Raw genomic sequence first — 70743 nt, 5'->3', positions numbered from 1 at the left:
CCAGCTGCTGCCGCCGCCGGGGCTGGACAAGGTGGACACCACCGAGAAGCCCGGCCAGTTCAGCAACCAGATCCTCAAGCACGCCACCGTCGTCTGCAAGCCCCTCGAGGCCTAGACGCACGGCTACTGGACCTAAACTCGAGTCGATCCATAGGTCGAGTCATCTGCTGCGTATTCCGCAGGTCATGTTGCACTAAAAAAAATGCTTGTATTTTTGTTGGTGGGTATGTGTGTGTTCTGAGAGGCACCTGTTGCTGTAGATTTACTTTGTTTTTTTTTAACTTGTTGGTGCAAACTTAATTATTGGTAATCTATACTGCCCGATCGAATACTGCAATAGACATTATTTTTGGATATTTATACTTCGTGGAGATCACACATTTTATGGCGTGAATTGTGATCTACAATCATCTCATTTATATACAATTGCATCACTGCAGCTCAAGGTCGGCAGGGACCAAAATCTCTGCTAACTTTGATACTAGACAAGGCTATTTCAGATTTGTTGTGCATAAGAATCAAGAAATGATAAATATTTTTTTAAAAGCGTAGTGGAATTTATTTGACAAATCAACAAGGGAAAACATGGAAGAAATTGTAAAAAAAAATGCCTAAAAGTTCTCAAAGGACTTGTATAATTAGTAACAGCAATTTTATCAGTGTTGAGAAAAACTAAGATGAGCGTGAAAGAGGTTCAAGAATCCGTTTTTTTTTATAAGGGCTAAAAACGAATCGCTTATTTTTTTGGTTTTTTGACCCCATATTGTAGGGTGGATCTCGAAAGATAGGAAAGATCTTCCTCCAAGCCGTAGAACCTTTCATAGTGTAAAATTTGGTACATTTAGGTACTTTCTACCTCAAAATGCAAAAATTTTGAGAGTAAATTTTCATCCTAGAGTTATTTATTCATGAATGGTAAAATTGTTCACTTAGTAAAGATTCGAGAAGCCTAAAAATAGCTTCTATTCACAAATAAAGAGAATATATAAAACAAGCTACATGTGGTGAGTTTGTTGTTTTACCGTCACTGCTTTAGTTGATATGTGTTTCTGTGAATATATATATATATAAATATATATAACATTTAATCGTGTTCTTATAGCAGGATGGTAACGATTATATTTTAGTTAATATATACAACATTTCAAAATTGGACTCAGATTTATTTAAGATTGTTGTAGCTCAAGGTTATTTTGTTGCGATAGTTTGAATGGATTTATGATGATGTTGGAGTGAACATAGCTCATAAGGCAAAGATATAGCACTGTCAGAAAGGATAAAGGTGGTTTTGCAATACAAATAGAACCACAAAGCCACAAACACACATACATGTTTAACGCATAACACATACTCCATCCACTTTATATTTTTAAGACCTTTTAGCTTGTCTAGATTTGTCGTAAAACGGAGCGAGTACTATCATACTCAAATACATACACACTATAGTTCCAGAAATCTTACAGAGATGGAGCTTGGATCAAAGAACATTAGTATCAGTAGGACATGAAACATCAATTGTACAACACAGTGTGTTTCTTTCGGAAAAGATGTTCACCCCATCTTTTCTTACTTATGTTTGCCAAATTTAAATTTTCAACTTTAAATTTAGAGTTGATTTTTAGTTTTTTTTTGCCGTAGTTTATTTTTCAACATTGACTTTTGGATCGCTAATAATATACATATAAAAGTTTTATTCGTAAATTAATTTTTATTTTAAATATGTCGTTTTACTTTTTTTTCACGAAAAAGCCAAATAATCAACCCCCAACTACCTAAAGAGTCAACCCAATCAAAGCAGAAAAAAAATAACCGAATGATTACACTTTGATATTATAACAGAATTCACACAAGTCGTTTGATGCCACTCCCACAAACATGTATAAACATGTATAGTATTTGTACAATTCATTTTTTTCACTGCATTGCATCATGTGCATACTATAAAATCAAAATCAAAGTATGTTTTGATTATTAATTTGTGATGAATAATTGGTATATGAGATAACTGGTTTAGATATTTGAAGACTATTGGCGAAGTAGCGAAGTGGTACTGATTAGCTTGGCCCGGTCAGATTGCTAGCACACCTGTAGTCAACCCATTGAGAACACAAGTATGCATACACACTGCTAACTACTATGGCCGCTTTCTTTTTATGGGAGTGGTAAGTTAACTTACCCCGGTACAGAAAACATAACAATAGATTAGTACATAATTAATTAATTATTATTTAAAAATATATAATAGATTAATATGATTTTTAGAAACAACTTTCTTATAGAAAATTTTTGCAAAAAATATATCGTTTAGTAGTTTGGGAAATGTGCGCGCGGAAAACGAGAAGGATAAGTTATCTTACGGGGTTTGCCGAACACGGCCTATGTCCATCACAAAACCATATTATTTCTAGCTACGCATCTGGATGAAGTCTTCTCTAGGACAAAAGTAGTACTACCTCCGACCCATAATAATCTCATTTTTCGTTTTTCTGTGTCCAACGTTTGACCATTTGTCTTATTTGAAAAATTTATACAAAAACTTAAAAAAAATTAGTCACATGTAAAGTACTATTCATATTTTATCATGTAGTAACAATAAAAATATTAATCGCAAAAAAATTTCAAATAAGACGAATGGTCAAACGTTGGACACAGAAAAACGAAAAATAAGGTTATTATGGGACGGAGGTAGTAGAATCTAATGACAAAGGCAAACCCATTCACAGCAGCGTGGCAATAGAGCAGCCTAATTTAGAACTCTCATGAGCACAACAATACACATGTACTGTTGCCCCCTCCTCCCAAGTAGGGTTGGCAACGAGGCGGGCTAGGGGCGGGGATGGCCGGAACACCCCTGGCCCTAGCCCCAAAATGAGAACGGGGAAACTGGTCCCTGTCCCTGCCCCCGTCGGGTCCTCGTCCCCAAACGGGCCCCCGAAATTAGCCGTCAGCTCTCGGGCTAAGGGAGCACGTTGGCGTCAGGCAGAGGCGGTGTCGGTCAACGAGGGGCGTCCTCGCCGTCGGCGACAGGAGCCGGTCGACGGGCGGCGGCCACGGGCGGTGGGTGGTCTGAGGGTGGCGGGGAGCGAAGGGCAAGGGGAGGCGAGGGCGGATGGTCGGTGGCAGAGGACGGAGGGCCAGTGGCGGCTGGTCGACAGCGTCCGCGCTAGGGACTAGGAAGTCTGGGAGAGTGCGGCATTAATGGGAGTGCTAGGGTTAGGTTGTGCAGCTGTGTGGGAGTGCTATGGGCCTAGTAGTAGCAGGCTGGCACAATAGTGATTTTTCTATTTTTATTAATATTTCAGGGCCCTGGGCTGGCACAATAGTGATTTTTTCTATTTTTATTAATATTTCAGGGCCCCGCAAGAATCCCCACGGGTTAAAACTACCCCCTACCCCTGACCATGAAAAAACCAGGACCCCGACCCCAATTCCCCACGGAGCAAGATTTGTCCCCAACCCTGGCCCCATTAGGGCGGGCTAGCGCGGATGTTGTCATCCCTGCTCCCAAATCCCAAAAAAGTCAAACCCTCGTCTATCGGGGCAAATTTAGGGTTGAGAAAAAACGACTACATTGTTCCATATTAATACATGGGTAGACCAGGGATATTGAAGAACTAAGATTTCTCAATCTATGGTGTGTTTAGTTGAAAGGATATGAGTGGATGGAAAATGACCGTCGGTTTTTCGTAGCGTTTGATTCATGTGCAGGTTGTGTGGATATGGCAGCCACCTAAAGAAATATTACTCAAATATGCTAAAAAATGAATCCGGCCAATTTGGTTAAATGAGATCGTCAACCATCGCTAACAATGATTATTAGTAAATAATTAATGTTAACTAGTGTATTTTGTTGTTAATTAGTTATTATCCTTTTACAATTAGTGTTGATTATGGATAGTTTGTACATTCTGTTATCAATTATTATTAATATTGTAATATTAGTGGTAATTAATTAATGATATTTTCATTACATCAATCATTATACATCCAATAAAACATGGATCATCATATCCCATCCAATCTTGCCCATGAACCAAACAAACCTTTGCCGGCCATGGGTAGGGAGTGAGGAGTTTGTTGTGGTGGTGGTCAGTTGGGCTGGAAGGGACAAGGAAAGAAATGGTCCGACACAAACGGAAAACCAGGAGGTGGTCCGGAAGACAAGTAGACCCCACTGGTGATGCTAATGGCGCAATCAAAATGGTTTCTTTCTTCGGGAAGTAAATTGAAAACAAGATCAGAATCCACCAGCCTCACTTACGAATAGGAGCATCAAATTGTTGCAGACCACTATGCTCCGACGTCCTACCGTTCGATTTTGATTTCGCAGAGAGGAAGAGAGTCAAACAATTTACAAATACAAATCTCAAACAAGCCATTTGATTTCGATTTCATTCACAAGGCATCTGCAAAAGGAGTCGGCCATAGGAGGGAACCAAAAATTAAGAGCTGCTTTCGGCTGCTGTTTCCACGGACTCCCGGTCACAACAACTTTCCCTAACGCCATCCAGCAATCTCGATGCAGTGTCCTACAACGTGTACACAGAATTAGAACGCAAAGAACCTGTTCAGATTCATGCGAAAAAAACATCAAATCCTTAGTTCTTATACCAAAGTGTAGCATTTTAATAGGGTTATTAGCTATTTCTACCAGTAAGAAGTAAAAAGGATGTGAATCTAATGGGAATGAACAAGATGCGGGCAGCAATGTAGTAGCATTTACCAGCGAACCAGAATGAGCGACCGCCTCCTTTCTCTTCCTCTCCTCCTTCGATCTCAGTGATTCCACCGGGATGTAAACCTGTCGATCAAAGCAAGAGCTAGCCATCAGCATCGAACAGTAGCACAGAAACAAAGCTGAATCGAGGTAAATCGAATCCACGGGCTGACCTCAGGCATGCCGATCAGCCGCATCAGCTCCGCCACGAGGCGCCGCTGCTCGTCGTCCCGCCGCTGCCACACCCTCGCCTCCCGCCGCAGCGCCGCCGCGCGCTCCCCCAGGACCCTCTCCGTCACCTCCCTCGCCGCGCGCATCCGGCCCCGACGCTCCCGCGCCCTCTCCAGCTCCTCCGCCAGCGACACCTCCTTCATTTCCACCGCCGCCCTGCAACTCCCGGCCTTCGCGCTCCACGTCCTCACCGACGGCGGAGACGACGCCGCCCTCGCCGTCCCCTTCGCCTTCCCCTTCGGCGCCTTCGTCTTCGCCCTGGCCGCCTTCCCGGCGGCGAGCGCGGCAGCGGCTGGCGAGGCCGCCACCACGTTGGTGTCCCTCGGCTGCAGCGGACGCCGGACGACGGCGACGGCCCCGCGTCGCGCCTCCATCGCACACGGCGGAATTGCTACCTACTGACTCGCTCGTGGTGGGAAGGAAGACAGATTGATAAAATTAGGCGGAGTTTTTTTTGGGAGGATTTGATTTGGTGGGTCGGGTGGTTCGAATTTGAACCCGGGATGCGGGGTAAAGTAACGGCTAGTAAAACCGATCACCCCTACGAATGGACGGTTTTGCCCATGGGAATCGTCCGGGTGGCCACAAGGTGGGGAGGGGTAGTTCGGTTATTTTGTGTGGGTATGATGCTGTTTTTGTTTTGCCTGGATTTGGGTGGCTTTTGACGATGTTTCTGGGTGGCAGGTAGCGGGTTGGGTGGCTTTTTGGGCCATTTGAGGTTTAAAATTGGGGGCCCAAGGCCCCTCTTATCTTAGGTCACCTCTAAAAATAGAGATAACATACTATCTGTAAGCATTCTAAAAGACAGCTTTTTTAATAGTCTAGCTCTTAGCAAATACTAGTATAAATAACACTATAATTTATTCTCACTTAGCATTGAAATATGTGCAAGAGATTATGAGATAGTTTTTATCTCTCTTCTATTAAAAAATTATATGGATATCTTATAGATAGTTTTTAGATACTCATTGGAGGTGACCTAAGCCGATAAAACAGTTACTGTATTGATCTGTATAGAAATCATATGAAGTTTGGAGGATTCTGTTCCTATAGAAAGTTTTCCAATTAAAATACTGTATTCTTTTTGAGAAAATCTAAAAAATATCATTGACAAACGTCCAAGTCTAATAAATGCTATTGACGAATGCGAGTTCTAAAAAATATCATCGTACAAACGCATTTGTCTAAGAAATGTCATCGTCGTTAGGGTTCCGTTCATTTCTGCCGTTAAAAACACCGTTCATACTATAGCATTTAACGGAAAAAAGTTGACGGAACCCTAATGACGATGGCATTTCTTAGACAAATTTGTTTGTACGATAGCATTTCTTAGAACTCACGCTCGTCGATGGCATTTCTTAGAATTAAGTGTTTGTCAATGGTATTTATTAGATTTTCTCATTTTTTTATTACTCTGTTTTTTTCAGCCAAGTGTTTGAAAGAAGACTTGGTTGTTTTTTTTTTCCATTACTTTATGATTTCTATAACTCTGGTTTGGTTGCTAAAAGGATGGCATGAAGATGAATAACCTTTGCTGTTTGGTCGGGTGCGCTAGATGTTGAGATATGTTGTTTTGAATTGTGAGGTGGTATAGTGTAGTTTTTCTATCAAATATATTGAAATTCTGTCCGATAAACTTTTAATCGAGACCTCATCAAAGGTTCCTGCCGAGGTTGTTATTGGCTAATTAATAGAGTATATATTACTAGAGGTGGTCCATTACCCATGGATATTAATCCATTACCACCCCAAATCAGAATGGAATCTCCGAGTTGACGCATTGAAGCCACATGTCTTATTACATCATCATGTAAATGGTCTTACTTTGCTACCATCAAGAGACGAGTGTGGCCGTGAGACAACAAATGATGTGCCACTGACATAGCATGACATTCCATCAATTTGTGGCTGACATATTGTTCCAAGAAAAACTTAACCGTAAAGGTGTAATTTGCATAAGGCTGCCCTTAACTTAACCATAGGCATAAGTCAGTCAGTTAGCCATAAGTCCAACATTAGCCACAAGCAAAATCAAAAAATCATCAGGCCACAAGTATGCCACTACAACCAAAATCAATATATCACCAGGTGTTCCTCAATATATATATATATATATATATCACCAGGCCACAAGTTTGGCATCCGTCCACTGAATATGACTATATGAATAGCAATAGTGTTCACTTCTGGCTAATCAATAAAGCAAGACTAGTTGGCCGCCTAACTTGAAGTTTATTCATGGATGGTCCTTGAGAATTTGAGATGTAGTAGCAGCAGTTGCTCAGCCAGAGCCAGAGGTGAGGTGGATTTAAATGATTGAACAGTTGAGCTAGCATTTGACAGGTTGAAATTGGAATGCAAGTTCAGAGAAGCCTTCCCTGATTCTGATGGTCTGACCTTTACCTCAGCACCACTTTTTATCAACCTTTCCGGTTGAAGAAACCAAGATACAAATCACAAACAGTAGCCGGTATACCGCCTTCCTTTTCAATTATTAGTTACATATCTGTACTTCGCAACAGAACTAAAATCCACGTGACAGCTAAAATGAACCAGTTTATAGATTTAACACATGCTACTGATTCTAGCGAAAAGATGTGCATTACTTTGAGATGAATATGTGATTAATATGCATGACAGGCTGAAAGGAAAAGAAAAGGCAAAAAGAAACCCACCTCCCAAACAATTAAAGTTGTCTTCGTCCCCTGGCATCGGCTAGCGGTGACGAAGATCGACGACCGGGACTGGGTGGCGGTAGACTGTGCCAACATAGAGGCGGCGTCAGCAGGCTACGCTGGCAGAGACATGTCCTAGATAACACTCGCACTCGTCTACGGACACATCATCCGAGAGTTCTAGTTGAACGTCAGCTCCAATGCCACGAGCCTCAATGTCACCTTTGCCCCCTCATCGCACCGGCCACCGGGGGGGGGGGGGGGGCGCCTCTGGCTCCCACTACCTCACGTTCGTGAACGGAATATAGATCATACCCACGCCGAATGTGTTCATGACGCAGGTGCCCACCTTCGCCGACGGCGTCCGCCCGAGCCTAGCACCTCTCCGAGCTGACATGGCCTTCTAGACCATGTACCACGACAACATTGGTGGCACGGCCATCACCCCGGGAGCAGACTCCAGTGGCTTCTACCGAACGTGGAACAACGACGTCCCCTACATCTTTGGCATGGCCTTCGGGGTGACCTTCAAGAAGGACAACAACGTCAGCATCCAGTACAACCCATCATCTGTGTCACCGCATGCCACACCGTAGGGCGTCTACGCGACAACGAGATCAATGGACCCGCCGGCGTAGAGGGCACGGAGAAGCGGCGGCGGCGGATTGTGAGCCAACGGAGAAGGCGGGGGACTGTGAAGGCAGGGTAGAAGCGGCGAGGGCGGACGACGATGATAGACTGCGTTAAGGTGTTGCGTGTGTTTTTTTTTTTTGCATGCGTGGCCTTTTTTTCTTTTTGGCATGATAAGTGGTACATTTTTATTTTTATTTTTTTTTGGATGGGTGTATCGATGAAACTCCACCCTTAAAAGTAGTATAAAGATATGTAGATAAGATTTTTTTAAAATATTATTTTAAAGAAACCAGACACCAATAAAATTTACATGGGCAAAAAGAATTACAATCGACCTACAAGGCCGAAGGCCCATCTTTCCATCTAGAATTGACTCACAGCCCATCTCAGCTCATGATACGTCTTTTCTTTGTTTTTCTTTCTACGTGTGTCCTTCATGTGTGATGTTTCTTTTCTTTGGGGTGGACGGATAGGCGGAACTCTTCCCCTTTAAAGTAGTAAAGATGTGTGCACACAGTTTTTTCCTTTTGGTGCGATGTGCGATGTGTTTTTATTTTCCACAGGTGGACGGACGGATAAAACTCCCCCTTTACAGGAGTATAGAGATAAGCTTTTTAAAAAATATTATTAAAAAGCGAGACATCAATAAAAATTACACAAACAGAAAAGAATTACAATTGACCTACAAGGCTGAAGGCCCATATTTTTCCCATCTTTCCATCTACAATCGGCTCACAGACTGGCCCATCTCAGCCCACAATGCGTCTTTTGTTTACTTTCTGATTGAGTGCTTCGTGTTCCTTTTATGTGGGGGTGGACGGACGGACGAAAATCCCATTTCAAAGTATTAAATATAAGACTTTTTTTGTGGGGATAAGACTTTCAAGAAAGAGAATATCCATTTTGTACTATTGACATTGGCTTAGGTTATGTTCTTTTTCAGCCGAATGATAAAAGACAAAAGATTATCTGACTTTGGGGATACCTATTTAATAATATAAAAATATATATAATAGAAGCTACTAAAAAGTTAAAAATCTTTTAGAAATGGGAGATGATCAACTTCTATGCAAAACTTATTTGCAAAAATACATTATTTAGCAGTTCGAAAAACGGCGTGCAAAAGCTGAGAAAAAGGCAAAGAAACATAATCTTAATCCACGATTTGCCATTGACTTCATTCTGTTCTATAATATGTCATCGACTTTTTCTTGACTTCTATAATTTACCATAGCCATATAGCTAGCCTCCATTAATAATGTATATTTTTTCTAATGACAAAAATCTAAAATATCAATTTGTATGTTTTAGGCCAATTTTTGGATGCTTTACAGGTTGATTTTTATGATCTGAAATTTCAGAATTATTTGCCAAATTTTAGAAATCGGTGTCATAGGGGTACTTTGGTCATTAGAAAAAAATGTATAGTACTCACGGATGCTAATTAGATGGGGACGTTAAATCATAGAAATTAAAAAAAACAATGATATAAGTCAATGGCAAATCATGGAACTAGGAAAAGTCTGGGGGTATACAATAGATTTTCTCTTAAAAAGGTATCTATAAATATATGATTCATATGGCACAAAAGTGTATTTTTAAATATGAACATAATAACATAATTTTTTTTGAAAACATATATTCAATAGAGTAATTGTTGATAAAATCTTACCTAATAAAAAAGAATAGGCCTTATATTATGATACATGGGGAGTAACCGGGGAGTAATAGAAAGATATATAGACGGCGATTGCATTGTCACGCGCAAATTGTGTTGTACTCTATCTTAAAAGGTGAATTAGGTTCGATATAAGAACATTCTATTTTCATATAGACAATCGTATTTTCCAACCAATAGGTTCATAAACATACACTATTTTAAATAATAAGAATTAAATATAAATTTCATGATATATCTAGTAACATCACTGTTTTCTAATAAATCTTTATGATTCTTTTCTATTAACAGTCAAAATTAAAAAGTTTGACTTAGTGTTGGTCCAAGAGCAAAAAACTTTGACTTATTTACTTTTGTTCCAAGTGTGCATATATTCATGGACAGCAGAAGTAGATAGATAGATAGAGTTTTTTTTCTCGTAAAACACTTGCACTTCAATATATTGATAGATAGATAGATAGATAGATAGATAGATAGATAGATAGATAGATAGATAGATGGAAAGAAAGATAGATAGACGGACTTCTTCTTAGTTAAAATATTCTACAAACTTAGAAAATAAATTTTGGCCACCAAAAATGTATTTCCATTCTGGTACACTTTATTTCCTTTCCCTGAGGACGCGAAAAGATTTCACCGTGGGATGTACACACGTTTGTCTTGGTACATTGAAACTGAGGGGTGATTGTTTGTTTGTTTTTTATAAGAAACGACATATTTACAAATAAAAAATAATTAGTAAAATTTTATATAAATATTTTTGGTGATCTAAAATTTAAGACTGAAAAATAAATTTTGGTGAAAAAATCTAAATTTAAAGTTAAAAATTCAAATTTAGACTTATAACCCTAAGCAGAAGAAAAAGTCGGGGCGGACGACTGTTGAAGCCACCTAAACATGCAAAGTAATAATGGTCATGCCGCACAAAAGCAGTAAAACTTTACCGGCGGCCATTTTTGTCTCTCAATTAGCAGTACAGGACGAACAAGAAAATCAACCAAATTCAAAACCTTCCTCCTGCAGAATCTTTCCAGAATACGAGTATATAAATGTCAAAGGATAATACGGTTCCATTTTTTTAAAAACTTTTTCACATGCGCATTTCATGCAGACTTTGAGAGAGAAAAAGAGTGACCCGAAATAAGTGCAAGTGTTGGAGCGGGTTCAGCGCTCTGCTGCATGCGCGCCTACTGTTGCTGTGCTGCAACCTCCTTATTTCTTGCCATCTCCTCACCCCACAACCACACTTCACTTCCCCCCTGCATGGATCGAGAAAGCCACATGCAGAGATCCAACAAACGCAGAGAAGAGGTCTTCAGATCGGCCAGCCTAACTGACTAGCTCGCGAAAAATTACACTAGTGATCATCTGCTCCAGATCGATCGATCGATCGGTCGACCTGAACAATGGCGGTGTCACTGGAGGAGCTCAAGAACGAGAACGTCGACCTCGTCAGTGCTCTCAATCCCGCCGTTGCCGCGTGTGGTCGTCGGTCCAGATATCCGTGTGTCATGTGGCTTTGTTGGTTGGATGGTTGCAGGAGAGTATCCCGATCCAGGAGGTGTTCGCCGTGCTGAAGAGCTCGCCGCAGGGGCTCACCTCCTCCGATGGCGCCGGCCGGCTCGAGATCTTCGGCCCCAACAAGCTCGAGGAGAAGAAGGTCAGAACGGTTTCGATCGAGAACGCGTTGCGCGCGTGCGTTTTTCGCCGTTTCGTGGGTACTCACGGACGGAAACGATGTGAATTGATCGGGATTGGCAGGAGAGTAAGCTGCTCAAGTTCTTGGGGTTCATGTGGAACCCTCTCTCCTGGGTCATGGAGGCCGCCGCGATCATGGCTATCGCCCTCGCCAACGGAGGGGTACGGACGCTCTCCCGTCGTCGATCGGTTGATTGTGTCGATCGATCTGACTCGTGAATCGTGATCGATCATGGCGTGCGTGCAGGGGAGACCGCCGGACTGGCAGGACTTCGTCGGCATCGTGACGCTGCTCTTCATCAACTCCACCATCAGCTTCATCGAGGAGAACAACGCCGGCAACGCCGCCGCGGCACTCATGGCCAGCCTCGCCCCTCAGACCAAGGCAAGTCGTGCGCTGCCCACGCCAGCCAGCCATGGACGAGTGTTTTTGTTTGGACGAACACCTGATCTGTGAGACGGAATCGCAGCTGCTGAGGGACGGGAAGTGGTCGGAGCAGGACGCGGCGATCCTGGTGCCGGGAGACATCATCAGCATCAAGCTCGGCGACATCATCCCGGCGGACGCGCGGCTGATGGAGGGCGACCCGCTCAAGATCGATCAGTCGGCGCTCACCGGCGAGTCCCTCCCCGTCAACAAGATGCCCGGCGACAGCATCTACTCGGGTTCCACCTGCAAGCAGGGAGAGATCGAGGCCGTCGTCATCGCCACCGGCGTCCACACCTTCTTCGGCAAGGCCGCCCACCTCGTCGACAGCACCAACAACGTTGGCCACTTCCAGAAGGTACGTACATTTACCTATCGCCATGCTAGCTCGGTACGTACGTTTGCTCATCAATGGCGCCGTGGTGGTGACTCAGGTGCTCACGGCGATCGGCAACTTCTGCATCTGCTCCATCGCGGCCGGGATGCTGGTCGAGATCATCGTGATGTACCCGATCCAGCACCGGCAGTACCGCGACGGCATCGACAACCTCCTCGTGCTGCTCATCGGCGGGATACCCATCGCCATGCCCACCGTGCTGTCGGTGACCATGGCGATCGGGTCTCACCGGCTGTCGCAGCAGGGCGCCATCACCAAGCGGATGACGGCCATCGAGGAGATGGCAGGCATGGACGTGCTCTGCAGCGACAAGACCGGCACGCTCACCCTCAACAAGCTCACCGTCGACAAGAACATGATCGAGGCACACACCGCCATCGTCGCAATTTCTCCCCGTTTCTCCCTATCGATCGATCGATCGGGATCTCATCAAAATTGCGTCGTTTTGGATTTCAGCCGTTCGTGAAGGATCTTGACAAGGACGCGATCGTCCTGTACGCGGCCAGGGCGTCACGAACCGAGAACCAGGACGCCATTGACGCGTCCATTGTCGGCATGCTCGCCGACCCGAGCGAGGTAAGTGGGGCTGAAGCTGCCCATTTCAGTGCCGGACCGGAGCTTCACCCAAAATTGGAGATACATGGGGCCAAATATAGAAATGAAACTCACTTCCAAAAATATATGAGAAGAAGAAGAAAGAAACAGCTCATTTCATAAACATGCATGTTTCAATCAGATGTCGTAACAAAATTTACTTTGGGTCATTTTTAGCATGAAAATAGAAAATTAAGTTGAGATAAACATGACGGACACGAACGTCTCTGGTGGCAGGCCCGTGCCGGCATCCAAGAGGTGCACTTCATGCCGTTCAACCCCGTGGACAAGCGCACGGCCATCACCTACATCGACAGCAAAGATGGTTCGTGGCACCGCGTCAGCAAAGGCGCGCCGGAGCAGGTCGGCCGGCCGGCCACCGTCTCGGCCATGAGTTCCATCCGTAGCAGCATTTGCATCATATCGGTGGAGCTTCACGTCCTGGACTAATTTGCGGCTGTGTGCGTTGTGGCTAGATCATCGAGCTGTGCCGCCTGCGGGACGACGTGAGCCGGCGGGTGCACGCCATCATCGACAAGTTCGCCGACCGCGGGCTCCGGTCGTTGGCGGTGGCGAGGCAGAGGGTGCCGGAGGGGAACAAGGACGCGCCCGGCTCGCCGTGGCAGTTCCTGGCCGTGCTCCCGCTGTTCGACCCGCCGCGGCACGACAGCGCCGAGACCATCCGCCGCGCCCTCAACCTCGGCGTCAACGTCAAGATGATCACCGGCGACCAGCTTGCCATCGGCAAGGAGACCGGCCGCCGCCTCGGCATGGGCACCAACATGTACCCCTCCAGCTCCCTGCTCAAGGACGGCGACACCGGTGGCCTCCCCGTCGACGAGCTCATCGAGAAGGCCGACGGCTTCGCCGGCGTCTTCCCCGGTAGGTCACCCAGCGACTTGACACTTGACAGTATATCTGTATCCTTGGTGTGCAAAAGAAAAGGCTAAGCCACGCATGGCGGCGTGCGCGATGATGCAGAGCACAAGTACGAGATCGTGAGGCGGCTGCAGGAGAGGAAGCACATCTGCGGGATGACGGGCGACGGCGTGAACGACGCGCCGGCGCTGAAGAAGGCGGACATCGGGATCGCCGTGGCGGACGCGACGGACGCGGCGAGGAGCGCGTCGGACATCGTGCTGACGGAGCCCGGGCTGAGCGTGATCATCAGCGCGGTGCTGACGAGCCGCGCCATCTTCCAGCGGATGAAGAACTACACCATCTACGCCGTGTCCATCACCATCCGCGTCGTCCTCGGCTTCCTCCTCCTGGCGCTCATCTGGAAGTTCGACTTCGCGCCGTTCATGGTGCTCATCATCGCCATCCTCAACGACGGCACCATCATGACCATCTCCAAGGACCGCGTCAAGCCGTCACCGATGCCCGACGCCTGGCGCCTCCAGGAGATCTTCGCCACCGGCATCGTCCTCGGCACCTACCTCGCCCTCGCCACCGTCCTCTTCTTCTGGGCCGTCCGCGACACCGACTTCTTCACGGTGACCACCCACCTCGCCGCCGTCATGCCTACATACATATATCCTTCCGCTGACACGTACGGACCGCCTGTTTCTCGCAGAGGACGTTCGGGGTGCACCCGATCGGCGGGAGCACGGAGGAGCTCATGGCGGCGGTGTACCTCCAGGTGAGCATCATCAGCCAGGCGCTCATCTTCGTGACCCGCGCGCGGAGCTGGTTCTTCGTCGAGCGCCCGGGGTTCCTGCTCGTCGGCGCGTTCCTCATCGCCCAGCTGGTAAGGCACAAACTCCGGCGACCTGTCCCTCCCATTATACTACAGTATAGCAAGTAACGGGACGACACGATCATGGCCGGCGGCGCATGCAGATGGCGACGCTGATCGCGGTGTACGCGAACTGGCCGTTCGCGAAGATGAAGGGCATCGGGTGGTCGTGGGGCATGGTGATCTGGCTCTTCAGCATCGTCACCTTCTTCCCGCTCGACATCTTCAAGTTCGCCATCCGCTACTTCCTCAGCGGCAAGGCCTGGAACAACGCCTTCGACAACAAGGTTGATGCGGATGCCTAGCTGCTGCGAATAAACACCCTGAAATTAAAACGCGAATCAGCTAGCTCATGGACGATTCGCGCCATTGATTGATGTCGATCGCATGCAGACGGCGTTCGCGAACGAGCTGGACTACGGGAAGAGCAAGAGGGAGGCGCAGTGGGCGATCGCGCAGAGGTCGCTGCACGGGCTGCAGCAGGCGGAGGCGTCGACGGCGCTGTTCGACGACAACAAGGACTACCTGGAGCTGTCGGAGATCGCGGAGCAGGCGAAGCGCCGCGCCGAGATCGCCAGGCTACGGGAGCTGCACACGCTCAAGGGCCACGTCGAGTCCGTCGTCAAGCTCAAAGGCCTCGACATTGACACCATCCAGAACCACTACACCGTCTAGCGCTAGCACCTGATCGCCATTCACAATCCGTGTCATGCATGCTGCTCTGCCTATCCTCCTTAGCTTCAGTTCAGTGAGACAGGGTTCTTTTTCTCTTTCTGCAGCTTAATTAACTGAGTCAGGAGACTATCTTAATTAATTTGGTCAGACGAATAATGGTAGTGGTTTTGTTGTTTTATTTTTTTTTCACTTTTGAGAGACTGTAGGGTGTGTGGTCAGTTTAATTGGTCGAAGACCAGAATAAATTGAGGGCTAATTGAGTTTTTTTTTTTTTTGCGTGTGGGCATATGCTGAATCCATGAATCTTTACGACAATATTAAACTCTCGAGGTAAGTTTCAGTATGTACTAACTGTACTTACGATATACTATCTTCGTCCTTAAATATACCAGATTCTATAGATAAATCTAGACAAGTTCTATTCAAATTCATCGTCAAAATCTCTTATATCAAAAGAGGAGAGTGATAGTTCTTTAAGGATTTAAATATTAAAATAGATTCATCATTACTCAAAGTGATTCTACCCTTCAAGTCTTGGACTATAGAACTAGTGTAATGACGAATAGCTTAAACATACTCTTGATAGGACCATCAAAATTAATGATGAAGAGAAAATGTTAATTAAAGGAAAAAGTCTACTCGACGTCCCCCAACTGTAGGTTGAGTTTCATTCACATCCTTCAAACATACTACCGACTATAGAACATCCTGTAACTATCTAGGACATACCGAGTCTTGAGTAGTCTGAACAATAGTTTTGGCTGACATGGTGCTTGCATGGGGTACTGACACAATGTTTATCTATGGCATCATAGTGGAATTATTATCATCAAAAGAGAAAAATAAACTCACATGGGACATACCTGTGAGTGACATTTGTTTCTTCCTCTACCGTCCCCTCTCTATTCCTCATCACCGTCACTCTAGTCTAAACCTCACCCATGGAGGGCTCCTCCTAGAGGAATGCAGGGGCAGTGACAATCTTGTCCGTGAGAGCAACGGTGGTCAAGGTGGAGGTCAAGGCAGTAATGACCTCACCGGTCAGAGAGGCAGAGGTCAAGGCTATTGAGGTCAACAAAGGCCTAGGAACTATGCCAAGGTGATAGATAGACTAGTAAAGCCAGTCTTTAGAGAAGCTCTATTGAGTTTGACCTCGCCAAATCTGTTGCGCCACCGTCACCAATATATGCAAGATCTAGGCCGAGTGATGCTTGAGGAGGAACGATGGTGAACAACGTTAACGATAGTCTTTCCTACCCCTTGCACCTTGGTAACAGTAAAGGATGGAGTGGTCAGATGGAGGCTAGCTAAGTCAATACACATCACTACCAATGATGAGGAGGCCATATGATGGATAGGTCCAATGGGCCATCCGATCTTTCTCTCGTTTTCCCCTACTCTGTGGTGAGCACCTAGACAAGATCCTCCCGGTGTGTACCCCTGACACATTTATCGTAATGGATGGAATCAACCGCCCTACTTTCTAGCGTTAGCCATTGTGGCCTACTACCCTCTAATTTGTGCATGCATCACTATGGCCATTGCCCACTTCCCCAACCACTCCACTATCAACTGACATAAGTTTCTCTATATCTTTATCTTTTCAGCTAACTGAGTGGGCATATTTTTTTTCAATTTTTAATTTTTGATTATGAGCCCATGTAAGAATTACATCAACGCCACATGGAATAAATACCAAGTCAACTAAGCTGTCTAGGTGCCACCTTAGGTAAAACTACTCCAAATACTATGGAGTACCTAAAGTTGGACTGATTTTTAACAGTTTGAAGGTGCCCCATACCACTATTTTATGGTTAAGGGGCATGAACGAAACTTGAGCCATAGTTGACAAACCAAAAGTAAATGCACTTAAACCCCAAAACAAGCTAGAATGCTACCGTCTTCCTTTTGAGGGGAAAACATCACTAATTTGTTCATACTTCACACAAAGTAAAGAAATCAAATTGTGCCGTCTATCGCTCAATGTCATGATCTCAATTTGTTTCTCTGTTTCTATTGAAAGCATATAGGGGTTATTGTTTCGCATTTTTAATGAAAAAGCTAAACGACATATTTACAAATAAAAAATAATTTATGAGTAAAGCTTTTATATATGTGAGCGATCTAAAAGCTAAGGCTAGAAAGTAAACTATAATAAAATTCCTAAAATCGATTTTAAATTTAAAGTTAAAAATTTAAAATTTAACTTATAAGTATAACCAAAAGCGAAATGATAGGGCTATAGTGTTCACATACGAAGGAAAGACAAAAATAAGATAAAAAGACAGGACAAATTGGGATCACCAGTTTGAAACATCAAATGCCAAAAGGATCTTGCAAGGCGATCCAACTGAAAGACTAAGAGCCAAACATAATATAATATTAAGGTCCTCTGGACATTTTCGTGTTACGGCTAATCTAGTTGCTGCGAAAACTATTTGAGGGTATAAATAAATAAATTAACACCTATAAAGTTGAATTGTTACAAAGTGTTTCAAGAAAAAATATATAGAATTTTTCATAAAACATACCATTTAGAAGCTTGGAAAGCACAGAAATGAGTAAAAAAGCTCTCGGTAGGAATAAGGTGTGAAGATAAACAATTGCCGCTCATCATAAGTGCATCCATTCTATGCTAAAGTCTTTTTTTTTATGAGCTATACTAAAGTCTTGATCCTCCTGCTTCAGCGAAATGCTCCACGACTGCGCAAAGAAAATAAGTAGTTTTTTTTAATATACAATGCTTTGACTTTTACATATAGCATTTGACGATATATGTTATTCAAAAATTTAGTGCAAATCAACTAAAATATGTGTTTTTCTTAAAATATCTTTAATGATAAAACAAGTGACAATAAAATAAATAATAGTTTAAAATTTTGAATAAGACGAGTGGTCAAATGTAAAGTTATACGATGATAGCGCCATATGATAAAATTTCATGTTCCTCAATTTTTCGTCATTGAAAAAGTTGGTGCGTTATGTTCCAGACTTCCGGTTGTTGTAACAAATAAATACAAAAAAAGACATTACTTTTATCGAAAGAAACTATGCACGAAGTAGAATGAGAATCTCTATAAACAAAGTAGACCAAGGCTGCGTTCGCTAGGATAGGAGGGGAAGGGGTTATTTATCTGATACGAAAAAAATAATAATAGATTAGTACATAATTAATTAGTTATTAATTATTAAAAAATATATAAAATAGATTAATATGATTTTTTAAAACAACTTTCCTATAGAAAATTTTCAAAAAATATACTATTTAGCATTTAGCAATTTAGAAGACGTGCACGTAGAAAATGAGAAAGGTTAGTTACCTTATTGGGGTGGCGGAACACGGCCCAAGAAGGATACGTTCATTCGTGGATGGTAGCTGCACCATAAGCCATAACTTTCTTGATAGCTCTGTGGCTCTATTGCGACTATTGGCAGGCCCCTCTGTTGCAGTGTTAAATTCATTATTGCCTGAATCTTCATCCAGAAGAGGAAAAAAAAAATCATGATTTGGCTTGCCTTCTCACATTTCATTTGTAGTCAATGGCCAATACACAAAGCCTTCCTTTTGGGCATCATAGCTACTTGCTAACTGCTCATCATCTCCAAAATCAACTCTTAAATTGCTACTGCCTCTCCCAAAATCTAAATATTTATAATTTATTTAGCAGTAGTTAAGATTGAGTAGAAAAGACTATGATGCCCTCGATAAATAAAGAGTGAATGGGGTGAGAGGGAAGATGAGGGTAAAATTAAAACAATTTTGAATTGTAAATGATTAAGAGGCAGTATTATGAATAGTGCTAAAAATGCTTATATTATAGTACAAGACTTAAATCCAAGAAATATGACATCTTCGAATGGATCGAGTATAAGGTTACAACTTTTTCTCGAGTGATGATTGAAATGACTTACTGTCACTAATACCAACAGTGGTGTTATTCATTGCCAGTTTAGTATTTCAGACAGAAGATTTGCTTTAGTCTAACAAAAAGTGACAAAAAAATATCTTGAGGTACCATTACCTCACGGTACCAAATCATTTCCAATCGTTGGATGTAACAGTGCACATCCTGCTCAGCTAGATCCAATGGTGGAAAACGATTTGGTATCTCGAGATACCGGTACCTCGAGATACTTTTTGTTGGATCGGAGCAAATCTCTTCAGATAGTTAATATTCCTCCGAGAAGCCCTGGATGTCACCAGAAGAATTGAAGAAAATAATTGATGAAATATCCAGCTAACTCCTCTTAGATTTAAACTTACCTCAGCTATTTCAACAAGTAAAGTAGCAAACATCTCAGCATCTACTAGGTCTAGGTATATATATCATAGATACTTCAATTAAAGACACAGATGGCTCTTTAAGAATTGAAAAAATATGAAATTATCATATCACCCACAGAAGCAAAATAAAAATAAGGTTCAATTAAGGAGAAGCCCAGTACAGACAGGCAAAAAGCATGTACTGCAAATGACCAACTGCAGTTCTCAAGTGCAAGTGCAGCAACAGAAAACTAATCATCCTCATGTACTAACCCGCGTGCATTAATCTGAAGATGAACACGGAGCTGTTAAATGAAGTAACTGTTGATGAAGCTGGCAAATGCAGGCACCCGCAGTTATTGCTCGATATGAATGAAGCAGATGCCATCTCTCTGTCAAACAAAGCCCACAGTATCCAGTTCCACTTATTGGCAGCAAAGGCTTGAATGAGATGCATCCATAAGTCAGTTGCTTTAGTTATTGATTTTGCCAGTGGGGCTTGCTGACATCTCGACACAAATATTTCTTCTCCCCTCATCCATGTTCTGAATAATTGATCAGATCCAGCATGGCATCAGAGCCAGAGAAGCTGCATGTTCAAGATGGCATGCCAAGAAATTCATGTAAAGTATGAAGCTTGATGTATAGAGAAACAGGCCAATTTAAATTGTATGAACCTTTGATGGCTGCCACTAGTTTCAATCAGCCTCAGGTAGAGAGAGATCTCCAGGAGAAAGACTTTTTGATGCTACTCACCACCACGCCCGTGATGTGCTACCTTTAGCACAAGGAAGTAATGAATTTCTAGTTGAGAAGTTATCAGCACAATTACAAAAGTACCAAAGCCAATAAATAAGTTTAATTGTGATTCCCTGCAGATTTCAATATAGTAACTTTCATCATTTTGTCCAAATAGGCATCTCTGATCACGGTTTATATAGTGCAGCATCATTCTTTCCTACTACCTAATATGCACATCTGGAGTTGGCGTTTGCTGCCAAGTTGCAGTTGTTATCTGGGCGAAATTATCAGAATCTTTTGTCACACCTACAAAATGCTTGTTCATCGTGCAGAGACTGTACTGCTGTCTAGATGCAGCACAAACATAAGAAGATAAACTTTTTCATCAATCAGCAAGATGAACAAAACAATAGATTAGTGAAAATGTCAAACAAGATGATTTAGAATGCTTATAGATGAAAACAAAAACTCTAAACTCAATAGCTATGCAGTATTTTGGAAAAGTTTTCAAAGTATATCTACAACTCCATCAGACATCGTATTTCAGAAACCATGCAGCAAATCGAAATGCCGAGCCCAAAACATAGCTTTCTCAAATGCCATTGAGCTACAGTATTTTAGAAAATGTTTTCATATGTACAGCAGATATCAGATCCAAATGAAGAAATGGCGTTCTCTCATTACTTTGTACAACATAACATATGTTACAGTGAGACTTCTCTGTCAATCCAACCGACCATGGAGAGGATGGAATGACTCTCATCCTTGAACAAGCAGCCATTACAGGCAAGATAAGTTATATATTATATAAGCTCTATACTCCTGTATTAAAATGTATAAACATTTTTTTGCTTTGACAAACTGGTTGTTGAATCAGATGTCAACATGGAGAACTCCTCAAGTTGGGGGAAGGTGGCTCTGCAGCCCTAAGGGTTCCTCCGAGCTCTGTTGGCACTAGAGGAACAAGAGAGTGTAGCACATCTGTTATCAGTGGCCTGTAGCTTGGCTCAGGCTGCACACATAGAACAGCCACTGCTGCAACCTGCACAGGTATATGGGTCATATATATTTTTTAGCCTGAAGATAACTGTGTGTGAGATAATGTTAATTATCAGGTGTTCATGATGAGTGTGTACTTGGTACAGGTGTTTTGGATCCATCGTGTCCTTGATCACTGGGTCAACTATGTTGGGGAGCTTCGATCTGTCCGTCAGCTGAGGCATCGCCTGTTTGATCATCACAAGTCAAAAAGTGCGATACATTGAGGTATTAAAAATTTGTACTAAAATTTTTTTTACCTTGAAATACTTTTCAAAGATGATAAAAAAGATTTGCTTCAGTCCAACAAAAAGTATCTCGAGTTACCGGTATCTCGCGGTACCAAATCGTTTCTGATCGTCAGCTAGATCCAATGATGGGGAAACGATTTGATACCTCGAGTTACTTTTTGTTGGACCGGAACAAATAATCTCGATAAAAAAGCCATTTCTCAAAAGAGATGAGATCAGTTTTTTTTTCATGATAAAGTCAAGCATGTTATGCAGATTGCAAGAAAACAATAAATAATTCAAAAATCATGATAATCTGAATTGAAACGGTTTCGGGTAGGTGAATTTAAACACTGGACTGTACCCATGTCACAATTGATTGGCACTGGGATGGTGACATCTTCTCAACTGGCTTTCTTCCCACCATGAGCTCTAGTAGCACTACTCCGAATGCGTATACATCGCTCTTTTCAGTCAGCTTCCCTGAAAATTCACATGGTCGCTAAAATGTCACAAGATGAAAGTAGAATTTCAGCGTCGGCGATTTAATTTTGTCAACAAATAAGAGTAGATAAGTTGGGAAGAGGAGGACATAGTACCATCCAGCAAGTACTCAGGAGCTACATAACCTAAGGTCCCAGAGAGTTTCACACTCCCTCTGTGGACACTCCCACTAGACACAGCAAGACCAAAGTCTGCAATCTGCACATTTCAGCAAATTACCATGAATGAAGCTGTAGAAAATTATAATTTGCTTAATTCAAGCAGTAAGACCCAGCTGTCAGTGTGAAAGAAAAATAGGTGGCCTTTGAGAAAATGAAAGGAGTGTACCTTTGCATTGAAGTCTGAATCCAAAAGTATGTTAGATGTTTTCAGATCCCTATGGATCACTGGTGGACTGCAGTGCTCATGAAGATACTCTAACCCCCTGACCAAGTTTAATTTACCAGTGCATATTATAACCAACTAATCATCACCAAATCAAATACAGAAGGCATCATTTCAGGTGTTCAGTTTACCTGGCCGTGTCAAGGGCTATCTTCATCCGGATGTGCCAGCTCAGGGTCGATCCATGTGAAGGCCCTGAAGAGACAACCACAGCACAGACACATCAAAGGCCAGATCCCAATCTGGAAGATCTCATCTCATGGAAGAGCTAGCTGCAGCTGTTTGAGTGACAACTGACAAGGCAGAGCCCAATCATACAAGACAATAAATACTTACCATGAAGCTGTGTTTCCAGTGATCCTTTCTCCATCAGCTCATAAACAATGTAGTGATTCCTCTCATGGATGCAGAAGCCCAGGAGGGACACAATGTTTGGGTGCCTAATCCTGCCAAGCAAATCCAGCTCATTCTGCCCAACAACCACAACCCAATAAGCACTCGGCTCAAGAACTCTGAAATCTCAACACCGAACATTAGAACAATGTGAATAATTTGGTCGAGGGTAACTTATTCCTCATCTTTTCGCTTCTGCCTATACTTAAAACTAAATTTTAATTTTTAATATTAAATTTAAAGTTAATTTTTAATATTAAATTTTTAGTAACACATATGTAAAAGTTTTATTTATAAATTATTTTTAGTTTGTAATACATCTTTTCGTTTTCCCCCCCGACAAAACCAAACAATCACCTCAAATTCCTTCTCGCAGTCCGGCCCGCCGCCTTCGAGCCGCTTCACCGCCGCGGTTACCCCGCCGTCGAACGCCGCCTTGTAGACGCGGCCGAACCCGCCGACATCGAGCACGTTGGTGTCACTGAACTTCCCTGTCGCTGCCTCCAGCGACGGGAACTCGAACATCCCCACCAGCCTCTTCCTGCTCGTCTTCACCGAGTTGAACCTGCTCAGGATCGGCACCAGCTTGATCCCCTTCGCTGTACCATCTGAACCATGAAATAGATCGAGTTAGGCGAATGGATTAAAGCCAGGATTGCGTCTGACAGCTCGAGAGCGAAAATTCTGCTAGAACCTGAGCTCCTGGCGCCGCCCTTGCCGCCGGGGATCCGGCGAGATCGCCGCCACAGGAGCCACGCGTAGAGCGTGGAGAGGAAGATCATGACGGTGGCGACGGAGGCGAGAACGGCGGCGATGATCAGCTCACGGTGGAAATGGTGGTGCCGCTCCACTATCATCACTGCAAGACACCTCGAGCATCACAAGAACTGTACCCACTAAACTACAGTGACTGTTTCGAGAAGATGAACAGATGCACCATCTTTTTGGTTTACAAGAAAAATCTGAAACTGCCGAAAGTTTTGATGATAGTAAACTCTAAACGGAAGAACGGACACGATTAATTATATTAAACACGCAGCAAGATTTCCGCAATGACGTTAAAGCCACGTTTTCCGCTCAAATTTGAACAAAACGTAAGATCCCAAAATGCATTCATCCTTTCAGATCAACTCAAACGAATACGACTATTTCTTCAGCGAACATGAAAGCAGCGTTGTTGGTTCGAATTGGCAGGCAACACAACGCAGATCCCAAAAAAATTACTCCTTTTACCATCTAAAAGTGCAAAATGATTAACCAAATCTGTAGAGGGAACAAACTCTGTGCTTCGCATATGATCGGTTTTCTTTACGAAAGATCAAGAACACAGACCAATTCAGAATTTCAGACGAGACAAGAAAACGCAAAGCAGCCACACGTACCAGCGGGCGGAGGAGCCGGTACTGTTGAAGACAAGGCCGCCGTGCTATTGGCACCGGCGGCGGGAACGCCCGTGGTCACAGGCGACGGCACCGGAGAAGATGACGACGAAGAAGAAGAAGGTGCGTCCATCCCATCGGCCAACGAGCACGAAGATAGCACCAACAACAAGACGGAGAAACACAGAAGCCGCAATCGAGATGGCGCGATCTCCATACTCTGCCCTCCTCTCCAGGAGACCAGGGCATGAAAGAAAAAGAAAACAAGAAAATACTATATGTCACTGCCCTATGCTGCTCAAGCTGCCGCCGCCATGGCAGTGAGGTTCCTGCGCGCAGTTGCGGCCTTTTTATCCGGTGCGCTGCTGTGTTGCACGGACGGCAGGGACGTCAACGAGAGCGAGCGACTGGTCGGTGTGGGGGCAAGCCAGTTTGACGGTGAGAGAAGTCATGTGCTGTTAACCCAAAGGTGCCGGAGGCGCCGGGAGCTGGAGGAGGAGCTCTGCGTCGGCGGCGCGTGTGTGTGTGAGAGAGAGGACGTCAATTGTGAAGGTTGCATCTGTGACGACGCGGACAGAAGAAGAAAAAGACTCCCTTTGTTGTGTTGTCTTGATTTGTTCAGTTCCCCTTGCCTGTGATCCGTTTTGGACATGGAAGAGCATTTACCATGGAGCCCACTCCTACAAGTGGTCTAAAATCTTCTATGGAGTACCACATAGACTAAAAATGTGTATCTAAAATCTGGATTTTCCATGACGCTGAGCGGTTTCAAGAGTGGCTTTAATTTCTTAAGTTAGCCCCAAACACCTTTTATTTTAGTCCTTATAGTTTTGCAATTCACATAATAGTCTAAACGTTTAGTATGAGCATCTTCAAATCCAGATAATAATAATATAAGAGTTTTTTTAATCCTTAAAAAATATCTCGGATACTATATTTTTCAGTGTAAAAGTTTAGTATCTTGATATGTAATATACCTTAAGGTACCAAAATTTTAAACTAAAATTTTTGGTACCTCAATATACTTCTTAATGATATTTAAAAAAGCTTATAATATAAATGGTTTTTTACGATCTTTGAGAAGTATCTGGAGATACCGAAAATTTTAATACAAAATTATAGTATCTTAAGGTACACTGTACCGTAAAGTACTAAATTTTAACTAAAAAATATAATAACCCAAGATATTTTTTCAAGAATGATAAAAAAAACTATAATATAAAATATTTCCTTCCATCCATTTCCCACTGTCAAAAAGGTTTCTTATCTTTTAGAGCTCATCTCATTAGCAGCAACTTCTCCTCTCACTCCACTGCCTCGCCTCGGTTAACAAGATTCATCGTTGGTGTTTCCATGTCCCTGCCCCAGCAAATGAGTTGCATCACCGCCGCCCGCTTGCCTCTCCCCTTTCCTACTATTGCAATTGCAAGCCCTACATCATACCGGTGAGGGTAGGTCGAGCTTCATGTCTCCCCTCCTCACTAGACACCACAACGAGCAGCAAATCAGGGTAGTAGGCTTATGAGCTCCTGACAGCAGAAGCAACCTAGGGTTAGGGTAGTGACATAGATAGACATGGCAATACTATAGGATCCTTCCTCATCGTTGTCTATGACTGTCCTCCTTGCTTCGAATCGTGGCGCTGGTGGCGGTGACAGATCTAGGCAGACGGGCTCTAATAGTGCAAATTGAGGCGGGGGTTATATTGGGATATGTAAGGTCATCCTCTTCCTCATTAGCCTTCCTTGTACGACGTGCTTCCCTCCTGCTCTAAATCTCACCGCCAACGCATGTTGTCACACAAGTTGTGCGCCTGTCAGTGAGGGCCCTCGCGCTGACAAGGTTGCATCACTCGAGGGAAATTTAACCTTTTTGTCACTCTTACATGTCAATAGCAACAAATCTGTCACTCCACTCTCATAAGCGTTGTGGGAGAGGTTAAACTCTTTATGTAAAGAGTGCAAAAGGTTAAAAGCCCAACCGTCTATAGGGCAAGAGTGGCTATGCAAGGGAATGACCTCATTCGACATGGCATTGGAGTGTTGACATGAAAGGCTAGAACCACTCATTACGTTACCACACCTTGTATGCTCTAAAGCATAATTACTACGGAAGCCATGGCTTGACATGGTCTTAGAGGAGATAGAGTTAACCAAGCATACTAAGATACTACTCTCACACACAATACACGATGTTGACGTTTTCACATTTGTACATCAGCTCATATTATTTTTCATGACAATCCTCATATTTTTTTAGTTTACATATAATTCAAAAATATTCCCTAAATACATTAAAACAATAAACTAGCACAAAATCTAGACTTTGCTCCTAGTCACCATCTCTCTCCTTCTCCCTCATCTCCAACGACTAACACTTCAATAGTGTGTAGGATGATGAGCTCCTCGACAATGGTACAAATAGGGGGCGGCTGGACGACTAACTTTCTGGCTGCAGCATGGATTGGAGTAGCAGCCGGTGGGCTTCCTGGTGGTGGTGTGGATCAACAGTAGGGCATCCTGTGCCGATAAGACCCTCTTCTATATCAATTGTCCCCCTTGCCCTCTCTTCTATGTCACTGGTGATCATTAGCCATCACCTTCTTCACTCAGATCGATTAGATCCAGCCACCATTGTCATTCCTGATTCTAGATCTAGGATTCACTTTTTTGAGTTTGGGGCTACAACCTCACCAAACAAGAGTCTTTTGAGCCATCATCTCCACACGTGATGGCATGAGTGACCTCACCTAGGTGAAGCGCCCATGTCTTTACAAGCGCTAGTGGTTCTATCATGCATGATTTCATTAAGTGAAGCTATAGCTCCGTCATGGCGAGTTGAAGCCACTTTCCATGTCCTCATACTATGAATGCCCTAAGAACATTTACAATGTGATGCCTCAATCTTGTTGCTTAAAAATACAGCTAGGATTAGATGCTACCGCATATATTTGGGGTGGCCTCATTGGACGATAGGGTGCCCTCTGCAGGCCACAAGTACCACGGAAGAGAGAAAGTGTCACCTGGAGTTTAGAGATCTAGTGAAAATGACCACAAGATGTGACAGACATAGTAGATCTAGCCCTCGGTGATCTCTACCACACTTGTGAGTCGATGCAGCCGCCTACGAGTTAATTTGATCGGCAACAAGCTGAAGGAGGTCAGGCAGTATCTTATTCAAACCACCATGCGTTGAGAAGGACATATCTCACATGCTGGCTAATAGGCTATATCCTCTACAGCACACAGTCTCTCGTGCGACCACTGCTGCAACAAATAAAACTGAGGTAGAAAACTAAAAAATCGAGTCCACAACACTAATACAAAATACTCCATCTGTTCTTTAATTGTCAATGTTAATAATAGTTTAGGGGCTTTATAGATTTGTCTCTAGTTTCTATAATTTTTGAGCATATGTTAAGGTGCTGCACTCATGAGTATGCGTGGTGTACATGCCTAGCAGTACTATGAGCACGTCTACATCAATAATTTCTTCAGTCCATATGTATGATTACTTATATCCATAAAAAAGTTTAAAATCTATAACCATGTAAAAGTATTTCTCCTGCTGATCTACTAGGCATTACTTTTAAATATTAAATAGGGGTAATTGCAAACTTGCTACAGTGTGAATCGTTATTACAAAACTGACACTAAAAATAAAAAAAAATTACTAAAGTCATCATTTTAGTGATATCCTTACAATATAGAAAAAACTAGTAACAAATTTGCAAAATCTCATTAAATATAAGTTTGTATATATTAGATTGAAGATTTCTATCATTTGACTGAACGCAGAATGGCTGCATGAATTTATACTGGTATTATATACATGGTAACACTACGGCTAAATTTAGTAATGCAAATAAGATATTCTAAAAAAATTTAAATACAAATATGCAATCATATAAACCAAACATTTGAAGTTGCTTGTCAATCAAAATTTGTTAATATGATTATTTAAAAAAAACTCTAACAGTATAGCAGTAAATCATCAATTAATACTGACTATTTATAGGTTGGCGAACATTGCAATTACAGGTTTCCAAATTTGGACAGTAATTTTAGAACTTGCATGACCAAATTTGTATAGTAATTTTAGAATTATTGCAACAACAAATTGATGCACTAATGCCAGAATCACTTCAAGATCAAAGTCACACATTGCAAGGATAATTTTAATTAAATAATTTATTTACATTGTCTAGTATTAACACAAAATTTAAACTCTATAAAGATAATATTACTGGAAACTACTTTATGCAAACATGACTTGCGTCCCATACAATTTTCATCTTCTTATAATAAATGAAAATTTGTTGCCCTCTGTATATCAAATGAGCAAAACAACTGTCAACTCCCAAATAACACATAATTTAAAGTATAAACTTTTATGAGTTAAGAAGCAAATTTCGTTGTATCTTCTTATATTACATAAAAAATATTTTAAATCGAATATTAAGTGATGATATAATACCTAGTAAATATTTAACACATGAGTTCGTTTTAGTTTAGAAAATGTATGACATAGTTTATAATAAAGTGAAATTACTAATGATGTTTCCGTTGATTGTGTTTCTTGTTCTTTTTTATCAGGAGGTGCATATATTTTAATGATTAAAAAATATTCTGCAGTGATGCATCATTTGATATATCAAGTAATTTACTTATTTCATATAAAAATATGGTGCCAACAAAAATATTTCTAGAAACCCAAATACTTATTCCTATTTATTTATTAGAGATTTCTCTTGATGTTATTTTTAATGATTGGACTATTTGAGTGTCCAACAATACTGTTCTAGAGCTTCAATCGATCTTATAATTAGCACAACTACGATTTAGCGTTGAACACGAACTTTATTGTCTTGATATCGATTTCAATGTTCTAACGGCATTTCGTGTTGGCTTGTGCTACTACAAATGTCATGCCAATTCTAAAGGTACAAAATGCATATTTATAGAAACTTTATAACGAAAATGATTATATATTTATCTTTATATAAAATACCTAATATTTAGGAAGTGTTTGACTTGTTCTAATTATAAAGGTAATTTGTAACATATGAAAACTCTATAATTGATAAGATAATTTATAAAGTCTCCAATATATAGGCATTATGCTTAAGTAGAGGTAAGGTCATCCTAACCGTCTGATCCCATAAAAATGAGTTTAGTTGTAGGATTTGAAGAATGATAAATGAATAACGAAGAACTAGTAGAAATCAATTGGTACACTACATGTATGGCAGATAAACGGACGGGGTACTCAGTAAAAATCCGTACTATACAGGGGGATTTTTATTTGAGGAATATACGGGAAGACCTTTTACTGCTCATGTAGTCATGCTTGATTACTTATATCAATAAAAAAAAGGTTTAAAATCAGCCAGATAGTACAGCTGCTCTTTAAAATGATGTAAATCCCCTGTCCAAGTGAAAATGCCGACAGCCAACAGTAACCATGAGAGGAATCCCACATCGCCTGCATTATCTCTAGACCCCGTCTCCCTCTCCGTGTAGATTAATGATTAATCCATTATCAGCTTTGTCTGGGTCCCACCTGTCAGTGATTCACTGTCCACCAACAACCAGCTAGGGCTGTCCTTGGTTCAGTGTCCCTGTTAATTGCGGGAAGCATGGGACCGTCCTATTTGCCTTTTTCTGATCTCCTTAATCGTCATCCTGTCCAAAATCATATCCTATATATCACAACCACAATTCGGCAAAGCATATGGTACTTTGGGTTATGATGGACGAGTTAATGGGATCATTAGTACGTACTGGCACTGCTACTTTCTTCAGTTCATGTCGTACCAAGAAAAATGGTCGGCGTGATCACCACTTGTGTGTTGTGTCCCGGCCCGGATCGATGTAGTCGCATAGGCTGCTACTCTGTCAGCCGCGACTGATTGAGCGGCTCCTTCGTTACCATGATTGGAACATAATTGAGGGCTAAATCATGCTCCCTCTGATTTTTTTTAACGCGGTTGACTTTTTATCTATATTTGACCTTTTATTTTATTTAAAAAATTTATATGATTATTGACTTTTTTTTATGATTTGATTTATTACTAAAATAAGTTTAAGTATGATTTATAATTTTGTTTATTTGGACAAAATTTTAAATAAGACGAAGAGTCAAACGTAAATAAAAAATCAACGGTGTAAAAAAAAACAGATGGAGTACGTAGATGGATGCTGCACAGGATGATTGTGAGAGGGTGAGCCGAATGTAGTCATTGGTTGGCTTTCTGGGAGAAAAAACGAAACACTCTCACAACGCACGCAAACCCCCTATGATCACCTCCGAAGACTGGATGTCGATGTCGACGGGCACATCGTCTCTCACTGAAAGCACGAAGCCGTTAGAATTTTAGAAAATTTGCTCCAACGAGAAAGTGCTCAAGTGCTACTAAGATCTTTGTAACCACTAGACTACGGATCCTTTCGCAATATATCCCAAGTTATTGGTTAGGTATGATGCTGATCGTTAGTGTTTAGATGGCTTTTCACGGTCTACCATGGTATTGGAATGTTTGGTTTCCTTAGCGAGTGTTGCGACTTTTGGCCCTTCGCTGCTTTGCACGTTTAAAATTAGGAAAATATAAAGTGTGCTCGTCTTAAAAAGGGGCAATTAACTATTTGATACTCTTATAAGTGGTCTTAACTTTTTACCACTCATATGGATCCACAATTATACTTATAAGAGTGGTAAATAGTTAATTTTCCCGTATCGGGTACGGGCCATGCCGCTTGGGCCCTATGGCTAGCAGATCGCTGGACCGAACGAGGTTTGTGGTTAGACTTTCTTTTTTATTTTTTATTTCAAACTGTGTTTATTCATACCATCATCAAACATATAATACTATATTTTAAATAAAATTTAAACATTTTACAAGTAAGGTAAGTTTGTACATACAAATTTTTATATACGTATAAAGTTGATATATACACAGATGCTAAAATTTATATTTACAACTTATATATATAAAGTTTATATATATAACTTTATACGAATATATCTAGTAGTGCACGTGTTGTGTCATGTACTCACTCCGTCTCATATTATATGGGATTTTGACTATTTATTTGTAATTTTTAATCTTTTATCTTATTCAAAAATTTAGTGCAAATATAAAAATTTATAAATAATACTTAAAATACTTTTAATAGTAAATAAAATAAATAATATTTTCAAATCTTTTTAAATAAGACAAGGGGTCAAACATTACCAGCAGAAAGTCAAAATCACATATTATACATGACTGAGGGAGTACTAGGCCTACTTAAACATCCGTACATGGGCCAGAAGCTTTTGAATGAGAAAGATAATACTGAAATGGGCTCGGAGAAACGTTTATTTAGGGCTTGTTTAGTTGGCAAAAATTTTTGCTAAAGGGGCCACATCTAACGTTTGACCGGATGGAAAAACAAATTTCAGATTCCGCCTGAAAACCGCAAGACGAATCTTTTAAGTCTAATTAATCCGTCATTAGCACATGTTGGTTACTGTAGCACTTATGACTAATCATGTTTTAATTAGGCTTAAAAGATTCGTCTCACGATTTTCCCTAACTGTGTAATTAGTTTTAATGTTCATGTATATTTAATGTTTTATTTAGGTGTCCAAAGATTCGATGCGATGTTTTTGGAAAAAAAATGTGGGAACTAAACAAAGCCTTACATGTGCTGTGTGTCGGCCTAGGCTTCGCACGGATGGCTGGCCGATGGGCTAGGGATCCGCCTCCTGCCACCGCACCGGCCGTGTCCCTCGTCTCCCGCGTAGATGGCGAGCTGGGGTGGCAGCGATCTGCATTGAGGTTTATCGTTTCGTTACAGCAGCAATTTGCATTGAACCATCAAAAAACAACAAGAGGAGCACCAGAGAAAAGAAAATGTAAATCCAACAGAGCCAATGTACAACCACCTTGGTGTGAAGGATGATTGGATCAAAGTTAGCTGCTAAGTACAGATGCTTAAATCCAAACGGGAGATGTCATCAAAATCGTTTCTTGATTTCCCAGAGTTCAAAAAGATCGTGGCTTTCCTGATGCTTGCTACGACGCAATGGCGTTGTCCTCAGCGAGTATATCCTCTCCGGCTGGATGTCCTCCAGCGTGAGCACCCGCTTCCGTATCCCGCGGAGCGCGCCATCCACGGTGAGGTCGACGACGTCCTTGATCATCTTGCTCAGCTCCACGGTGCTCCCGTGCCGCCGGTAGAGCACCCTTGGCGCCATCTCCAGCGCGCGCTCCTGCATCCTCCTCACCTCGGATGGCGTGCGGGGCGGTGGCGTGGACGCAGATGGCGTGCAGCAGCGTGGACAGGGGGTGGGCGGTGTGGGCAAAGGGTGGGCGGCGCAGCCGGTGGGCTGGCGGTCGCCGAGCCGGCTGAGCTCCTCCTGCTACCGGAGGAGAGAAGAGCGAGAGGTTAAGTTTTTTTTAATCCTATTTCACTGATGAGTAGGTCCCACAAACATTGTAAGGCTTTTTTGCTGACTAGGATGCCACGTAAACAAAAACACCCCTTCATACTATCTAAGGACTTATATTAGACGTGATATATGAATTCGAGGTCAAACATTTCTGGTATTAGGGTTTAGAAACGATTTTGAGACTCGGCAATAACTTGAGAGATCTAAAGTGGACTTATTTCATTTCTGACGGGACACAGGATGTAGCGTACATGAGCTGCAAATCGATAACGCCTCTTCCTTTTTTGGAATCTGATGGGCCAGATCCGTTGGGGCGGTCGTCTCGCCGATTAGTGGCCCACATGAAGTAGCAGCCTACGGGCAAGCCAGGACCTATTTAGAACAGCACACCACAGCCCAATGGTAGCAAGAAATGATTTTTTTTTGATTTTTAATTTTATTTATTAAATAATTCACAAATTTAATTGTTTATTTCAAAAAATCACAGATCTAACCTCCTACCCTCCTCTAAGAGGGCGGAAAGCCTACATGGCACACGGCATGACTGCCGACCATGAAAGCGATGACGGCGCTCGGTGATTTTTAGCGTTTGGCCCCTCCGCCCATACAGATGGTGGCAATAGGTTTTATGCAAAATTCGATTACAGGCGATTTCCCTATTCATATGGGTCTAGGATACTATAAGATTTTCACTTGATTTACGTACGAACTCTGTACATAATTAGACGAGCTCTAAAAGAGTTCTATGACAATTAAGCATAGATCGGATGGACTTTAAAGGAGTGCATGATACTAAACAGAGATATGATTCAACGATATTACCTAGGTCATATTTCTCTGGTTAACAAGAAAAGCCCTATATATAAAGGAAATTGAATCTACTAATAATGGTTTTAACGCATTTTCGTGCTTTGAGCCCTGTTTGCCTCATCCATATTTAGTTCATGTTTAATTCATCCATATTTCGCCTCTATATGTTAGTAGGTTTTTTCTGCCAGTTAGTTGGGGGAGGACTTTACCATTAAACGTCGAACCAATGGTCCTCACTTCCTTCCTCAAGTTCTCACTGCATACTGTTCTATTCTATCTATATGCATTTAAATACGTGACGGCATTGACTTTTTAAATAAACATCTGATTATTCATCTTATTTATAAAACTTACATAATTATTGCTTATTTTGTTATGACTAGACACATTAATAAACGTATTCTAATTATAACTTATATATTATATCTCCATATATGTGCACTATATTTTCAAATAAAATAAATAATTAAATATATATAATAAAATCAACACTAACCGCGGAGGAATCATTATCTTCAACAGTCGCCAACCGTTCTTCGGTTGTGCCGCTGAATCTGCAGCAGCCACCGCCTTCTGCGTTCTGGTTGATTGAGCTAGCCTGACACAGGACAGCACTAAGGCTGGCTAGGCCAAGCCAGAAAGGTACGAGAACATGTGTGTGACTAGTTTGCCTGATTTTAGTAGGCATGATCAATCCATTTAACTTGTGGGGATATTGTTTGGTCGGTTGTAGAGATATTTTTGATAAAAGCATGGATGAGAAATTAAACCATTATTAGAAAGGTCTAGTCATGAAAAAAACAATTTAGTAAATATTGATTACCTCTACAGTTCTTAATGTATCTCGTTAAACACTAATACAAGTTACAACGTCATCTTTTTTTTTCTTTTTATAATGTAAACGAAACAACTTATTAGCGATTAGAAAATAAATTATGTGTAAAACTTTTATACATGTGTTCTTAATGATTTAAAAGCAAATGCTGAAAAATATACTATGATAAAAAAACCTTTAAATTAACATCAAATGTAAGTTTTAATATTTAAATTTTGGCTTATAAGCGTGAACACAATTGAAAAGATGAAGACCTAAAATATGCAAATTATGTTGCAACCATGCCATTAACCAAGCTAGTGGACAAATTCAATTTTCATTTCTAATTTTGAGGAGCCAGGGACCACACGATGATTCACTGTTACATACTCCCTTCCCTTCGTGTCAAAAATAATGATGGTACATTCGACACGAAATTTAAGAAAGTCAGTAAAAACGAATAGAGAAATGTTATGATTGGTTCAAAAGAGAATGTGTATGGTATAATAAAATAGAGAACGATCGTGATTTGTTGAAATGATTAGGTTGATGGAGAAGTAGCTTCATTTGGAAATAAAGAATGAGCGATATAAACAGTTTCATTTTGAGATGTAAATAGAATCTCAGTTCTTAAATATAAATATTTTTAGATTATTTAGCATATGCTAATGAGATGTTAAAAGATTCTCTTCTAGCCATTTCAATGCTCAATGTTTGAATTTTGAATTGATTAGATTTTTTTTTCTAAATACCTGATTTGCATTGAAATAATTGAATGGCTAAAATCATATGAATCAATACAGAAATGCTTATATTACAATATAAATTTGAGTCATACAAATGATTGTGTTTTGGAAGTGAGGAAGTAGAGCCCTTTTAAGGTGCTCCATCTTACCTTCATAGAGTTAATAGCACTAATAAATCTCAACCATTGATTTTTAATGTTATTTTAAAAAATAAAAAACTGCATTGCATGTCAATTAATGAGAGGAAGGTATGAATGGAAAGTAAACATACAGTCTTTCCTAAAATTAATCATGCATGGCTGAAATTAAGGAAAATAAATTTAGCACAACTATTAATGGTTTTGCATGTCAATTTTAATTTATAAATTTAAATCCATGGAATTCAAATAAATATGTTTCAAAGATATGGTTTCTTCAACATTTTTACTGCAGTTTTAAGTGACAAGTCATTTATTTTTTCATGATCATCAAATTTGAGTTGTTGTCAAATTTAACATTTAACATTTAGCATCAAGTTTCATGATAGTTTTTAAATATGATTTGGAAAGATGATGCATAATTTTTTTATAAATAAATTTTTTCAATTCATAATTTAAATTTAAAAAGGCAGTGCATATATCTTGTTAATAGTTAACATGAATATCCAAAATGTTGTTTTAATGGCATGAAAAATATTTCCTTATTTTGAGATCTTACCACCAAAGAGGTAAGACAACTATCAACCATTGGATGAAGCTATAATAAATGGTCCAAAATAAATTTGGAGTACACTAATAAAGTCCGAGGAAGTATTATACACCACAGTGTGCATCGGCAATTTCTCAGAAATATCTATAGGCCAACAGATGCCTCGGGAACATACGCAGAAAAGATTTCGACCGGCTCTAGGACTATTGACCAAACAAAAGTAGGATGGTATTATTTTTGTCCTAAAATATAAGTACTTTTATCTTATTTAGTAGAGATTTTAGGTTTATAAAAAATACCAAGGCTGACAAGAAAAATATCGTGATGCTTCGTAATAAACGAAGAAAGGATACGGTGGAAAGGTACGTGAGGATTAATATGAATAATTTCGAATTAGAAATAATTCATGACACAAGTGAAACTATAAACAATGAGGAATACATATGTTTTAAAAGGGAGAAGTACCTTTTAAGTCTGGCTCAACCAAATTAAGAGGACGAAACAGGTTTTTGGGATTATATTTGATGAAAAATAATATGTATGTTAAATGCGATTTTAATTTATTTTTATAGGAAGGAGGCTCCGAACTGACGAAAATATTATCAGGTTAAACAGCACTGACATCATACCAGGTATCCAGATAGCGTAGCTTGCAAACTGTCATGATTTAAAATCAAAAAATAATATTATTAGTTAAAAAACTATTTCAAATAGTTATATTATTAATATTTTTTATCAATATATACTTTAACAAATTAATCGTATAATATATGCATTGTATAGTTGATGCTATCCTTTTTGAGGGTTACACTAACCTACTACAAATTAATAAATGATCTGATATGATTAAATAGAAACACTGCCCCTTGATGACACTCGAATCCATTTCTTCAGGGTAGTCCTAATGATCCACGTAGGGTGGTGTCATATAATTGTGGCGTATTTGGATTTTGGAGCAAAGAAATTTTAAAGGAGTTTCATATTATTCAAATCCTATGGAAAAATTTCGAACACGTTCATTTTCAGGATGTCCATTTTTGGCCATTAAATCTTTTGAATTTTCTTAGGATTGCTTCAAATCATAGCGATTGAGAGGATCGGTCAACCCCTCGAAAATAATTCTCCCCTTCGATCACTCTATCTCTCTGTTTTGTTTCTCTTGGATTTTTCGCACTCAATTCAAATTATCATTACTACAGTTTTCTAGTGTTTTTCATCCATAGGAAGATTTGAGCTGCCAATGCACACTCGAATGACATTAGTATGTACTCTATCGTCTCAAAACTCTATTATTTGATTTGACAGTTTCTATTATAATAAATCTGACCATGTATCTGTTCAGATTCTTTTTACTATAAAACATTGAATTTATTATGTATGTTTATTATATTTTGAGAGGGAGAGAGTAGATGACGTGAAGACACTGCATACCGCGGCTTATGTATAGTGGAACATTTTTCCACGTGAATCTTGTTTACCACTTCTCGTAAGTACTGCAAAAATGAAACGACCAGCATGCGTATAAGAGTATCCCAACCATCTCTCTAAATCTCTCTCGAAGTATCTATTTAGCTATTTGTCAAAAAATAGAGTCAAAATTGACAGGCACTCCAACAACATATGTATATTGCACTCTCCAATCCAAGCATAAAGAGGAGAGAAAGTGGTGGGTCTCACAGTGGAGCCTTTCATTCGGCAATTCAAACAAACTGACCAAATTTGGCTAGCGAGAAGAACAATTTTGCCAGCAAGATGACTTGCCCATCCGTTTAGAGAGGCTGCTGGATGATATTTTTTACTCACAATTGTCAAATTTTAGCTTTGATAGTGTTAACACCAAAAATGGAAAAATTACGTTGGGGATTAAACCATGATTAATGACTGAATCGGACAAAAAAACAGAACAATCAAACATGGATTAATTAGAGTACGACTCGGATACAACCGATGGAGTTTGACTCCGACGGGAGACATAGTTCGATTAGGCATGGAAACTATGTAGATAGATTCGGGCATAACTATAGTCCGTGTAACTTAGTTTTATGTACGTATTAGAGTTTGTTTATTATTTATCTCTAATTAGAGTCCGTGTGTAATAGATTAGTTATTAGATACGGATCCATATCCGGTTAGGTTAGTTATTTTTCGGTGTATAAATATAGCACCCCGTAGCTTTGTAAAGACATCTACATATCACACAGATCAATATATTTTTCGGGGTTGCATCGTCTCAATCTCCGGCAGAGGGATAAGTCCTGCGTTTCGCCGGCCAAGGTAATCATATCGGCTAATCAGAACTGTCTCGGTTCGGTCCGATTTTCTAATCTAGTTGTGTGATTGCTCGTTATCGTATCAGTTTCAGCTTGGGTTACTCTTGTATCTTGGGTTGATCTGGTCGACAACTTTGGATAATTTACGACGATTTGATATTTGCTATTTGATATCTTCAACCTCATACTATCTCGGTTCAGTTTGATTTATTCGATTGCATCTATCAAATAGTTTATATCATGCCAACGTATCTTATTCATTGTTTTATCAGAGTACCAACCAAAAAGTTATCAGTCATCGGCTTGATAGTAATCTAGATATGTTTAGTATCTATCTGGACATTGTTGGGCGTAATCTTGAACCATCTCAGCTTGGTCTGATCTTCTATGATTATTCTTAGTAATCTAGGATTGACATTTTAAAGATTTTGGTCATTTATCAGTCATTTATAGCCGATGATTTTTGCTGATCTACATGTTTATTATATTACATCAATAGAGTAGTCGATTGTCTTACTGCATTATCTTTATACCAACCAACTCAATTTATTTAGATCGGTAATTATTTTGTGTTGCATCGACTTACGAGGGTCACATGCTAGTTGGTTTTAGCCGATCGTAGCAAATGATTTACTGTTTATTTAAACTATTTGAGTTTACATGTATCGGATTCTCAGCCGATCCAGGCTTTCAACAGCCAATCGATCAGCCTATCGGCTAATTACTATTACATCAACGTCCAATCAGCTGGTTTCTCAGCTACCTATCGGCTCGATAGCCGATTGGCTCGTTTTACTGTTTATCTTGTCAGTTGCAGTATCAAACTAACTGGCACGCCCACGCATTCGAAGAATTTAGGTACTACACTAGAGCGTACTAAGAAGTGACTCTCAGTCCTTCGTGTGTGACACGTCATCGAGTTAACTTTTAACGTCAACACATTTTTGAAGAAGAGAAGATAATTTTGAAGCACGAGTCCTCATACTTCAAAACTGGGGGCATGTGTTAGCACTAAAGTTTGGTAAAATTTCTTAGTGAATTAAATAAGAAAAGATGTAATCACGGATAGAAATTTTTTTCCAGAAGAGCTGAATTCAATAGGGAATCGTGAAGACTAAAGCATGCATGGCGGCGTAATTCTATTTAGTAGTTACTGTTTATCTTCTCAGTTGCAGAATCAAACTGACTGCCACACTCGCACATTCTAAGAATTTAGGTCCTGTACTTGAGCGTTCTAAGAAGTGACTCATAGGGCTTCGTGTGATATAGGTCAACTTTTGACGTCAAGGGATAGTGAGATAGGGAGATTTTTTGAGATGTTGTAAGACGAAGAATTGTAACAGTCCAAGTTGGTTTCCATGCTAGTAGGCACAGTGTTGGAATTAATATATGCACTAAGGCTCATATAAATATTAATTTATTAAAATATTATGAAAGCCAATCTTATAGGATGATATGGTGCTTATATATTGAACACATAGAAATGGTGCGGATAGTTTCGGTTCCTTTCGAGGAAAAATGAATATAATTAAATACACTATTGAGGCAGATAATTCTTTGATAACCCAGATATAGGTATGAATAAAAGTAATTTTTCACACATATGAATACAAATATGTTATGGCTGTTTCCGACGTACGCAGATACGGATATTCGGGCAGTACTACTATACATAGATATCCTCATAACGCATGACTTTATTTTGTTTAGCTGCCATTCTCTGACCAACTTTATTAAGTGTTTAATGGTACTTTAGGATAGGCCAGTAGTACATTCTATAAATATTGTTAAAGTTAAGACGGGCATTCAAATTAGGCAATGTATATATTTATATCAACTTAAGAGATTATTCTGTTCCGAGAAATATTAGTGTTCGTACTATTCAACCATTATTTATATTTAAAATAATTTACATTTATGTTCGTATCCGAGTTATTTAAATAAGAACTAATACAATACTTCATACATGCATACCCGGTGTATTAACGAGCGTTAGGTGCTTGCTGTGTGCACAGGAGACAATATGCTATATATACATCCGCACCTCTGCCCACGCATAGGAAGGCAGGGCAGGCTTCAAACCAAAAACTTTCGTGCATGCTCCATCTGCTGCATGCTCCCGATGACTGATCACCTTGTCTTCTGCACTAGTTCTACTTCACCTTTCCTTGCCTCGATATCATCGATCGCGAGCGAGCATGCATGTAGCTAGTCAGGACCTTCTAGATCTTTCCATAGCCTTACGGTGAGAGCACGTACAACGCCTCGTCGACATGCACGCCATTTTTGCAAAAACACCCCCCACGGCGTGAGTCAATGCCCAGCCGGCGTCTCGTTCAACTACGAGTCGAGCTCGTGCTCCCAGGCGTCTCGATGAGGAAGAAGGCTGTTGTACGGCTCGCTGCGGGGAGACAACGGCGGCGTGGGATCCGCTGCGCACTGCGGGGGTTTTGTTTCGCGCCCAAGGTTCGCGCCTTCCTCACCCGCGCAATCTCTCCCGCTCTTCACAAATACCTACGCGTCGCCCATCCCGATTTCCACCATGTCGCGGCAGGCACGGAAGTAGGCGGCGGCGGCGACGCAAGATCTGCTGAAGATGGGTGCGGCTCGGAGGCGCAAGGCAGCTGTATGCGGAAGGGTGCGGCGGCGCCGACGCGGAAGGCCCAGGATGGAGCTCGGGTGTCAGATTGTGCCTGAGCAGAGCAGTTCAGGCTAGTTGGCAAGTCCACCACCAAGGACCTTCACTGACGGCAGCTGCTTCTTCAACGGAAACGGCGGCGGCTTCTTCAGCAACGTCGGACGATGGGATTCTCAATCTTCAGATCCTGCCACATGGTACGCACTCTCAATTTTGCTTGTGTGATGAAATTGCAAAAATTCGGGGATGCATCCATGATTAGCTATAGCAGATTATTTGGCTTTGTGTTGTACTGAAGAAACATACCAGATTAGTTGGCTTGGTGTTGTACTAAAGAAACTGAATTGCTTGTGTTCTGAAATTGCTTGTGTTCTCCGATTAACATGCTGGAGCCATAGCCTTAATGTATCAAACTTGCTAAAATTCCTGCAAAAATAGATGTATTTTACAGAACAAACAAACTGTGGTTCCTATGCCTATGTGCATAGGTTTATCAAATGGGATCATTAAGTTTCACAATAGCCTTTCTGCATCAACGTTGGTAAAATTTCAGTGTATGCACTTGGTAAAATTCAGAGATGTGATGTAAGTTTGAGCACTTGGTAAAATTGCTTTTTTTGCTGATTAGACAATGATTAAATGTTATTTGCACATCCTGATTGCAGGGGAAACAATGCAATACCTCCTAGAGGCTTCACAAATTATATCCGGTCTAACTTCTCTGAACAATTTAATTTTGTTTGAGAACATTCTCAGCCAGAAGAATTCTCAACTCCTATTTCGGCTACGGACAATACATATGTTTCAGTTGACAGTGGTGATGAGGCACCTAGGACTGAGAAGCTTTTGGACTCAAGAAGAAGATGTCAGGATGGTGAGTACCATTGCAATGCCATGGTGTTTGAGGTTTTTTACTTACCATACTAGCCAGAACATAATATAAGCTTATTACATTTACAGATGAGTTCTTGGCTGCTCAATTCAACAGACTCAACTGTTGGTGCTGATAGGAAAAATGATCAGTATTGACTGATGTTGAGGCTACTTACAATGAGACTACACCAAGTCATAGGAGAAGAAATGCCAAGCAAATCAAGGACCGGTTTTATAAGGTAAATAAGTGGACTGACCTTTTCCATAGTGCTTGGTTGAAGGCTAGAATGATTTACACTAGTGGCTATAATGATCAAATGTGGATTGAGAAGGCCCATGGATTTGGTTAGAATTCCATTGGATTTGAATGAAAATCCAAGTGCAACCATTGTCCTACCACCAGAAGTGCAAACAAATGACAACCCTAATCCATGCTTTGTCGACGTGCTTAACCGAAACTTGGCTATTCGGGCTGGCTCTACACATCGACAACTCAAGAATGATTTAGTTGAGCACATACGGTAGCGTTATGGGCCAAGAGGAGGTTAGAGCCATGTGTCCAATGAAATGGTGACTTTATTATTATATCACATCATGTATTCCTAAGACCATTTCATATATATATATATATATATATATATATATATATATATAATTATTATATACATGTTTATTTTACGAGTTATGCGGAATATTTGAATGTATCGTGCATTGTCTCATGTATGCAACGAAATGACTACAAAGATCAAGTATGCACTAGATCATCATGATTTGTGTGTCAAAGGATGAATTAAACACTCTGCAGACAGCCAAACAGATAACTAATTGTATAAAGCTGTCTGTTTAGGCTGTCTGTTTGGCTAAAAAGACAGCAAGCTGTCTACATGGTTGTACTTGCCCTGACCGTAACTCACTGGTCTCGTTACACCTCCGAACGTGACGTGTGCTTTTTTCATGCACATGGTGCTTCTCGAGCCTTGCAGAGGCCGGGAACGTGTGCACCTAGTCAAGCAAAGATCATGCACGCGTTGATGTGGCATTCATAGGGATAGTAATGGATCTAACTCTTTTGTCTATAAAATATAAGTGTTGGATTTAAAAATGGGGTGGACTGAGATTTTATTTCTTTTATGCTAAAACTTTTTAATTATTAAGTAAGATCGTGAAAGAACACAAGGGCCTTAGCATATTATCACCCTTAGACATGCTCCTATAGTGCGGTACGTTCTCATGCATTATACCATACATAAAAAGAATGACACACAAGATTAAGAAAGAGAATGAGTGTGCATCGAGTGGAATGACCTGTTATCAGGGCCACCACTCAAAGCAAGATGGATAAGGATGATCATAGGGGTGCTTGGGATAAACACATTCTCTACATGCGGATGGCATAGGAGGGTGTATGGTAACAGTGCCCCTCTCTTGATCTCTTGGCTGTGCAGGCCTAGAGATCACTAGTTGCTCTACTTCAATCTACACAAGAGATGAGGGATTGGAAAGGTGGTGCAACCGGAGGGGGAGGAGAGATAATGTCGGTGGAGGGCTAGAGACGATGCTGATGGAAAAGGAAGTGTGTGACAAACATAAGTAAAGGGGTAGTGTGATATGGTCTTAGGTGGATAACTCAATTAGATGGAGAAGAAGTTGACAAAATGACTGCAACCATATAGAGACAGTGCCCCTTAGTGATTGCTACACCAACTGACAGAGCACTGAAGTCCCAGAGAGACAGCTAAGCGGGGGTGAATAGGTGTCCTGAAAATTCTTTTAAATCGCAGCGGTCAGTACAGGGGCTGGACCATCCGGGCCTATGGCCGGACCGTCCGGTCGGCACTCTCGGGTTGGGCCGAGAGCTCTGGCCGGACCGTCCTGGTTAGAACACCGAACCGTCCGGTTAGTGAAAAATACAGACTTGACAGTCTACCTTTTCGGTGATGTTCCTGGGAACGTGATGTGATTGTGTGTGGAATAAAACAACAGAAAGATCGCAGAAACAAACAGAACACATAATCATAAGAACAAAGACACGAGAGAATTATCCCGAAGTTCAGATCTTTCGATCCTACTCTCCGTTGAGGCACTCCTGCGAGCGGGATCTCTCTCGATCCTTTCTCTCTCTTGGTTTCCTCCCACAAGGCCAATACGGGTCTCCGAATTCACACCTAGGGATTAGCAACCCCTTCGATCGACCACCAAGGTCAAGATCAAGACGACTTGCCCAGCACTATATTGCAATTCGCTCTACCCTGCAGCCTTCTATGAGAAAGCACAAGAATCCACTATCAATCTTACCTATTCCCTTACGGAGGTTAGGCACCAACCTTCACAACTTGCTCCCGGACGATCCACACGAATTGGAGGCTCGCGGGCGACGCCTATCTGTCTAGGAGATCAATCTCCAAGAGTAATAGGCCACCTTGACTTCACATGCATCCATCAACGCCCAAGAATGAACACTCTATCACTCACTAACCTTAACACTCTCTCCAAGACATGATCCAACGATTAATCTCTCTAGGAGGTGTATTGGGTTAGTGGGGAGGCTTGAGAGGTGCTAAACTTGCCCTAGCAACCAGAAAACTCAAACATAAAGCCTCTCCAACGGCTAGATCTCAAGAGCTCCTTTTATAGGCTGGCAGACGTCAGTTAGCCATTGGAAAAAAAACCTAACCGGACTGTCCGGCTGACACTTAACTCACTCACTTAGAGCAAGGGCCGGACCAAGGTCCGGACCGTCCTACCACCGGACTGCCGGCTTGGGGCCGGACCGTCCACACACTCGACTTTTGAGCAGGGGCCGGACCAAGGACCGGACCGTCCTGTCACCGGACCAAGGACCGGACTGTCCTGTCACCGGACCAAGTAGAAACCGGACCAAAGACCGGACCGTCCTGTCACCGGACCAAGGATCGGACCAAGTACCGGACTGTCCTGTCCCTGCTTCAGGAAAAATAGCATAGGCTACCACTGGACCTAAACTTACTCCACTCGGCTTAGGCTTACTCCAGGATGCATGCAGAGATTCCAGTGACCCCTCTTAGTAGTACGGAGTTCCTACGACTCAAAAAAAATACGCCTTCGAGCGCCTTCGTCTTCGTAGAGCCGTCGCTTCGGGTCACACATGCTCTATGTTTTATCAAGTAATCCTTCAATCGAATTGATCCTTTAAACTTCTCTGCAATCACAGCTCATTAGCGCACACATGCTTGGCTAGCATTGTCATTAATTATCCAAAACTTCGTTTAGGGGCTAGATGCACTTTCAATCTCCCCTTTTTGGTGATTGATGACAATACTAGTCAATGCATGACAATAAAACATCATATATGTAAAGATGCAATAAATCTACCTGCCCCTAGATGTGTGCTACCTTCAACAAGCAATTATGCATGAAACTTGAACTTTTCTAACGTAAGGCATACAAGTTCATGCAACGAACACACAACACATAGCAAGGAAATTAAATACGAGCTAGCCTACAGTCAATACATCCCAGCAACACAAAAGTTCAGAACACAGGATAAAGGGGGGGGGGGTCGGACCGTCTGGCTTCAGGGCGGACGGTCCGACCGACATAGACTCAGAAACATTTTGACCCCCTCTCAATTCTGCAACTTCTCTCCCTTTGGCATCAATACACCAGAAAAGGGAGCAATCAGAGGAATGAGATGGTCAATCCTCATCTGACGGGACAATCTCAGTGGGGCCAGAGGCGATGCTCGCAGTGTCGTCCTCTGTCTAAATTCCATCACTCTCAGTGGCCTCCGCCTCTGTAGCTACTTCTGGCTAAGCTGTTTCTTCCATCTGAGGTGCACCAAACACAAACTCCTGCTAAGTAGAGTGGCCACCTGAAACCTGAGGCTCTGGGGCCGCCTGCTCTGGCAGCTGTTCTGCCTGCTGCTCTGGCTCCCCCTCTGCCTGTGCATCTTCCTCCTCATCGTCTGCTGCCTCGCCCTCATCAGACTCGGCCTCCTCTTAGGACTCCGCTGCAGGCACCTCGGACTCCTCGTCGTCCTCCTCAACGTACTCCTCTTCCTCGGTGTCGACATCACTATCAACAGGAGCAGGGTAAGAAGAGGATGCACCGACGTCACGGACAATGGTACAGGCAGCCTCATAGGTAGCAAAGGATCCTTGTAGACCTCATCCTTGGACTCAGAGGGAATCTCATGCCCAGACTCACGCAGAAGCTGATTGATCTTTCTTTCGTTGGATTTTACTTCCACTGCTGTCTTCTTGCAGATCCCAAAGATAGCAGAGAGTGCTTTCTTGAAAGGAGAAAGCGATCCTGAAGATGGGCGCTCAGGAATCTGCGAAGTGGAGGGGCGAGTTGAGGCACTGGACTTTCCTTTCGCTTTGCTGACTTTGGGGAGAATAGGCTTGTAACTGCGGTGAGCATAGTTAGATACAAAACGCAAACCAGTGACTGTCTCAATCATCAGATGCAGGTATGGAGCATATGCAAGTCCACGGGAGGCATCCAGGATGATCTGCTGTAGCTCATACCAGATATACTTCATGATGCTGAAAGAGGCACATTCTCCCTCATGCGCAACAGCAAGGTATGGTGCCTGGAGGTAAGGGCTGTCTTGTTGCCGCTCTTGGGCGAAACAGTAGTCTTCAAAACCTTGAGTAACAGATCGTACTGAGGAAGGAGCCCCTTGGTCGAGCCAAGTGCCCCTGCCGACATCCGGTTTGCATACAAGGTGCGAACCACCTCTGAAGACATTGGGACTCTGCGTGTATGCGGGGCTTGTTCAGATCGAGCGCATCGAGTCCCAAGATGGTGGCAAATTGTGACATGGTCACAGTATACTCTTCCCCTTCAGTTAGCCACCGCATCTGTTGTTCTGTCCCATCCTCCGTCTCCTCAAAAAATACAGTCGCAAAAAACTGTCCAATCAGCTACTCATTCCAATCCTTCTCCAAGCACATGATGCCACCGACATCCTTGTCAATGCACATCTTGATCACTTGTTTAGCTACCGGATTAGTATAAGCCTGCAAGTAGTCCCAATCCACCCATTTCATCTCTGTGAGGGAATTGGTCCTACCGAGGAACACTGAGTTGTACCAATCCACTTGCACCTAGGTCTTGAAACGGTAATCTGCTTCACACAGGTACTGCTGTTCTGGAGCCTTCAAACGATCAACTCTGGTCTTTCCCATGCACCTCATGTAGTCAATGCTCTTTCTTGGAGTCTCAAACTGGTTACAGTGCATCACAACCCTTCTTTTCCGTAGCTCAAGGGGGCGGCCGCTCGCCTCACGACAGGAAGGTCGAGAGGAGCTACCACCAACTGGTTTCTTTCCCTTCTGCTTCTTGGATTTCTTGAACTTTTTAGCTTTCTTGGCTTTCTTGCTCTTGGCAGGAGGGGATGAGGGGGAGACAGGTGAATCGGTCTCTCGACCTGTCTGACTGCGAGTGCAGGGATACAGAGGAGACTCAATCACAATCCCCATGGAGCGCTTACGGATAGCAGCTCGCTTGCCTCCCCTTTGGTTGCCACCTTCTTTTCTTTTGTCATTTTTTCTCTTGGCAACTCAACAGGAGGGGAATCCTCACTGTCTGTTTCCGTAGATAGCTCCTGACGAGCCTTCTGATGCTTTTCTGAAGTCATAACTAAGGACAAAAAGTGCAAGAATCAAGAAGTATGAAAGAATTGAAGTATGGTGGAAGGTGGAGCCAAAGAATTAATCGGACTGGCTGTGGGTCGGACAGTCCGGACAAGCACACAATAGTCCGGTCGGAGCTCACTGTCTGGCCAGAGAAACTGAGCCGAACCTAACAGATTTAGAGATCGGGCTAAAACAAGGTGAAAACCCTGAAAGAGATTGAAACCAATACTTGGAGTTGGGGAATGTCGATTCCGCATTCGGGGGCGAGTTCCTCACCACCAATGCAGCGAAAAATGTGGAATCCGAAACCTTTTAGACGGTGCAAACCCAAAATCGCCTCTATGGGGGTGAGAGGGAGTTAGGGTTTGAGGGAGAGAGGAAATGAGAGAGATTTCCTCTCTCTGCTCGGCCTAGGGGCAGATAAGGAAGTCGTCGGCCGGACCGTCCGGGTAGGGGCCGGACCGTCCGGCTGGGACTTTGCAAAGCAGGCCGAGGGGGCTGGCTGTCCAGTCCAGACTGGACTTTGGTGGAAATAAAAGAGGCTGAAGTGAAACTGACTCTAAGAAGATTTGACTATTCGACTTGAGAATCAGATCAAGCAATCAGTACAAAACTATGATACTCAAGTCAACAACCATTTTCTCAATCTAGAAATCAAGATTTGGCTATTCATCTAAGGGCTTGGTGAAGATGTCGGCTAGTTGGTGTTCGGTTCTCACATGGGTTATGGAAATGTCTCCTTTGGTTTCATGGTCCCTCAAGAAATGGTGTCGTCTATCAATATGTTTGGTTCTTGAGTGTTGGACTGGGTTGTTGGCTATTTTCATAGCACTCTCATTGTCACAAAGGAGGGGGATCCTAGTCATGGTGTATCCAAAATCTTTGAGAGTTTGTTTCATCCATAGGAGTTGGGCACAACACGCACCGGCGACTATGTATTCGGCTTCGGCGGTGAATACGGCTATGGAATTTTGTTTCTTGGATGACCATGAGACTAGAGACCGCCCAAGGAATTGACAAGTCCCTCTAGTACTTTTTCTATCAACCTTACACCCGGCATAATCCGAGTCGGAGTAGCCCACTAGCTCAAAATTGCATCCTTTCGGATACTAAAGCCCTAGGTTTGGAGTGTGAACCAAATACCTCAAGATTCTCTTAACGGCCACTAAATGACATTCTTTTGGAGCAGCTTGAAAGCGAGCACACATGCATACACTAAGCATTATGTCGGGCCTAGATGCGCAAAGATAAAGGAGGGAGCCGATGATTGAGCGATATACCTTGATATCTACCTGCTTACCATTAACATCAAGATCGAGCTGTCCATTTATCGGCATTGGCGTCTTGATGGGCTTAGTGCCGTCCATGTCAAACTTCTTAAGGACATCTTTCAAGTACTTTGTTTGCGAAATGAACGTGTCATCCTTGAGTTGCCTTACTTGCAAGCCGAGGAAGAACTTCAATTCTCCCATCATGGACATCTCAAACCTTTTGGTCATGATCCTACTAATCTCTTCACTAAATGAAACATTAGTTGAGCCAAATATTATGTCGTCGACATAAATTTGGCATACAAACAGGTCATTCATAAATTTCTTGGTGAAGAGAGTAGTGTCGGCGTTCCCGATTTCGAAACCGTTCTTGGTTAGAAAATCGCGAAGACACTCATACCATGCCCTTGGTGCTTGCTTGAGCCCATATAGAGCCTTGTGTAGCTTGTAGACGTGGTAGGGGTGCTTTGGATCTTCGAAGCCCGACGGTTGCTCCACATATACCAATTCGGAGATTGGTCCATTGAGAAATGCGCTCTTGACGTCCATTTGATATAACTTAAAATCATGGTTACCGGCATTAGCTAATAGAAAGCGAATGGACTCAAGGAGGGCAACCGGCGCAAAGGTTTCACCGAAGTCAAGTCCTTCGACTTGAGTGAAACCTTGGGCCACTAACCGTGCTTTGTTTCTTGTGACGACCCCTTGCTCATCTTGCTTGTTCCGGAAAACCCACTTGGTCCCGATGACATTTTGCTTGGGCCTTTCCACTAGAGACCACACTTCATTTCTTTTGTAGTTGTTGAGCTCTTCTTGCATGGTCATTACCCAATCCGGGTCTCCAAGCACGTCTTCCACTTTTACTGGTTCCAAAGATGAGACAAACGAGTAATTTTCTCAAAAACTTACAATTCGGGATCGAGTCGTTACCCCTTTCCTCATATCACCAATGATGTTGTACACCAGGTGATCCCTTTCTACTGTTTGATGAATTCGGGGATAGTGCACCATGGGGGCCGGAGCCGATTCTTGCTCACATGTGCCCATGACATCAATCCCATCCCCAAGGTTTTTATTGCCACCATCATCATCAACTAGTACGGGATCATCTTCGGTTGAGGATTCTTGTTGAACATTTCGTTCTTGCTCTTGCTCCCCCTCAACCTCCCGGGGTCTTACATCACCAACAGCCTTGTTGTCTATATCCTCCCGTGAAATTCCAATTCCTACATCATTCACTTCAACTTGCTCTACTTGAGAGCCATCAGTTTCATCAAACGTCACATCCCTTGAGACTTCAACAATACCGATGGTTTTGTTGAAAATCCGATAGGCACGTGCGTTTACCTCATATCCTAATAGAAAACCTTCATCTACTTTGGATGCAAACTTAGATGATCTAGGCCTTTTGCTAAGAATGAAACATTTGCAACCAAAGACACGAAAGTAGGATACGTTTGACTTTTTACCGATTAGAAGTTCATATGTAGTTTTTTTGAGAAGCTTGTGAAGGTATAGACAGTTGAGGGAGTGGCACGCGGTGTTGACGGCTTCGCCCCAAAAGACATCCGGAGTCTTGTACTCATCAAGCATTGTATGAGCATGTGTCCGGTTCTTCCTCTCCACAATCCCATTTTGAGGAGGATCATATGGAGCGGAGAACTCGTGCTTGATTCCCTCTTCATTAAGAAACTCTTCAACTTAGGTATTATTAAATTCTCCTCCGTTATCACTCTGAACTCTTTTTATCTTCACTTCAAACTCATTTTGCGCTCTCTTCGCAAATTTCTTGAAGATTTCTTGAGTTTCGCTCTTGTCATAGAGAAAGAAGACCCAAGTGAAGCGAGAAAAGTCATCAACAATTACTAGACCGTGTTTGTTACCTCCCAAGCTTAGATAAGCTATTGGTCCGAAGAAGTCCATGTGCAATAACTCCAATGGTCTTGTAGTCGTCATGATGTTCTTTGCAGGGTGGAAGGTTCCAACTTGTTTCCCCGCTTGACAAGCAGTACAAACTCGGTCTTTCTCAAAAATGACATTAGATAAGCCAAGAATGTGCTCCCCCTTTAGAAGATTTGATAAATTTCTCATCCCAGAGTGACCAAGGCATCGATGCCAAAGCCATCCAAGAGTCGATTTGTCGATTAAGCAAGATTTAGAATTAACTCTTTCATTGTCGAAGTCGACAAGATAGAGATCCCCTTTAATCTTCCCTTAAACACTTCCGATTTGTCATCTCTCCTAAACACGATAACATCTATATCGGTGAAGAGGCAATTAAATCCAAGCTTACATAACTGAGAAACCGAGAGTAGATTGTAGCTAAGGGACTCAACGAGAAGGACATTTGAGAGAAAATTGTCTTTGGAGATAGCAATTTTACCTAAGCCCATTACCTTTACTTTGTTGTCATCTCCAAAGATAATATCGTCGCAATTTCCTCCATTCTCGTCGAGTGAGATAAACATACTCCTTTCTCCGGTCATATGATTAGTGCATCCGCTATCGGTCACCCAACTCGAGCCACCGGAGGAGTATGCCTATAAGAAACAGGTCAAGCATGCAATTTAGGTGCCCAAACTTGTTTAAGTTTGGGTCCCTTAACAATAGTGATCAACTCCTTTGGGATCCATATGCTTGGCCTTCGCTTCTCTTGACTTGATCCAATGAATATAGCAACCACACGTCCACGATTGTCCTTCATGATCACATGAGAGCCATAGATAAGTCTGATTCGAGCTGGATCCTCATGAACTAAGGAGAGCTCAAAGTCAACCTTTCTGCTCAGCTAGGGTCGGACTGTCCGGCCCGTAGGACCAGACTGTCTGGCTGATACTCTCTGCCTGGCAGACAGCTCAGGTCGGACCGTCCGGCCGGACCCTTCTGCCAGACAGAGAAGTCTGACCGGACTGACCGACCCAGACCAGACTGTCTGGTCTGCCCTCTCTGTTGAACAGAGGGGCCGAACCGGACCGTCCGAGCCGGGCCGGACCATCCGACGTGCCTTCTCTGTTGAACAGAGGACTCAGGTAGGACTGCCTGGCCCTGTTCGGACTGTCTGTCCTCAGGGCTAATTTTTGTGTCCTCTTCAGCAGTTGACTCTCTTTCCTTCACAAATGCATCACATGGTTTACCATTGATTATTACTCTTTTTGGGCTTGCATTTGAGTCAGGGGAATATCCAAGACCCCTCTTATCCTTGTTGTTATAAGAGGTGATTGTCTTGAAGAGAGCATCCTTGGATTGGTAAGTTCGAATGCATCCAAACTTTACCAAGGTCTCTAACCTCTCATTTTCTTTCTTCAACTCTTTGAGAGTTGCATTGTTAGTGTCAACAACACTTAAGTCAATAGTTTTACATTTCTCACAATCAAGAATAGTATGGACTATTGTGTTGTCCTTAGAGTTGGAGAGGTTGTGCTTAAGATTGTCAATTTCATTCTCAAGACCATTGTGCCTCACATTCATGGACACAATAGTTTCCTCAAGGATTTCATTGACATCCTTAAGATTGGTTATGGTTTGATTTGCTAGCGTGAGCTCCTTAGACAAATCAACCAACTTTTTATCCCTTCCGGCAAGGACCTTTTCAAGAGAGTCATTTTTTATCCTCTCTTGAATAAAGAGATCCTCTTGCCGCTCGAGAGATCCTTCCTTTTCTTCTAGCACTTTCATGAGTTTAGCGATATGAATGAGAGCGGGTTTGCTAAAATTTCAAAGCAAAGCATCATCATTATCATGGTCTATATCATCATCATCACTAGAGTCAACATGATGCTTGGGAGCTAGATATACCTTGCGCCTTTGTGCCATGAGGCACAATGGTGTATGATCACCGTCATCGTCGCTCAAGTTGGAGAAGAGCCGCTCCGTGCTTGATGACAATATGGCCATGGTAGCAATGCCTTTGCTCTTGGAGTCGCTTGACTTAGGCTACTTCTCTTTGTCGCTCTCATTGTCGCTGAGAACCACTCTTCACCAATGTGAGCTCTCTTGGGCCTTTTCTTGAAATACTTGGTCTTGCCGTTGCCCTCCTTGTTCTTAGCGAGCTTGGGGCAATTCGCTATAAAGTGACCAAACTCCTTGCACTCATAACATGTTTTATTGGATTGCCTCTTGTACCGGTCCTCATCCTTTCTCCCATAGCTCTTCTTGCGGAGGAATTTCTTGAATTTGTGAACCAAGAGAGCGAGTTCTTCATCCTCACTCTCCGAGTCACTTGAGCTCTCTTCTTGAAGCTTGGAGTTAGTCTTATTTGCCTTGAATGCAACCTCGTTGCTCTTGGCTTGAGCGGCATTGGTGGCGTATTTCTTAACTTCCTTGGCTTCTTCCTCCAAGAGTTCATGCGAGATGATACTTGAGAACACGTCACTTGGAGTCATTCTCTTGAAACCGCTTGACTCACGGATCAAAGTCACCAAGGTAGGATTTCTTGGTGAAATTTCCCGGAGCAAGCGCTTCACCACCACATGATCTGTCATGTCTTCACTCCCAAGGCCATGGATCTTGTTCACTATGACCATCATCCGGTCATACATCTCTTGAGGTGTTTCGTCATCTTCCATCACGAACCTCCCTAGCTTCCCTTCAAGAAGTTCAATCTTGGATTCTCGAATCCCTCTTGATCCTTCATGAGCAATGCGGAGCATGTCCCAAATCTCCTTGGCTTCATCAAGTTGATCAACCTTGTTGAATTCCTCCGGGTTCAAGAAGTTGAGAATCACGCTTGCTGCTTGAGCATTGCGGTGGATGAGTAGCTCTTGCGCCGGAGTGAGATCTTCTTCATCTTCCGGCATATCCTTCACACCTGTGCACAGAACTTTCCAAACACTTGGATGCAAGGAGATTAGATGAAGTCTCATTTTATGTTTCCATGCCCCATAGTGAGTACCATCAAAGCAAGGTTCACGGACGGAAGAGATAGAAATGTTAGATGATGAAGTATTGAGTTTAGAGTAATCAAACTCAATAGAGACTCCCTTTTTGGTAGAGCCTTCTCCACCATCTTTATCTTTACGGTTGTTGTTGTTGGAAACGTCGCTAGTCTTGTCTCCCATCTTGGATCACTTCAAGCTTTTAAGCCTTTTCAGAAGAACTGGCTCTGATACCAACTGAAATCCCAGAGAGATAGCCTAGAGGGGGTGAATAGGTGTCCAAAAAATTCTTTCAAATCGCAGCAGTCAGTACAGGGGCCGAACCGTCCGGGCCTATGGCCGGACCGTCCGGTCGGCACTCTCGGGTTGGGCCGAGAGCTCTGGCCGGACCGTCCTGGTTAGAACACCGGACCGTCCGATCAGTGAAAAATGCAGACTTGACGGTCTACCTTTTCAGTGATGTTCCTGGAAATGTGATGTGATTGTGTGTGGAATAAAACATCAGAAAGATCGAAGTAACAAACAAAACATGAAATCATAAGAACAAAGACACGAGAGATTTATCCCGAAGTTCGGATCTTTCGATCCTACTCTCCGTTGAGGCGCTCCTGCGAGCGGGATCTCTCTCGATCCTTTCCCTCTCTTGGCTTCCTCCCACAAGGCCAACACGGGTCTCCGAATTCACACCTAGGGAGTAGCAACCCCTTTGATCGACCACCAAGGTCAAGATCAAGGCGACTTGCCCAGCCCTAGATTGCAATTCGCTTTACCCTGCAGCATTCTATGAGAAAGCACGAATCCACTATCAATCTTATCTATTCCCTTGCGGAGGTTAGGCACCAACCTTCACAACTTGCTCCCGGGCGATCCACACGAATTGGAGGCTCGCGAGCGACGCCTACCCATCTAGGAGATCAATCTCCAAGAGTAATAGGCCACCTTGACTCCACATGCATCCATCAACGCCCGAGAATGAACACTCTATCACTCACTAACCTTAACACTCTCTCTAAGACATGATCCAACGATTAATCTCTCTAGGAGGTGTATTGGGTTAGTGGGGAGGCTTGAGAGGTGCTAAACTTGCCCTAGCAACCAGAAAACTCGAACATAAAGCCTCTCCAATGGCTAGATCTCAAGAGCCCCTTTTATAGGCTGGCAGACGTCACTTAGCCGTTGAAAAAGAAACCTAACCGGACTATCCGGCTAGGGCGTCGGACCGTTCGGCCGACATTTAACTCACTCACTCAGAGCAGGGGCCGGACCAAGGTCCGGACCGTCCTGCCACCGGACTGTCCGGCTTGGGGCCGGACCATCCACACACTCGACTTGAGCAGGGGCCGGACCAAGGACCGGACCATCCTGTCACCGAACCAAGGACCGGACCGTCCTGTCATCGGACAAAGGGCCGGACCAAGCAGAAACCGGACCAAGGACTGGACCGTCCTGTCACCGGACCAAGGACCGGACCATCCTGTCCCTGCTTCAGGAAAAATAGCATAGCCTACAACTGGACCTAAACTTACTCCACTTGGCTTAGGCTTACTCCAGGATGCATGCAGAGATTCCAGTGACCCCTCTTAGTAGTACGGAGTTCCTACGACTCAAAAAGAAAAATAAAATACGCGTTCGAGCGCCTTCGTCTTCGTAGAGCTGTCGCTTCGGGTCACACATGCTCTAAGTTTTATCAAGTAATCCTTCAATTGAATTGATCCTTTAAACTTCTCTGCAATCACAGCTCATTAGCGCACACATTCTTGGCTAGCATTGTCATTAATCATCCAAAGCTTCGTTTAGGGGCTAGATGCACTTTCAAGCACGATCTACCCAAGCACAAGGGTACCTATTCTTGTAAGCAATCAAAAACTACAAGAACAAGTTGAATGGTGAATCTGATTAAATTAGAAAGGTGGGGTTCTAAACAAGTAACTATGTGATCTAGCCTATATGTGCAACTACAAGTGAAATAGCAGTAGCTATCTTTCAATCAATCAAAACCCAAGAAACACTAAATGAGCATCTAGATATCTAAAAGATAAGAGGATAACCCGAGAAACACTGAATGAGTACCTAGATATCTAAAAGGTGAGAGGATGACCCAGGGGGTCAAAACGTTGTGCTCACCTAGTTGAGGTCTACATGACATGAGCCCTACTTGTGTCGTTCTCCTAGATGATGTTACAAGCCCACAGGCCAATCATAGGTGGCATAGTGCCTTGTCTCTTCAATTATAGTTGATGCAAATTAAATTTTTATGTGATACCAAATTCTTTGGAAAAAGGACTCTAAGAGCATTCAATGGCCCAAAACATAGCTCAAAACCCAAGAAACACTAAATGAGTACCTAGGTATCTAAAAGGTGAGAGGATGACCCGAGAAACACTGAACAAGTACCTAGATATCTAAAAGGTGAGAGGATGACCCACGGGGTGAAAATGTTGTGCTCACCTAGTTGAGGTCTACACGACATGAGCCCTACTTGTGCCGTTGTTCTAGATGATGTTACCAGCCCATAGGCCAATAATAGGTGGCGTAGCGCCTTGTCTCTTCAATTATAGTTGATGCAAATGGAATTTTTCTATGATACCAATTTCATTGGAAAAGGACTCTAAGAGCATTCAATGGCCCAAAACATAGCTCATATGCAAATTTGGTAGTGTTTGAAGTCAGTGTTGTCTCAGGAGGTGGAACTGAATTCTAGAACTTTTAGAACTTCATCTCTATTTTTTTCATGTTGACATATGAGGTGAAATTGATGCAAAGCTTACCTTGCCCCCTACTTGGCCAAAATTCATATATGAGCATAATATTAAGCATGAGACTATGTGTAGTATGTAAAGGTGCATATGGCACATAGGCAAAAAGGATGTCCTTTCGTATTTATAATTAATCACTTTGTGGAATGAAGGGAAAGTAGTGAGCCAAGATGACTGAAGGGCAAGTAGGAAAGAAATATGCACATCGGAATGTTGTACCCCAAACAGTGAGTTTGGAACATGACAAGATAAATTATATCAACTATATGCTACTAAACATGAATATGCCTTCAAGATGCACGCCATCTTTAATACCATCACACAACTTACTATGGGGCGACATCAATCTGTGCAATTCTTGACCGGCTCCATCCACCAAATAGTAAGATGTCTGAATGGGATCCACAAAGGAGGCAAATGCCTGAATAGAGTATGCCATGAAGAGATCAAGTTCAACCCCAACATACACCATGGATAATGCACGAGATGATGACTGAACAAATGAGATAGCCAAAGTGATGAAGGAAAAGTTTAGCTTAAAGCCTAATAAACAAGCTTTCTTGTGTCAGTGGCATATCCTGATTGTTTTTGTTAATTACCTTTTGAGCTCAAGGAACATACTTTCATGTATCAGTGGCCATAGCCAAGGCTGATATTTATGTGTTCAATTATCCTTTTGAGTTCAACAGAAGTTATTAAAATTATTAAAGTACTATAGAGATTGCTTTGCTTGGGAATATCATGAGATGCCGGGACTTAGTTGATCGACAGTTGAACTTTGGGTCACTATCAAACTAGGATATTTATCATTCAGACAACCTATAAGACGATTCAAGCTAGAATTATATGAGGATATAAAAGTGGAAATTACAAGGCTATATGATGCAAATTTTGTCAGACCATATAGATATGCTGAGTGGGTTTCTAATAACTACCAATAAAAAAGGAAAAATTAAAAATTAAGAGTATGCATTGACTTTTAAGACCTAAAATAAAGCTACACCAACATATCAATATTCAATGCCAATAGCAGATTAATTTATTGGTGGATGCATGTCATGCCCAAAAAATTTAGCCAATTTCTAGACAATTTTGTGTATTAAATCCTTGTATATGAATCAACCGAGGTAGACAAAATGACAAATCAATAAACTGTTCCTTGCAGCAAATAAAGCATAAAATGCTGGTAGGAGAGACACTTAGTCCTTAGATACAAGAAAGTAGCAGCAAAAAGGTCAAGACTAGTTGGGATTCCACTCTGCTCCACAAGCAGCTCAACTGGGGTATACGTCTTGGTCCTCTGAACTACTCTTTGATGCTATAGCACTTCAATTCTGAAAGGGGAAAAATACCAAGGCTAAGAACCACCCACTGTATTTAGCAGGCCACACATATGATGCTTTCATGCATGGGATATCAAGGTAGGTTGGAGTCTATTTTGCATAAAGACATTGGTAAACATAAGTTTACTAAATAATTCAAGATTAAACCAATATTGGACAACATTACACCACGTTGAACCAGGCCAAGCCATCCACTAAACAAACGATAGCGAAGCAGCCTAGAAAGTTTCATACAACTTTAACTAATCTGTTATGAGCCTATTGGATGACATGTCAAGGATCTAGGAAAACTAAAGTCGGCTCTAGAAGGATATCCTTACATAATAAGCTAACAACCGATGATTAGTATAGCATGATGACAGATGAACTAGGATTTGGAACAATTAGAAACAAAGTAAACATTTTATATATATCAGAGACTTCATAGAACATAAAGATACATAAACCTTTAAATTGTAAAGTTTGTATAAATAAGCACTCCTTTAGAATCAAAGTTCAACCATAGTATTAGCGCGAGTGGCACGACAACATAAGGTGATGTAAAACAGCATTAGAACACCGACAACGACGCCAAGAGAATAATGTTCTTATTCACCGCCACATTTTAGCTGCACTCATCATCAGAACGACCAATGCTCTATACCACTATTATCGGACTCGAACGCCAAATCACTAACAATAGCATCAAATATATATCTAATAAATAGAAATTACTATTTCAAGTTTTGGGAATGTTATGCTGACACCATAATTTTAGTGAAATAAGTGAATCTCTTGATCTATCAAATGATGCATTACTACTAGATATTTTTTTATAAAAAGTCTGAATTACACCCCTAAACTATCGGGTGAGTACGAATTACCACCTTGAACCCAAAATATCGGAAATTTTTCACCCTCATCTAGCAATATTGGACGGAGAACCCCCTCGAGTGGCTTTGAGGTTTTGGCTTAGATTTGTACTAGTGGTTGTTTTCCGGATAATCACGTCTACTAATCTAAGCCAAAACCAGACTCAAAGCCGCTTAAGGGGGTTCTTGGTGTGATATTGATATATTTTTAATAAATTGTCTTTCTTTTGGTTAAGGTGGTAATTCAGATTTTTTTCTTTTATATCAATAAATAATGAATGGGAAACTGAACCATAGAAAACATCACGGGTAATTTCACTTTGTTAAAAATGATGTAGTATACTTTTGAACAGTTAAAAATTTATATGATAATTATTTTCTATATATTGTATGGTCAATTAATATTTGATTTAAATTATATTAGTAGACACAATTATATTTCTTTTTAAGCTCGTATAAAATTTCAATGCTGAATTATGTGTTATTTTGAGAGTTGCATAATCGCTTTGTTCATTTGATATATATAGACATCAACACATTTTCATTTAATATAAGAAAGATCAACACGAATTTATATAGGATGTAACTCGTATTTACATAAAATAGCTTAACTGCATTACTAAATAGAGCCATATCATTAGTATTATAGTTCTAGTATAGTAACAGTTCATTGAGTGGGAAGTAATAGCGAGTGCATGAGCTATTGAGCTTAGTATATATAGGATTTCCCGTACCATTCGGGGAAGCACTCCCAGCTAGTCTTGGCAACGGGGCGGACGGTGCCAGGGATGGCAAGAACAGTCCCAACTTTAATCCACGGTGTAATTCACACATGTATAATTTTGTCACCTGCCTATATATACCACCCAACACATCGGGGGCCACGTATCGTACGCACCTCCGGGCCATCATTTGCATGCCTTGCCTCTGTTGTGGACAAGCAGTGCGCGCAGCAGCCAGGAGGGCACGACAGCAGCATGGGTGTCAAGCTGTTGCCGTCCGGCTCGTCGCCGCCTCCGCTGTCGCGGGTGGCCGCCTCCGCGGCGCACGGCGAGGACTCCTCCCCCTACTTCGCCGGGTGGAAGGCCTACGACGAGGACCCCTACGACGCCGCCGTGAACCCGGACGGCGTCGTTCAGATGGGCCTCGCGGAGAACCAGGTCTCCGTCGACCTCCTCGAAGGGTACCTCCGGGAGCACCCGGAGGCGGCCGCCTGGGGCTGCACCGGCGCCGCCGCCGGCGCCGGCGGCGACAGCTTCCGGGAGAACGCCCTGTTCCAGGACTACCATGGCCTCGACAGCTTCAGGAAGGTACGTACGTACGTGACAAACTGACAACGTTCTCCTGTTGTGGCCCAGCTTGCTTCTTTGCTTGCTCGATTAATTAACTTGCTCTAATAACGTCTTGCATGCACGCATGTATGCATGCTTGCCGATCGAGTTGGAATTTTACAGCTAGATTGCATTTGTTTCTCATTCCTCAATCATTAATTAACCAAATAGTACTGTTTTGACAACTAGATTTACAGCTTGCTTGTTTAATTACTCAATTAATTAACTTTGTCGTTCCGAGTTGAAATCTTTCTTATATCTATAAGATAAATTTTATGGTTCTTACGGAAATAAGAAAATTTTTAGTCTTAGAGAAAGTATATTAACGTACCAATTTTACACTGTTTACAAAGTTTTACACTGAAAATATGGTACTTTATGCCAATTTTTCAAGGACAGTAAACTTGTCCCTACGAAAATATTGTACAGAGATAATATTTAGTTTAAAATTTTTGTATCTCTCTGTACCAGATATTTGGAGTACCAAGTTTTTACATAAAAAACAAACATGTTAAATATATGCCGACACATTTTCAAAAATAATAAAAAAGCTCAATGTATAAATTGATTTTAGTCAGGCATGTTTCTGCATGTGTACATTTAGTCACAAGTACATAACAAAACTTCTGTGCCGGATCAAAAATTTGTTTGTGACAGGTATAGACGTAACACAAATTCCCCGTACTGTTTGGGGTACCACATGTCCAAGCGTTAACGATGAGTGAAACACTTGTGCCGAGTATTTATATTAACCTACACAAAATAGGATCTAGACCAGCACAAATGACTATATTTGTCGGGAATTTAAATTAACTGGCACAAAATAGGATATATAATTGTCACAAATGAGATAGTCTTTTATGCTCGGTTCTGCAAATACTCAGCACAGATATATGCACTCCCACCTGCTTTTTTTGGACTAAAAACCCGGTAGAAATAAGGTTGTCTTTTGTGTTGGATTGTGCAAATACTCGGCAACAGATAAATGCATCCCCCCCCCCCCCCCCCAACCCCATTTTTTGAGACTAGAAAACCCTTCATTAATGAGGTAATCTTTTGTGCCGGGTTGTGTAAACAGACAGCATAAATAAGGTAGTCATTTCTACCGGTTGTTAGTTTGGCCGGGCTGCCTGCTTTTGGGGATATTAGTGACGGGTATTCATGATGCCCTTTTTTGGTGTGTAGTTCTATGGTATGGTTCGAAAGAGTACATGTCATTGAATTTTATTTTCAAAAATTTTCCCAGTCACTTCATAACAAACATGCATGAGAGATGAATGCACGTACGTAAAAATGTAGAGTCAACTTCCCTCGTTTCATGCAGGCCATGGCCAGACTGATGGAGAAGATAACGGGCGGCAAGGCGACGTTTGACCCCGACCGCATCGTGCTCACCGCCGGCGCGACGGCGGCCAACGAGCTCCTGACGTTCATCCTCGCCGACCCTGGAGACGCGCTTCTGATCCCTACTCCTTACTACCCTGGGTAGGCGTACGTCCAAGCTGTCATCCATTCGACCTGCGTAGTGTTCTCCTAGCTACACATGCATCCACGCAGCTTCAGATCGAGCGGAGCAGCTGACACGTACGCGTGCATGGCGGCCGTGCGTGCAGGTTCGACAGGGACCTGCGGTGGAGGACGGGCGTCCACGTCATACCGGTGCACTGCGACAGCGGCAACGGGTTCCAGGTCACGGCCGCCGCGCTGCAGGCGGCGTACGACGAGGCCGCCGCGGCGGGCATGCGCGTCCGCGGCGTGCTGATCACGAATCCGTCCAACCCGCTCGGCACGACGGCGAGGCGGGCGGTGCTGGAGGACATCCTCGACTTCGTCGCGCGGAATAACGTGCACCTCGTCTCCGACGAGATTTACTCCGGCTCGGCGTTCGCCGCGCCGGACCTCGTCAGCGTGGCGGAGCTCGTCGATTGTCGCGCCCGACGCCACGGTGGCGGCGGCGACGACGGCGTCGCCGGCCGGGTGCACGTCGTGTACAGCCTGTCCAAGGACCTGGGCCTGCCGGGGTTCCGCGTCGGCGTGGTGTACTCGTACAACGACGCCGTGGTGACCGCCGCGCGGCGCATGTCGAGCTTCACCCTCGTGTCGTCGCAGACGCAGCGGACGCTGGCGGCGGTGCTGTCCGACGAGGCGTTCGTCGACAGCTACATCCGCGCCAACCGCGACCGCCTCCGGGAGCGGTACGACCACGTCGTGGCCGCGCTGGCCGGCGCCAGCGTGCCGTGCCTGCGCAGCAACGCCGGGCTGTTCGTGTGGATGGACATGCGGCGGCTGCTCGGGGACGGCGAGGGCGAGGCGACCTTCGCCGACGAGCTGAGGCTGTGGGAGAAAATGCTGCGCGAGGCGAAGCTCAACGTCTCGCCGGGGTCGTCGTGCCATTGCTCGGAGCCCGGCTGGTTCAGGGTGTGCTTCGCCAACATGCGCTTGGCCACGCTGGATGTTGCACTGGCGAGGATAAGCCGCTTCGTGGACAAGTGGACCAAATCAACCGTGGGTAAAATCAACAATTTACAGCATAGTATATGTGATGTGAATTGGTTATTACTCGATCGATACCATGGGTCGATGCGCGTGTACAACAGTAATTAATCCTTGGCCTGTTCAACTAGCAGTTTGGTAATTCCGTTATCGTGGAGTGTGAAGAGGAGAGACAATGTCATGAAATTCGAATGTCTGATGAACACTTCCAGGCCAATAAAATGTTTCGGAGAAGGAAGGGGGAATGAAAAAAAAAAAGTAATCGGGCGGATTTACTTTTCCTTGTACCAATTAGTTAGTGTTATCTACTCATATTGGCTCAACTATTTTTCTACAAGCAGATGCATTTTTTTTAGAAAACAATTTAATCTACTGGAATAGTATCAATTTCCCTAGTTTATTTGCACTTTAATGCCGAGGCTGATTTGACGGCTGCTGCTCAGCTAGAACTTTTGAAACAACGAATTCAGAGTATAACTCTCACCAAAAGGAATGATGAAAGGAAGAGTAAAGGTCAGATAAAGGGCTTGGACCTCACAACTCGACAGGCTTACGAAACCAACATGGTACACTCCTTGTGCCCAAACTGGAATTTTGTCCGGAGAAACAGAGCACCGCTGAAAGGGCAATTCTCCCGGCGGTTATGGCCCACAGAGAAGACCCCAAAAAACACAACTTGTTCAAGAAGAACATCGTCTCCTCAACAAGACATTGAATTATGCCAAGCTCCAGAGGAAGCCGTGATACATCTATTCATGCATTGCCATTCGGAAACAAGTTTCTGGACTTCGTTGAGGATACGCCCCCAACAATAACAGGGTTCTACACTTAGTGCAGCTTCAACCGCTGCTAAGACTAATGAGCCTACACTACAAGGTCTTCTTCATATGTTTTTGAACCCTATGGAATCATCGCCATGACGTCATATTTAGGGGAGTGCAGCAAGAGCGCTGCAAAGAACAATGGATGAATCGTCGCAATGGGATAAAAGTTTATAGATAAGGCATCGATAGATATCTTCGGTCTAGAAACGAATCTTTTCCTCGTATCTCCAAAGCTTAAATGCTAACTAATTCTAGCTTCTTGCTCCTAGGACCCTTATCTGGTTTAAACACTATATAATTTTCTGGTTTTATCCGTGCGATTTAGGTGGGGAACCTCCCCTCTCTGTTAATTTATTTTAAAAATAGTTTTGCTTCTCTTAAGATAGTAATTTTGGCAAAAGGAGATAAACATCTTCCCCTTTTCAACCTAAAGTTAGGGTTGAAAACAATTCGAAATCTTTTCGAATTCTGGACCTGTTTTCATGAACGGTAACAATCAATCAGATTTTTTTTTCAAAAATATTTGGAAATGATATCAAAATTAGATTTATTTTTTCAGAAATGGTATCAGATACATTAAGAGTAATATTTGTCAAAACACGGAGTCAGTCAAAAAGTTTCTAGAAAATTTACCGGAATTTCGAGGCATGTGACAGACAATTTTTTTAATGGCCCAACCAATTAACCTAGGCAGCCAGGCACAAAATTCAACCCTAGCCCTAGGGCCTTGTTTAGTTGTTAAAATTTTTTCCAAAAACATACATCAAATTTTTGGACACCTAAATAAAGCATTAAACATAGATGAACCAAAAAACTAATTGTACAATTACGGAAGAAATGTTGAGACGAATCTTTTGAGTCTAATTAGTCCATGATTAGCCATAAGTGCTACAGTAACCAACATATGCTAATGACGGATTAATTAAGCTTAAAAGATTCATTTCGTAGTTTTTCGATATTCAGTCAAATAACACTTCTAAGAAAATTCCTCAATATAAACCCCCCTAGTTACCTAGCTGGTCCGTGTGTGGTGCGTGACAGCGTGAGTGGCTGAGTGCCGTGCCGCCGTACGTGACTGCGTCCACGGCTCCACGCCGTCCAGATTCGCTCCCGCCGCTGACTGCCAGCCTCCCATCTCGCACCGGCAGTCCCCCTGGCAGGCCGGTATCCACCCCACTGTCAGCCTCCCGTCTCGCGCTGTCGCCACCCCATTCCATTTCACGCCTCCGTCAGCCGCATCCCATTGCCATCGCGTGCCGCGTGCCGCCGCCGCTCACTTGCTTCTCGCGACGCCGCCCTGCCGCCTCGCCGCCTGTGTTGTTCTAAATTTTACTAAAATAAAATTGATGTGTTGTTTCACAAAAAATCTAGATAAGTCATTTTAAGGTGTTTTTATATTTCGATAAACATTCAATACCGTATTCTCCGTTTTTTATTCAATATGGTCTGATTCCGTTTTTGTATCTGGAGTCTCCGATTCCGGTTGCGGTTCCAAAAAAAAAGATAAATAAATACGGTAGAGATAGTTTATGTCCATATCCGTGCTGTTTTCGTCCCTATCCAAAGGTCATACCAATACCGAGAGGGTTTAATTTGTGAGTTGTGCCATTGAACTTTGAAACCAATGTTCCTCGCTTCTTTCCTCCAAGTGTTTTATCTCATCGCTTCTTTTCTTTAAGTGTTAGTACTAGTCTGTATTGTTCAAGTTCCAACTGATGTCTTGGGACAAACAGAATTCTCTAACGTCTCGTTCAAACGTCAGGCATGCACAGTGCCATGACTTTGGGTGTGTTTTTAGTATTCCGATCTACAACGAGCGCATGAGATCGATCGCTAGCGTACCGTGGGGCAGGCCACATGTTAATGTATGTTTTTGTGACTTTTGTATGTTTTTGTGACTTTTGTTCACTACGTCAGAGAACCGGATTGGACCTAGGAATGTATCGAGGCAAGATTCCACTCCAGTAGATGATACTAGACAAAATATGTGGTAGGTGCTAGTACGCACAAATACAAAGTTGCATGCACCGTCACTCTTTTATAACTATAAAATAATTATTAATGTTTAGTTATTATTTTTTAAGAAATAGTGGTGAATAAATAAATTGAGTTGAAAGTTAGTTTCAAATTTGGGCATATTTTTTCAAATTTTCGACTGAAAGTTTTCAGATTTGAGTTGCAAGATTGGAAGAACGAATGAAACTTTCAAGTTTGACTTGGAAGTTTGGAATATTGAATTAATAATTTCAAATTTGAGTTGAAAGTTTTGACAAGAGAATTGAAAGTTTCACATTTTGAGTCGGAAGTTTTCAAGATTGAACTCACAGTTTCAATTTTTTTTATGAAAGCTTTAAAGATTGAATTTACAGTTTCAAATTCTAAATCGAAAGTTCCAATTTGAGAAATATTCATTTGAGCTAGAGGATTTAAAGTAGAATGATTGTTGATTTTTTTTATTTTAATACAAAAAGAATTAGCCGATGCCTCTCTAGTCCATACAAACTAGCCTACCAGAGCTAAATGCATCTTACACGCAGTGCAGAATTGAACAAAGAGTAGAACAATCAGCAAAAAGGAAATCGGAAGACACATGGAGTTCATTTTGCCATTTGTTGATACGCGCGTGAGCGGCATGCGTGCGAAATAGCTGTAGCGCCCACATTAAAATTGACAACCAAATCCAAGTAACAAAACATGCTCCTCGATTTATATGTTGAGAAGGGAAATTGCTAGATTTCAGGTTATTGAAACCTCACCAAATTCAGTAATCGATTGTGGGAGAGGGAGACCAAGAAAGGGAAGAAGAGCCGAGAAGGGTGGCATCCAGGTCTTAGAGGCGATGGCATGGTAACAGTGACGATTAGTACTCCTCGTGTTCCATATTTTTTTCACGGTGAAACCGAGGGAGTAAGAGTTAGGTTTCATGGTAGGCAGGGCGGAGCTGCAATACGCCTAGGGGTGCCCTGGAACCCGGTTTGAAATTTTTTTTACTAGAGTTTATCTATTTTTAATATATATATATACACACCACCTTAATTTAAATTTAGATACCCGCAACGGTTTAAAACCAATTCAAAGCACAAATAAGCAAATAGGTGAAACCTCCTTATATTTCGTTCTATCTTCGTCACTATGATAGGGGTCGGTTTTGAAGGATGGTTTCAAGTTGGGAGGAGAGAAGGGGTTTCCGACTGTTCCATCGATCCCACAACCTCCTCATGCACAATTGGTACTTGCCATTCGTTACATCTTATTTTTGATCAGTTACACACGTCAATTTTCATACCAACTATACTATAGCTGCATGTATAGATGGCCAACTGGGCAGGCCAGCACAGCATGTTCCATGCACAGCTGGGCTCATGCTGAAGTCGGTCGGGCCGACACGGCCTGATCAACATGTCGGGTCGTGCCGTGCTAGCCCATAAGCGACAGTGGCGGTCCAGGCATGACCCAATACCACTCGGGCTGTGCCGGGCTAGCCCAAAGGCATGATGGTCCGTTGTACTTTTTTAAAAAGTAAGTCTACATTCCACCCCCTTACTTCTTTGGACTGTTAAAATAAGTCTATTTTCGCTCCCTTTTCTTTAGGCTGTGTTATATATGGCTAGAATAAAATCCTGTTTAGATCCCTAGGGACTTTTTTAGTCCCTATCATATCAAATGTTTGGACATTAATTAGAAGTATTAAATATAGACTATTAATAAAACTCACCTCATACTCTGGACTATTTCGCGAGACAAATCTATTGAGCCTAGTTAGTCCATGATTAGCGAATATGATGCTACAGTAAACATTTGCTAATGGTTGATTAATTAGGCTTTGTCTAATAAAATAGTCTTTATTTATACAATTAGTTTTGTTATCGGTCTATATTTAATACTCCTAATTAACATCTAAACATCTAATGTGACAAGAGAAAAAAAATCTCTGGATCCAAACAACCACTAAGTCTATTTTACGTACTTTTTTTTGGCTAGGCCTTATATGAATAAATTAAGTCTATTTAAGGTTTCTAATATTTTTTTTATTGAACCGGACCATGCCTTGGGCCGGGCCGTCAGGCCTCGGGCCTTATGGCCAACTATAGCTGCATGCAAATTGGCGTACAATTTAACTACACTACGTCAGCTTCCTTCGTCATCTCTGGAGTGTTCCTCTGTCTGTTGCAGCCCCAGCGACAGCTCCACTCGCACCGGGAGTTGAACGCCTGCAGCCTTCTGGAGTGCGCCGCCACGATCCCGGCGGTGGCCGGCGCCCTGGGCAGCACGACGGCGTATCCGTCGTCCATGTACTCGGTGTCCTCCGGGAACACCTGCCACAGCAGCGCGCCCGCGCCGCCGCCGCCGCGCCGCGTCGACCGCAGCATCGCCCCGTACACGGCCTCGATGAACGCGTTCCTCGACGTCGCGTTGAACACCGCCCCGGCCTTGGCGGACACCCCGAACTCCGCGAACAGCACGGGCATGCCGCCGAGCGCGCCCTCGGCGTCCGCGATGTGCGCCTCCACCCACGACGTCGCGAACCTCAGCTGCGCCTCCTGCGTCGCGCCCGCCGGCAGCCTGCAGGAACATGCGACCGGCGTGGTATATACGTGTTAGATCGAGCTTGCACGCACTGCGACATCTGCGTGCCCGGCCGGCGGACAATGCGCCGGCCGTTCCCACATACCAATTGTCTGGGTAGACATGGACGGACGCGAAGTCGACGCCGAGGACGCGGTGGTTGCGGACGAAGTCAGTGCCGACGAGGGCGGCGCCGGCGTTGGGATTGGCCTGGAGGCGCGCCGGCGAGGACGACCGGCCGTAGAAGCCCTCGGAGCCGACGCCGAGCAGGTGCGCCGGATCGACGGACTTGACGTGGAACGCCATCTCCCTGATCCACGCCTGCAGCGTGTCGCCGGTGGGGTCGGAGAAGCAGCGCGGCTCGTTCATGAGCTCCCACGCCATGATGGTCGGGTCGTCCCTGTACGCCACGCCCGTGTACGTGTTCACCCTCGTCAGCACCGCCGTGACGTGCCTCCTGAAGTAGCCCCTGGCGGTCTTGTCGGAGAAGAAGGCGTCGCCGCCGGCGGTGAGGTTGACGTCGGCGCCGGCGGCCTGCGCCCACCGCACGTACTGCGCCTTGCCGCCGTAGTCGTCCCAGTTGTTGGTCAGCGGCAGGATCAGCCTGATCCCGTGCTTCCTCGCCTCGCTCACCACGAAATCCAGGGCCTGCATGCATGCACGTTTTTCTTAGGTGTGTGCACAATTAGGCCAGTTCATGGATTGTCAACACATTAAATATAATATCATATCAGATTGACTTGAGTAACAGGATTATTAAATAAGAGAGTTTTATGAGACGAGAGATGATTGAGTTTTATTCCCATGAAATTTATCTGGCTTAGTTATCTAGTTTACAGTTTTGATGACTATATCACGAAACTATGCATTAAGACTGATCTTAATTCTTTCATTCGTTGATTACTTCACTAAGAACATTAATGCAGTGTGCAAGTGATCATCAGCTAGCTTGATTGTTCGTTATGAGAGTGAAACGTAGATAGATGTTGTTACGCGATGGATCTTAATTAATTATTGGGTGAATTGCGTCTCCGTTTAGAGAAGGAAGTCTGTCATCCTATCCTATCCAACTACAGTGGAAATTGAACGGAATATTGATGCTTGCGGAGATGTTTGAACAGGCGACTCATCTGCAACCTGCAACAACTAGAACAGTACTCTCCGATTTTTTATATTTAACGTGGCCCTTTAAATTTAGGTTTAAATATTCATCTCATTAAAAAATAGTAATTATTACTTTTTTATGATTAGGTTGTATTATTAAAATAACTTTAAGCGTGTCTTGCATCTTTTGCATATTTAAAAAATATTAAATGATCATATACATATGTCTTAAAATCAGCATCATTAAATATTAAAAATTAGAGGGAGCAAAATATGGGTTACTGTTATTCTAGTTAGTATAGTTTATTGTCACATGATTCTACTAGTAGTATGGTACAATATAATGAATTCTTAATGGCTAGTACTGAATACGGGCAATAATAACCGGCTGATAGCCCATTCGTTCCAACCGAGCACCAGATTATTGCCATGAATTAATTGTGCCACATCTTCTAAAAATATAATCTCGAAACCCATATTAGGATTTTATGAACCACTTGTTAAAACTTAATACCTCCGTTTTATAATATAAGATGTTTGATTTTTTTTCCTGTAACGTTTGAACATTCGTTTGTTCAAAAATTTAATACAAATATAAAAAATGACAAATCGTGCTTAAAATTCTTTTGATAATAAGGTGAGTCACAAGCAAAATAAATGATATTTCCATAATTTTTTGAATAAAATAAATAGTTAAATATTATAACTAAAAAAGTTAAACATCTTACGTAAACGAAGAGAGTTTTTGTTAGGCCTACAACATAAAAAATTTAGGACCCATCCATATAATCAAGTGAATTATCTATTAGCCAGACCTGTACAAGTGTCAGGAGTTAATACCATTCCAGAGGGTGTATCTAAACATTATGCTTGCCGCGAAGAAATTTTAATATATGTACATGTGCTCAGTATTGAATGATAAGGATCTACTCGCTCCGTCCCAAATTAAACCAATTTTTTAATTTTTACCTATAATTTTTTATTCTTCCTCTTATTCAAAATTTTCTTACGATTGATATTTTTGTTTTTATTAGATGATAAATCATGAACAGTACTTTACGTGTGACTAATTTTTTTTCTAATTTTCGCAGAATTTTTTAAATAAGACGGATGGTCAAACGTTGGACACGAAAACCGGAGAATTGGTTTTTTTTTTTTTGGGACAGAGGGAGTAAGCTCAACCCATCGTATCGGGTCAATTTTTTTGGGTTTTTTTTAAAAAAGGACAAACGGTATATTTATTAATAAATAATAATTTATAAATAAAACTTTTATATAAATGTTCGTAGCGATCTAAAAGCTAAAACTTAAAAGCCCTCAAAATCAAATTTAAATTTTGCCAAATAACCATAATTAAAAGATAGAAGATAAGGGTGATATATATTTTGTATTGATGAATGATGACAATTAAAGGAAATGTGCAGATCATATTATCTAGCCATCATGTGAATATAAATGTATATCTCAATCAACGATTTAATTGAACGGATCATTAGGTAATGGAGAGGTTATGAAGAGTTTTTTTTTCATCCTCGAGAAGTACCGAAAAGTACCACTATTTTCTATGTAAAATTTAGTGCTATCTTACTCGCTTATTAATCGACTGACGTTGACCTTAACGTGTTGGGAATATACGGTTTAGATCACGTAATATCGAACAGGTTTTCAAATGTATCATCTGAGTGACTGAAATTCATTTGAATCACAAACTGCTGAAAGAAATAATTTCAGATAACATCACCTTGAAGACGTCCTCGTCGTAGACAGAGGGGGACTTCTGGAGCGCCCGCCACCCGCCGTCGTTGAACGCCCACGTCCGGCACACCGTCAGCCCGACCGCCGCCGCCTGCCGGAACACCTCGGTGACCTTCCCCCTCGTCGACGCGTCGACGGCGAGGACCATCAGCCAGTACGTGTTGAACCCGTTCACGTAGAAGGGCCGGCCATCGTCGCCGACGACGAACTGCGCGCCCCTCGTCCTCACCACCCCCCACTCGCCGCCGCCGTCGACCACCTGGCTGCTGCTCGGATCATCGTCG

At 42.5% G+C, this 70743-nt stretch overlaps 7 protein-coding genes across 7 annotated transcripts in view; 3 read left to right on the top strand and 4 right to left on the bottom strand.

Moving 5' to 3' along the window:
* The window catches only part of LOC102710874 (trans-cinnamate 4-monooxygenase), a 4173-nt gene extending 3795 nt beyond the window's left edge, over positions 1-378 (top strand). Inside the window, exon 3 of the mRNA XM_006654197.3 lies at positions 1-378. This exon is cut by the window's left edge and continues 481 nt beyond it. Within this exon, the coding sequence (XP_006654260.2) occupies positions 1-115 (115 nt within the window). The 3' untranslated portion in view covers positions 116-378.
* Positions 379-4091: 3713 nt separating this feature from the next.
* Positions 4092-5363, bottom strand: LOC102721082. Its single transcript, XM_015837498.2, has 3 exons — positions 4891-5363; positions 4724-4801; positions 4092-4529 (listed from the first exon to the last, which is right to left on the bottom strand). Exons 1-3 carry the CDS (start codon positions 5320-5322, stop codon positions 4443-4445), a joined length of 597 nt encoding a protein of 198 aa, XP_015692984.2. The 5' UTR covers positions 5323-5363; the 3' UTR covers positions 4092-4442.
* Positions 5364-11204: 5841 nt separating this feature from the next.
* On the top strand, positions 11205-15731 carry LOC102710589 (plasma membrane ATPase 4-like). The gene is made up of 13 exons (XM_006654196.2): positions 11205-11385; positions 11475-11594; positions 11696-11794; positions 11880-12017; positions 12103-12417; positions 12494-12820; positions 12913-13032; positions 13288-13413; positions 13527-13932; positions 14032-14546; positions 14627-14800; positions 14893-15075; positions 15182-15731. Exons 1-13 carry the CDS (start codon positions 11341-11343, stop codon positions 15461-15463), a joined length of 2850 nt encoding a protein of 949 aa, XP_006654259.1. The 5' UTR covers positions 11205-11340; the 3' UTR covers positions 15464-15731.
* Positions 15732-21029: 5298 nt separating this feature from the next.
* LOC102710303 (probable receptor-like protein kinase At1g80640) lies at positions 21030-24940 on the bottom strand. Its single transcript, XM_006654195.3, has 10 exons — positions 24400-24940; positions 23712-23876; positions 23375-23625; positions 22961-23093; positions 22756-22819; positions 22568-22664; positions 22336-22438; positions 22101-22219; positions 21605-21694; positions 21030-21510 (listed from the first exon to the last, which is right to left on the bottom strand). Exons 1-10 carry the CDS (start codon positions 24611-24613, stop codon positions 21349-21351), a joined length of 1398 nt encoding a protein of 465 aa, XP_006654258.2. The 5' UTR covers positions 24614-24940; the 3' UTR covers positions 21030-21348.
* A 26406-nt stretch (positions 24941-51346) lies between these two features.
* LOC121054429 lies at positions 51347-53358 on the bottom strand. The gene is made up of 2 exons (XM_040523941.1): positions 52532-53358; positions 51347-52268 (listed from the first exon to the last, which is right to left on the bottom strand). The coding sequence occupies exons 1-2, from the start codon at positions 53356-53358 to the stop codon at positions 51347-51349; spliced, it is 1749 nt and encodes a 582-aa protein (XP_040379875.1).
* Positions 53359-59363: 6005 nt separating this feature from the next.
* Positions 59364-62321, top strand: LOC102720524 (1-aminocyclopropane-1-carboxylate synthase 7-like). The gene is made up of 3 exons (XM_040523940.1): positions 59364-59696; positions 61042-61202; positions 61331-62321. The coding sequence occupies exons 1-3, from the start codon at positions 59364-59366 to the stop codon at positions 62319-62321; spliced, it is 1485 nt and encodes a 494-aa protein (XP_040379874.1).
* A 4677-nt stretch (positions 62322-66998) lies between these two features.
* Positions 66999-70743, bottom strand: part of LOC102720240 (putative mannan endo-1,4-beta-mannosidase 5) — a 4017-nt gene continuing 272 nt past the window's right edge. The window contains exons 1-3 of the mRNA XM_040523939.1: positions 70446-70743; positions 67707-68248; positions 66999-67597 (exon numbers count right to left, since the gene is read on the bottom strand). The exon at positions 70446-70743 is cut by the window's right edge and continues 272 nt beyond it. Coding sequence (XP_040379873.1) covers positions 67153-67597; positions 67707-68248; positions 70446-70743 — 1285 coding nt within the window. The 3' untranslated portion in view covers positions 66999-67152. The remainder of the gene's footprint in view (positions 67598-67706; positions 68249-70445) is intronic.

This window comes from Oryza brachyantha, chromosome 5, assembly GCF_000231095.2.
Source record: "Oryza brachyantha chromosome 5, ObraRS2, whole genome shotgun sequence".
NCBI classification, from domain to species: Eukaryota; Viridiplantae; Streptophyta; class Magnoliopsida; order Poales; family Poaceae; genus Oryza; species Oryza brachyantha.
This window is presented reverse-complemented; position numbering and strand designations above follow the sequence as displayed.

What these genes read in the sequence shown, in the direction of transcription:
- LOC102721082 (XM_015837498.2), bottom strand. Translation starts at nt 5,322, where the DNA reads ATGGAGGCGCGACGCGGGGCCGTCGCCGTCGTCCGGCGTCCGCTGCAG. An exon ending in GGCTGATCGGCATGCCTGAG is followed by an intron (nt 4,802 to 4,890) that starts GTCAGCCCGTGG and finishes TTTGATCGACAG; the next exon opens with GTTTACATCCCGGTGGAATC. An exon ending in TCGCTCATTCTGGTTCGCTG is followed by an intron (nt 4,530 to 4,723) that starts GTAAATGCTACT and finishes TACACGTTGTAG; the next exon opens with GACACTGCATCGAGATTGCT.
- LOC102710303 (XM_006654195.3), bottom strand. Translation starts at nt 24,613, where the DNA reads ATGGAGATCGCGCCATCTCGATTGCGGCTTCTGTGTTTCTCCGTCTTG. An exon ending in ACTGGAAACACAGCTTCATG is followed by an intron (nt 22,820 to 22,960) that starts GTAAGTATTTAT and finishes TTGTCTCTTCAG; the next exon opens with GGCCTTCACATGGATCGACC. An exon ending in ATCCAAAACACCTGTACCAA is followed by an intron (nt 21,511 to 21,604) that starts GTACACACTCAT and finishes ATACCTGTGCAG; the next exon opens with GTTGCAGCAGTGGCTGTTCT.
- LOC102720524 (XM_040523940.1), top strand. Translation starts at nt 59,364, where the DNA reads ATGGGTGTCAAGCTGTTGCCGTCCGGCTCGTCGCCGCCTCCGCTGTCG. An exon ending in GCCTCGACAGCTTCAGGAAG is followed by an intron (nt 59,697 to 61,041) that starts GTACGTACGTAC and finishes CGTTTCATGCAG; the next exon opens with GCCATGGCCAGACTGATGGA. An exon ending in CCTACTCCTTACTACCCTGG is followed by an intron (nt 61,203 to 61,330) that starts GTAGGCGTACGT and finishes CCGTGCGTGCAG; the next exon opens with GTTCGACAGGGACCTGCGGT.
- LOC102710589 (XM_006654196.2), top strand. Translation starts at nt 11,341, where the DNA reads ATGGCGGTGTCACTGGAGGAGCTCAAGAACGAGAACGTCGACCTC. An exon ending in CTTCGCCGGCGTCTTCCCCG is followed by an intron (nt 13,933 to 14,031) that starts GTAGGTCACCCA and finishes GCGATGATGCAG; the next exon opens with AGCACAAGTACGAGATCGTG. An exon ending in CGTTCCTCATCGCCCAGCTG is followed by an intron (nt 14,801 to 14,892) that starts GTAAGGCACAAA and finishes CGGCGCATGCAG; the next exon opens with ATGGCGACGCTGATCGCGGT.
- LOC121054429 (XM_040523941.1), bottom strand. Translation starts at nt 53,358, where the DNA reads ATGCCGGAAGATGAAGAAGATCTCACTCCGGCGCAAGAGCTACTCATC. An exon ending in GCTCACATTGGTGAAGAGTG is followed by an intron (nt 52,269 to 52,531) that starts GTTCTCAGCGAC and finishes TTGAAATTTTAG; the next exon opens with CAAACCCGCTCTCATTCATA.